At 47.5% G+C, this 72,089-nt stretch overlaps 1 protein-coding gene across 1 annotated transcript; it reads right to left on the bottom strand.

Annotated features, from left to right (window-relative positions):
- Nucleotides 1–24,894: 24,894 nt before the first annotated feature.
- Nucleotides 24,895–41,181, bottom strand: LOC144124017 (uncharacterized). Its single transcript, XM_077656697.1, has 4 exons — nt 40,768–41,181; nt 39,737–40,414; nt 38,286–39,330; nt 24,895–25,277 (listed from the first exon to the last, which is right to left on the bottom strand). Exons 1-4 carry the CDS (start codon nt 41,179–41,181, stop codon nt 24,895–24,897), a joined length of 2,520 nt encoding a protein of 839 aa, XP_077512823.1.
- Between the last annotated feature and the right edge of the window lie 30,908 nt (nt 41,182–72,089).

Genomic DNA, 72,089 nt, shown 5'->3' with positions numbered 1-72,089 from the left:
TCTGGACTGTGCATGCTATTTACCCAGAGTTATCAAACGTTACGACGCACCGCCGTGTCTGTCGCTGAAGTTTGCATTACCAAATGGGTAAAGTTCCTGTCTATTATCCGTAAACGCATTATAAGCGGGCCGATTTCCTTTATTGTAGAGGGGGGCTTGATAAGAGGTTGGAAATACCGGGACGACATCCGAATTACGTGAGTACGTGACAGTATGAAGATTCGGTGGATGGGCGTTCATGCTCTTTGAACCGAAGGTTGCCGCACCGTCTACTCTGGCCATCAGGAACGCTGCTCTGCATGGCAGCGCAATTTGATGTAATATTGATTCCACCCCGCGAGACAAATGTCCCAAATTGGCGGTTTCTGAGAGCGTTTCTTGATTTTTTTGCATTAATACGTTTTTCTACTAATACATTAATGCCAATATGATATTGTGATCTGTGACTGTAGCATCGTGTGAAAATTCGGTACACAGTCGGGGACCAAAGTCTGCAGGGTGCGTGAGCGGCATCCGAAGCCGACATCTCTGTTATTAGCAGGTGTTTCGACACATGCGCTCTTGCGAAGGTTAAAGCCTGACACATTCTGTAGCGCGCGCTATTGAAATTAGAAACCTGTTGGCCGACCTGGCACTTTGTGCCTAGTTCCCGCGTTTTGCATACTTTTGTCTCCGACACCGTATCACCCGCGATGTCCCGGCAAAAATTCTTCCCTGTCTTTTCATTTTGCCTGCTGCCTTTTCATATGCCTAATCACCTTCTGGCATGCGCTACATACGCATTTGTGACGTGATCCTAGTTATCATCTGCCTTTAAGTTACACAATCATCTGTGAATTGTTTCGGTCTGCCCCAACGACTCAAATGCCAACTTAAATTACCACAGTCCATGCCACCTCCATCTCTATTAAGTCCAAACCCCACATCGTAGAATCAGAGTTAAGCTTCTGGTTTAAGATTGAGCAACGCCCGAAGATCAGCACTACCAGTGCATATCAGTGACTACGCCTTTGGTTAACAACAAAAGGAAGGCGTGTCCAAAACACATTTTTCTCATGTTTGCTACAACAACACAACCCATTTTAAAAACTGCTCACTTTTTCAATTTTGTTTCTAATCGAACGCGACATGGCTCTGGAAGCAGCGTCGCTCTACGAACGAGGTATTGGAGGTATTTCTGCAAAGTTTTCTTGTTGTTAGCGGGATATATATTACAAAAGCAAAATAATATATAATGGGAGCAAAATGCGCTGCCAGCTGCGGGAACTGCTATGTACTATTTCAAGCACCTTGCCTGCAGCGCAAGGAAATAAAAAGGGGCAGTAAGGCGTTAGCGAGAAAAGAAACGGAAGAGTTCTTTACACTGTTCAAAAATAAATGAAAAGTAAATATGTCGACGCCGCTATTCCACGAGAATTCGCGCATTGTTCAAATTAGTGCAGCGCACGAGCAAATACTGCATATATGCACGAGTAAATGCTGTGTATACAAACACAACCGGACGCGCAGAGTCCTGTTTATGATGAATCGTGGGCGGCGCACTCCACAAGCAACAAGGGTGGGGCGCTCTGTTGCGTGTCTTCCATGACAAGCTCACGCGGAACTTCGTCACTGCGCGTACTTTTTGGCATATTTCGCAGGTCTCGGTCAATCTGCATGGTCATCCTTCGAGTGACGTCGCTTCGAACACCGACAAGACCCAACGAAGGTCGTCCGTTCGATGTGAGTGGTCCACGTGGTTCAACTTACGCGGGCTACCACGCTATTTCCACCTGGCGCGTAAAGACACAACTGTGTAAAACAATGGAGTTTTAGGGAGCTGAAAACACCAGTTGCATTATGAGGTCTCCTGTGCAGTATCAGAACGCTACTGGAAAAGTCATTCTCTGATGAACTCCCTTTGTTGTCACACAAATGTCGAGGATCAGAGGCATCGTTTTACTGAAGTACTGCGCATTACTGGCATTGTAATACTAGTAATTATGCTTTAAAGCCTATAGAAATGTTTGCCTTTATAACCTAGGCTACACGGCAGTTTTCTTCACAATGATTGTTGAACAAAAGGTATTCTCAGAAATAAAAATTGCCACACACTTTATGCACAACATTCGTATTTAAATATTGGTTTGCTCAACAAAACGCTCCAGGGCAAAAAGCAAGGAATTGAAATACCGAAACTTTCCATGAGCTGCAACACGTTGAATTGCCAGGACCAATGCATCCAGCCCCATTCCCAACCAACGACAATGCCCACAAGCGCCAGCCTAAATGTTCTCCTCCTCGGACTACCTGGGTAACAGCGTTAGTCTGGATAACATGCTGAATAACTTTCTCGGTAATGATATTTCCAGGCCACACTAAACGCTGACGATGAATACGACGCTGTTCACCGTGTTCAAAATGTAGCGCACGGTTGTCGTCGCGAATACTCCTCAAAACCAGTGTGGGTATCACTTTCTCTTTCTTTAATTCTGCTACTCAAGATGAGGTCGTGGGTTCGACACTGGTCTAACCTTACCTAACCGGGCACGCCACCAGCACCCGCCTTATGGCAGCTCGTCATGTAATAGGATAGCTAAAAACACGAAGTTCACAGAAGGCGCAGAGAGCACCAGCGCTGATTCTTAACTGATGTTATTAACCACAATACTACGATGATGTCTGAAGCAAGGAAACACACATTCAAAAAGCAAGTAACAAGTATCGTCTTGTATATATGCGTTGTCCTCGGCTTTCGCGCTTTCAGATAAGAAGATTTATAACTACCAACATCCATCCTTGTTCAGTCACATCTCCTCCCAAGGCACTGGCGAATAAAAATACATGATTGATTTACAGTAATCTGCTTGCCTGAGGACCAGATGTACCAGCCATGCTGGAGACGCTTCCAACTGGTAGCCCGTCTTTTGAGAGGGGGCGCCGCTAAAAAAAGCATTTGCACATGTTATAAAAATACCCGCGAAAGAACCTTCAACGTCTAAACGGCCTCGGGTAAACAATGAGTCACGTTTTTACGTGTATTTTCCAGCAGTAAATCATATATGCGTTTACATTTTCGTTAAGGATGACACTTGTTGAAGCCTTTCATATAAGCGAACGTCTGCCTAATTCTCTACGAAAAAGTTATTATAATTAAAGGCAATGAGTTTTAGTTCAAAACATTTTCGGGCGTAGTAGTTTTTCAGTTTGAGGGGCATTTTCGACATAATTGAGGTGATGCATCCCGATCGGAATGAACTATTCCGGGAGAAGTACGGCAGTTTTCGTCCTCAATAATGAGAACGCGTTCATTCCGGAACTGCGCAGCTACGCAACACACTCAGCGCCGTGCATCCTTTTCCCAAAGCGTGTCAAGCTTTATCTGCTTCAAGCTGTTCTCGCTTACGCAACCGGCTTGAACACTAAGCGCACCCATCGGCTTCTTTTCTTGCCTTAATCTCAAGCGCAGCTTGAAAATATTTACGTATCATGGAGAGGCGTGCCAGCCTTCATTGTTCCAGTGTGTGTTTCACGTTCCGAGTGGAAATATTGAATTTCAAAAGTAAGCTATTAATGACTCGTCCAGGCTTCGAGAGGACCGATTGATACGTGGCGAAGTAATATGGATTTGATGGCACACAACTTCCGGTATTCTTCAGGGTTGAACGTCATGCATGAAGCTAAGTTCGCATACACAGTATACTAAGTCCGTTCGTGGCCCGATGGGTAGGTTGCTACCTGCCACTCTGGCTATTGAAATAAATTAGTGAGGGAAGTTAAAAAGAATTAAGCAGGAATATTGCCCAGTACGCACCGCACTGGCTACTGACAGATGGCGTCGCCATTCCGCGAGCACAGACCTATCTAATGCTAACGCATGAATGAACTCGAAAGTAGATTGCCAGACAGCGACGCCATATTTCTGCTGGTAGAGCACTGTATGCTCCATACGGATGTCGCAGCTTCGGATCGCACTGGCGTCATGTAATGGTTTTAAGAATTACTCTCCAAACATTCTTTCGGTTAAAACTATTACACTGTCAACTTTCCATTGATCATCGCGGCAAATTAAAAAAAAAAAATCTTTCCCCGATACTTTTCATGGCTTTGATGAGTGTTGGCTTCCTTCACATGACAGGTTTGTCATAAGCCTACGGTATCAGCTCATCCACCGCTAATGGCAATTTTTCGGTTAGGAAACTTTTTCTACTGCATATAAAGCAGTTATGTCGCATTCGAGGAATTCTGCCCTTCTTCAGGAAGTTTGAGGACTACAGTTTGGCGAAGCAGCGTCAGCGGTGGCCTAGGGGTGGTAGCATCCCCTTCCCCAGTTCCGTTGGATACCCACCGGGGATACAGAGCGCAGAAGCCATTTCTAGTCTGCCGCTCGCTTTATCTAATGTGAAATGCTTGGGAAATTGGTTTTGGACGCCACCTTGTGCAGGCGAAAAATACGCTGTGTCATGGCGCTCTTTCGCTACAGATACCATTGCGCAATGCAAATTCATCATTCCCCATCATCAAAATTGTTCAAAACAAAATGTTTGCCGTATTTCGAACGAATCAGTTTATGGAATACACGTAAAGAAAGGATACGTAGTAATATACAGAATAGGGTCTTATTGTCCGTTTACTCTTCTGGGGCTCCAATTGGATAATATACACAAAAATACAACCAAAACAGCACGTTCAATAATTTTACAGGAGACATAGGATTATTTATCAAAAGAGCGCAAAAAAGAGCATAAACCTTTTGCTTGTCAAATTTATTTTTTTAACAACAGTCTCAATCTAATAAAAGTCTGAAGTGATTTCAATGGCGATCGCAAAGTACTCCGAAACTTTACTGGTCATAATCGGTGTGAACATTTGGTCGTACAAAGATGTTAATTGTAGCAAACCTACCTGTATTGTGATTACTTAAGCGGTTGTGATCGGTTAATTTCTACGGTACTTGATTGTTGAGATGATGAAGAAGTAAAAGATGAACAGACATTATTTTCGTGAGGAAGAGAACTTCTCTTAGAGCGCGAAGGAATGTTTGTGATCATACGGCCGGATTAAGCAACAGTCCTATACGTGTGATCACAAAGAACTAAGGCAAAGCAGGAAGACGATACCGCATGTTATAAAAAAAAATCAACGTCTTTATAAGTGTGCTTATAAAAAAGTTTTGTTTTCTTCAGATAACTAATGTTCGAATTAAATTTGAGATGTGCGTCAAGTTGAATACTACAAAAGCACACATGGTAACTCCAGAGAGTAAAATGTATTTTTTAATTTTTTTATTTATTTATTTCAACATACTGTCAACCCCAACCTGAGTTTTTACAGGGGTGGGCGGATGTCAAAAAATACCCAACTTACAGATAAAACAATTATAGAACAGAAAGCAGTTGTACAATGAAAAGGATGGGTCTACCTAAATCAAGAGAAGAACAAACAAATTCGGGGTAATCAGTAATACAGAACACAGTATATATCACGAACATCTGAACAATATTTAGTCAGTTTTGTGGCAGCATACTCAGCTCGGCAAGCTCCAAAAATTTGAGGACTGTCGGCTGCATTACAATCGAAGCGTCGAGGTCATTCCATTCGCGCAATTTGGGCGTGAAACGGGCTTTACAGGTAAGATGTTTTTACCGGACCTGAAAATGATAAACTTAACCTTTTAACCAATAATACTAAATTCTTATCGCGACATGATTTTATTACACCTTCGCGTGATGTACTTATTTATAAATTATGTTGCCAATCGATGCATTGTACAATGAAATAATTCTGCCGTCAACATCATAAAACACAATGCGATGGGATAAGCTGGAATATCATCGAAACAAATATGAAAAAAAATGCAGACACCAGCAAGATGACCCTCTGTTTTTGATTGGATAAGTAACATTTCAGAAACGTTAATGCTCGAACAGTTATGCCATATGTTTCGTGTTTGACAAATAGCATGCTGTGATTATTAGCGTGAAACGCCTTTGGGAAATGATTACCAGTATCAAGAGACAGTCTGATATCGTCAGCTTGTGAAAGAAGGGGTACGTCCCTAGGCGGTTTAGAAAGGAACCGAAACTGAGAATTGAACAAGTCAAAATTTGTGGAATGATTTCTAATGTTTGGCAAATAAATGTTCATTGGTTTTACCAAAGGAAAAAAAAATAAAACTCATCGGTAGTTCCTGCGCTCGTCATCTGCTCATCTCTTTCATCGTGATGGCAAGCCTTTCATCTCTTCTCTGTTCATCTCTTTCATCACACACATCGCCGTGTGCTGTGTTTCATCGTCCGTGTCATTATTCTAGTTCTTGATCAGGTAGATCGCTCGACGGCCCCGGGTCGTTTGGCGGTCTAGAAGACAACAAACTGTGCAGGGCACGGGTGGGAGCACTCGTGCCAGCCGGTCAGCGCCATTCAAATCATGCCATCAGCAGACTTCATGTTCCGCCTTCATCGCATTGCCGTCACTTCTGTCACCTTTCCTGAACATTGGGAGGTTGTTTGCGAACTTCCGAAACGGAGGCCAAATTCCGGTTCGAAAACAAATGAATGGCTGCGTCAGAGACCAAATGAGCGACAAGTTTCAAATCTGTGGAAGTACTATAACTTCAACCCGCATAGGCATGTTTAACGTTACAGATTGTTAACACATCCTCGGGAGTTGACCAGAAAACGTAGGAGGGTTCGGTATATCTATAACGCATTTAGTATCAGATTGTAGAATTTTTCAAACATATCTTAAAGGAAGCGAAGCATTCGCTGAAGTGGAAGTTTGGCTTTATCGTTGTGCTTCTGAACACGAGTTCAAAGCCTCGAGCCCTGCGTTGAGATCATCATGCATTCCCAGGTAACACGGACATGACAGGCAAGGAACATTTTACGCTACTACGCAGTAACGTGCAGCAGGCAAACTGATATGAAAGCCTAACAGGAAGAGATCGCATTAGAGTTTGCAATTATACGCTCGCGCTACTTTACAGCAATCGAAATAATTGGCTGCACAGTTGAAATAGGCGCTCAGAAAACGGTCATCAAAATAATTACCATGACGACTGTTCGTTTCATGATGCCGCAGCCGGCAGCCGATCGGACAGAGGCGGAAAACAGGCCCGCAGCGCCACGGATACCATCGGCGAGAGCGACCACCAAGACCCGAGTGCAACCGTCAGTCAGGCCACAACGACCTTATTATGTTCGGTAGGGGACCTGGACGCATCAAGTGGCCCGCCCTCCTCGCCAACGCCAGCATCACTAGTCACCCCAACCCTGTCGCAACGGTCTCCTTCGCTTCATGTGGTTGGCGGCGCCCTGGAAGAACACGAGGAGCCCGGCGGCGTCATCCCCTCTACCTCGACAACGGAAATTCCCTGGTCACCTGTGAGTGCTGCCATCTTTTTCGCACTGACAGGGTCTAAATATAAGCGGACGCAGTTGGAGTGTGTCGCGAACGGCTCACGTTTTAGTGCCCAGCTTCAGTAGCAGCGTCGTCATACGTAATCATTTAATAGTGGTAAGGGACAAACGAAAAAAATGACCTGAATACCAGCCCAAATTTCCAGACCGGCGCCAAACGCCACCGATCGTTTGCTTATTGGCGCTAATTCGCCTTAAAATACAGCCAACCATCATACCTTCACAATGCCCGCCATAGCTCTGGTTTCCTTTTTCCTGCTATATTTGACCATTGTGGTAGCGTAAAGACTGTTGACTGTGCTTAAGTGAAAATGCGTCTTGTGAGCAAATATGAGATGGTACTTGACTTGGTTCCTACGGTTCTTGTCCTTTCCCTGGGCAAGCCCTTGAAGCCTTCTTAAACTTTACCGAAACAACGTGCTGCGCCAGGTGGCGTACGTTCTCTGAACTCCATAGAGTAACCGCAAAAGATTTGCAAGGCGTCCGCGCACGCCTTTCAAAGGTTCCATAGGCCATTGATTTGTTTCATCGTAACACGTTGCCACGAGTCAGCCCTATTGCAAAGGTGTACAAGTGAGGATGAATTAACCTAGAAAGAGCAAGTAAAATTTAAAGCCGAGCTCTGGAACAGCTCTGCATTTTTCAGTAACATTTCTGTTTTCCTGAAATGTTACAGCCTCAGACAAATGTTTTTGCATTTTGCAGGCGCCTAATTAGCCAAGCATGCACTTTTCATTTTCAGTTGGAGCATAGCGGATATTTTGACTCCTCACGCTACACATCAAACCCCCGAAAGCAAACGATCCGTCGCTCTAGACCAGTTGGCGGAGCACAGGAAGCGAAATTCGGGGGTTGTGGGTTTTTTCTATTTTCTAATTTTAACGTTTAGCATAATTTCTCTATTATTATCGCATTGATAAACACAAAAATTAAAAAAAAAATCTTCTATACTCCGTCATGTATGACATAACAAAGCTCTCTTTTCTTTTCCCTTGTCTGCTATGGAGTTTCTAGGTTCTGGCAGCCTTGATGTCTTAGGTAGCATAAGATGGTTGCCGGACAGCCTCCGCCCTCACCGTTCGATGACGTTCTTACGTGGCACTGGCGGTAACACAGGATGTACTGCGTTCGGCGCAATGGATCGATGGTGAAGTTGGTGAACGCTCTCAAGTTTCGGTTACACTACACATAAACACCCCCTAAAGCACAAGATTGGCAAGTAGTCACTGTAATGAGTTGCTACAGCACCTGGTGTGAAATTCGGAGGGCATGGATTCCGATCACACCGGTGGCATGTGGCTGCTTTTTTCTTCCCTTTTTCTTATCACCTATATATAAGACATTTAACCTATTGTTCCCCAATGATCAACACCAAAAATCAAGAAAAAACATCCCCTATGCTATTTGGTTTCCATGACTCTTCGCTTCCTTCAAGCATGGTTTATGGGGGTTTGACAGCCCAAAGCAACTCAGGCTACGAGGGACGCCGTAGTGAAGGGCTCCAGAAATTTCGGCCAGCTGATGTTCTTTAACGTGCACTGACATCACAGAGTAGCCGGAACACTGGAATTTCGCCCCCGTCGATATCCGAATGCCGCCGCCGGGATCGAACGCACGTATTGCCGGTCAGCAGCCGAGCGCCGTATACAGAGCTGCCGTGCGGGCCATTTTTTGTCATGTATATCGTCCAAAACCGGTACACATCTTCCAACACCGGTACGCGCCAAGCCTCCTCATCATTCCTCGAAACCTCCTGGCATACTTCGCAGGTCTCGCTCAACCAGGAGGGTCAACCTTCCTGTGACGCGGCGGTGAACGTTGGAACGACCCGAAGGAGGTCGTCCGTTCGATGTGAGTGGTGTACGAGGTTCAACTCTCGCATAGTGTAAATAGGCTTCGACAGTTAGTGCACGTTGCAGGAATAGTCATAAAGCAGCAACAGAAACGAGCTTCACACGGCAGAGGCCATAAGTTCTATTCTGTGAAGTGCATTTTCAAAAAGGTACCGGAAAGGCACACTCATTTTTCACGTTGCACCCATAACAAACTAACCAGTGCAAAGAAATGCTCATACTTATCTTCGAAAGCCTACTTAAAATATTTTTAGTTTGTTTGCTCCTTGTAACGGCATATTTCTTCCGAATGAATACGTGACAAAAATCTTCCAATTATCACCCACTTTTAAAACTTGTTCTACTCAATTGGATGTAACAAGCATAAAGTTAGGAAGCGAAATTTCTAAACTTTCCACCAGGGTGAGGTGAATACACCGAGTCCATTTTGCATGCCACGCGAATCGCGAAAAGTTCTGCGACGGAAGTTCTGTCCGTCGGACAACCTGTGTAAGACTGTTAGCCTGGATAACGTACTGAATACTGTTGTCGATAATTAGTACCTGATACTACACTGAATGCTGATGGTGATTGCGACGCAATTCACTCTGTAAAAAACTAAAATTCCTATGAACGATGCAGGCTGGAATCCGAGGAAGCAGCTAACTAATTGGTAATATCTAAAAAAACTCACTAAACTTCTTAAAAAAACTTCTAGAAGTTTTCGCTGCTTTTCAGTACCATTAGCGCGTTTACTAAAATCTGTAAAATCCTCTCAATTCGAAGAAACCGTGATTTGTGTGAACGCGTTCAAACGCACACACACATACGAGCGTTCACACATACCACGGCTTCTTCGTCAAAGGGGGCGTCCCTAGAGCTGCCATCTCAGACGAGGTTCGAGCCAAGCAGGTCGGGCTTCAGTGCAAGTGTACGAAGCGACAGCGGTGAGCAAGCACCGCCTCTCTCTGAAATTTGCGCCCCTGACGGCTCTCTGAATCTTTCAACGCAGCCGTGAGGCTGCAAATGCTTTACAATCAGTTAACGCCCATTTTTGTTTTATATTCTGGTAGGTTAACTACAGAAAAGGTAAACTCTAAGTGACTGTAAGTACAACACTGGATCTGTGCTTTGTAAAAAAATAGTCTGCCGAAATAAAAAAATTTTGAAGTGAAAAGATCCACCTCAAACAAAACATGTCATATACTCTCTGAAGGACAGCTTCTCCGCAAAATGTGAACAACCGGACGTGAATTTCGGAGGTCGCGATTTCCGGTCAACCGGCGCCGACTTGTTATTTTCCTTCTCCTTTGTAATTAGTGATATCTGAGCGATGAATAATTACACTGTTAAGCTCCCAATGAACAACAACACAAATTGAAGAAAAAAATAGCAACATTCCCCTATGCTCCTTAATTCCGGTGGCTATTTGTTTCCTTGATAAGTATGTCATAACGAGCCCTTCGTTTCCCTTGCCTTGACTACTTTCAAAAGCTACTCCGAACAAGAAACTTATAAATTGATGTTACACAAAGAGTACTGCGGCCTGTTGCCACTAAAAAGAGCCATAAAATTTTTCAGGCGCTGAAAATTGAGGCGTGATTCCATTCCTGCACCGGGCTCCCATTGATACATATGAGTTACCGTTTACTGCCATTTGTGTTTCGCAGTTGGAGTCACCATGATCCGGGAGATTTCGGCCATAATCGAGACTGTGCTCAACAGCGACGATTCCATCACTTGCCTGATCGTCCTGGCCGTAGCGGCCAGCTTTATCGGCATCGTAGCCTTGCTGCTCTTGTACGGCGGCCAAGCGCGCCAAGGCGCGCGTATCGGCGACTGCACCAGCGAGTCCTGCAAGCGGGCTTTCCTGAATTTAGACCTGCTGATCAACCCACACGCGGACCCATGTCAGGACTTCTACGGCCACGTCTGCCACCGGTGGCAACAGAAGACTGCAGCATCCAGCGGAAATCCTGTAACCTTCCTTCGCTACGAGAGAAGAGAACTCATGCGACATATCAACTACACGCTGAGCGGCATGAACAGTGCCAAGCCAGCCTCATTCGTCCTCTACAAGGTGGCCAAGTTCTACGAGTCTTGCGAGCGCTTCGTGAGGATGGGGACTGCGTCTGTGAGCGAGGCCCTGCTCCCATTCCTCGACTATAGCAGAAAGTTGCTCAATATGAGCACTTTTCCCCAAGTTGTCAGGTACATCGTGCAGTTGTACCTGGCGCAAGGCATCCAAACGGTGCTGGAAATCAGCCTGAATCAGTTTCGCGAGGCTGTTTCTCTTCGACTTTTGCGAGGACAGACGTTGTCGCGCAAGATGAACGCGAAGCCCACGTTGTCCCTGAAGAACTACTTGATACAGCTGATGGGTGAGGTCTCAGGTGTGCTCGGCCATCGCATTAATGTCACCGCCATCTTAGATATAGAGCAGAAGTTGCGGAAATACATGGCATGGGAACGTCGGGAGCAACGACAAAGCATTACCATCCTGGGGGACCTGACTGCGGATATGTGTCTTAACGAATGGCTCGACGTTATAAAGGCCGATCTGCCGCAACAGCACAAAGGGAATACAGAGTCCATGATATCCATTGACAGCGTGGACCTGATTCAGCTGCTGCTCAGCTTTTTCAGAGTCCTCGGCAAAGACGGAGTGGTCTACTTATTGGTCCAGACCCTGCTAGATGGATTTCGGTTCGACTACCTGCGCCGAGTCAGCTCCAACGTCACCGAAAGCATAGTGTCCTCATGCTTACGCGCAACTCAGTCGGTCATGCGAAACACCAGGGGTACCATCGCATCCCAGCTCTTCAGAGAACCGAGCGGGAACACTGCCATCTACCCGATATTCTCCAAGGTGCTCGACTCCGTCTCAATTCCAAGCGCGTTTTCATGGATGACAGTGTTCATGAGACATAAAGCAAACAAAATTCTCCAGAGTGTCTCCCTTTACCCTTTTAACGTCTACTCGCAGACTCTGTTTGACCAGGCTGACCTCGGAGCAGTGTCCAAGACAAGCAGCTTTCCGGGTTTTTTCCCCCAAATGAAGAAGCGGCAGCAGCTGATCCTTCTGGAAGAACCCCCGGCTCCTCCTGAGCGCGAAATCGACGACGCTTTCCTCATGAGCAGCGATGTGCTCTATCACGATCAGTCCAACAGCATCTTCGCCCCAGCGTCAATGCGCCAGGAGCCGGTCTTGTATGCGGAGGGCGTTCCGCCGGAATATGTCATGGGCACCCTTGGCGTTCTGCTCGCCAGAGCTCTTCTGCGCGCAGTGATTCCGATCAATGCGTCGGCCGTATGGTCACCGGAAGAAAGTGTTGCCCTCTTCTCTTTTTACGAGTGCCTGGATGTCCTTGGCCGCACGGCCCTCAATGTGAGCATCGACCGTCTTGGCAGGTGGGAGCCTCGCGACGTCTACATCTGGACCCAAAGCTTTCGAAGTGCTTTCAACGCGCTCAAAGCAGCATACGAGCCAAGCCGGGCGTCCGCCAACTACGACAGTTATTGGGTTTTGGCTCAGAAGACGTTATTCCGGCGCTTCTGCCTTCTGTCGTGCAGCGTGAGACGCGAGCAACAGAACCTTGCCTCCAGAGTGTTCTGTTTCCTCCCATTGCTCAACATGGAAGAGTTTTCGAACGCTTTCGACTGCCCTTACCACAAAGCGGCATACTCCATCAAATACTGCGATGTGACGTCGCCGCTGGACAAGTGAATGTTAGTGGGCGCATATCGTTTTTTTATATCGAAAAACATCAGCGTGTCTAATTTGTAACTGCAATGCATAGAATAGTTTTCGTCTAATCTCCAGTACATTTACAGATGCTTTGTTCCCAAGTATATATACGACATATTCTTGCGCCAGTTTGAGGTTGGGAGCGGGGGAGAGAATCCGAGAATCGGTATGTGCGATTAATCTTAGATGTGTGGTGTCCTCGCTTCGGAGTTGAAAAATGCTACGCCCTGAGTCAATTCTTTTAGGAGTGCTTGGATGTGACTGGTAGTTTTGCGCCTTTTATTCAGAAAACTCTCTCTGCACTCACCATTAGCCATGATCCTGTTGTTACATGGTATCGCTTAGCTAGTGTCTGTGCCTTTATGTCGTCTTTGCATACCTTCTTGGGGGAGGTTCCCTCATGCGCCACTTACCTTCCTGGACTAATATTGCCCTTTTTCGAAGCCCTTCCTCGGAAGGACCTCTCCAAAAGTTGCATGATTTTCGTTTATGTAGTCAATCAGTTTCTTGAGACGAAGTCTTCATTTACTGTTGCGGATTTTTGGCGCCTTTACACGGCTAGTGTTTCAGCCCGAAAGAAGTTATTCTGCGCTGAACATTCATTCTGCGCTGAACATTTAAAGTGGATACTCTTGTGAATTTTTGTGAATACTGTTTTTCAAGGATAAATACAAGCTGATATGAAGCATCCAGTCTTATACAGATGGCTTCGCTGTTCAGATTGTAGAGCCTATATTTAGTGTTCTGAATGGGGGGCGGAGCGTTCCGTGTCTATATTTGCATGAATTACGCGTTCTCTTCAAAGCCGCCCTGCTTTGAAGAAAGTAACCTGTTGGAGTATCGCGCTGCTTTTCAGTGCGCCCTCTGGACGAGCAGCCTCCGCTACCTTCGGTTAACATCAAGGTTCGCTAAGCGAATTTGGCGTTCAGTGGCAAGCAGCGGTAAGCCCTACGGAAATATGTTGTGCGGATATATTGTGTGGGGATTTTTTTTGAAGAGCAAGAATGCTGTTGTTTATTGCATTTTGTGTTTGTATACGAGGCGGACAATGCACTGCAATTCCCTCCACGACCCATTGTTACAAGTCCGCTGCCGGCAATTAACGTGGCGCCATGGACGGTTCAGTAGCAATAGCCATTGCCGTTTTAGGAGCAGATACGTGTTCGTCTCAGATATATATTCTGAAAGTTTTTCAAGCACTGCTAGCGCGTCAGTTTTATTGGAGATTGTTGTGTAGTTTTGTTTAACGCCTAAAGTGTCGCGATGGTTACCGCTTTCCAAGCGTGAGTGATGACATTTTAAAGCGCTGAAATTTCGCGCACCGGTAACGAAACTGGGCGCGTTGACCAGCATCAGCGGTCCGAAAGCCGCACAGTGACATCACCATTGTCTGCCATGACGTCAGCAGTAGACTAAGATATTGACGTCTTCAGCTAAGAAATATACTTCTGAAGGACCGGGGATTTCAAAGAATGATTTCCAGATTGCGCGGTGAGCATGCAACCCATAGGCCACAAAAGCGCATTGTTTCTTGGCGACTTAAGCTGAAAATTGTGCGTGCGCTTCCTTACGACTGGGTGCTGGGTGCGTGTGTCATTAGAAAGGAAACAATTTTTAATCAACTTCTCAACTACGTTGTCGCAATGCTTTGCATTCAAGTGTAGAGTTCCAAGTGCCCTCTTAATTTTGCTCGACGGTTTCAGGCGAGGTGAACTTCCGCGCTTGAATGCAACATCTAGACTTTATCACCCTCTCTCTCCCAGTTGGCAGTCATGGCAGCCCTCTTGCCCTCCATCTCCTCCTGTTCCATCCAGTTGTAATAACTGGCGATACCGGTGTCGCGTACTTCCTAGAGCAAGATGTGCGATCTTCAAGTCCTGAAGAATGGTGGGATGGAAAGGTGTCTTCAGGAAACGATGTTTCCGGGTGTGAATGGCCACCATTCCGAAAAGCGAGCATGAAATTATTTGAAAGAGCTATAAAGATATTTACACACACACTCTCCAAGGCGATGCGCACGAGGCACGAAGCTCGTGCGCCACGCTGGTGGCTTTGGTAAAGAAACCAACGTTAAGCTCCGGCCGCATGTCAGTGGTCTCATCAAGTGACCACTACCCAATCAGTTTCACCATTGCGTGCAGACCGCTTAGGCCTGCTGGTTCTGCACAAACGATTGACAACATTACAATCCTCATTCGGCCCTGTTCAGGTGCCCGCCGAGATGTGAGACAGATACTCCGCCATTTCCTTTCCCCAACAACCAGTTTTATTTTTTTACACTGTTCAAGAAACTTCTAGGTGAGGCCGTCTCGTCTCTTCTACCCTCGGATAAATCTGACCGGGGTCCTCGCGTACTAATTTCTATGTTAGCCTCCACTCGGTGATCAGTGGTCACCACTCGGTGGTCATTGAAGATGAGACTCCTTCGAGCTGGTAGAATGAAGAATGCGAAAAGGCCTATCGCCAGAAAAGCCGCGTGGAGGAGCCTGTCTAGCGCGTATCCAGTGTCCATAGAACAAAATAAATTACAAATTCTTTGCAGTCAAAGACTTGACTCAGTGACATCTGTGGAGGTAGTTTCATTTCACGATATATTGCGGCAAAGAATTTGAGAGCGACATGCACAGGTTTGCTTTTAAGACCACTTCTAATTTTTGGCGCGGACACTCGTTCTTCTAGGTACCCCTGCTCTCCCACTACTTGGAACCCATGCAGCAAGCCTTGTGGTGTGGGAAGTGACAAGAGATGCACGTTCGCGGTGTTGGACTAGCCGGTTTAGTTGGACCAACGGCGAATTCTGAAAGACGAAATCGTTGCATGTGTTTCGGGGGTCGGCAAAGCGGTAGGAGGAGATATGAGGGAGAAAAACTAGACTGTCACACGTGACATCACTCGAGTGGTATCACTGAGCAGGGTGCATTGCCATAGCGCTTTCTAGTGGCGTTAAGAGTGACGTCGATGTAACCCGCCTCCTCCTCCTTTCTCGTGGTTGCCACCCTCCGGTTAGGGCGACTGTTATTACATCAACATGGCCACCATTATTGCCACCAGCGAACGAGTCATTAATAGCCCTCAGAGCTGGAAAAATGCCCTCCCTTTTGCCTTCGCTGACTCACCCTCATTTGGATAATTTATCCGGCCCTTCCTCACCCTCCCTTCGGAAAACTTGCTGGCCTTCTCTCACCCTCACATTGTCGACCTTCCCTCACCCTCATTAGGAGTTTTCTTACAGCTAGAGTTATTTTTCTAGTAAGCAAGTTCTGGCGATATTACTGAGTAATAAAAATATAAGGCAAGCCCTGAAGACTTGTACGACAGGCTAGATGCTGTTCGTGGTGAGCGTGCGTGCATGTGTGTGCACGTGCGTGCGTGCGTGCATGTGTGTGTGCGCGTTTGTATGTGTGCTTGTGTGTGTGCATGCGTGCGCGTGTGTATGTGCGTGGGTGTGTGTGTGTGCGTGTGTGTGCGCGCGTGTGTGTGTTCAAGTGTGCGTCCGTGTGTGTGTGCGTGCATGTGTGTGCGCGTGCGTGTCTGTGTGCGTGCACATGCGTGCGTGCGTGTGTGTGCGCGTGCGTGCATTCGTGCGTGTGTGTGTGTGTGTGTGTGTGTACGTGTGTGTGTGTGTGTGCATGTGTGTGCGTGCGTGTGTGTACGTGTGTGTGTGCATGTGTGTTGTGGGGTTTGAATGGGGAGATAAGTACGTTCTCCCCCCTCAATCGTGGCTGACACGGTTCAAAGCCGCTCGGACCCCACCCCGTGATCGCGTACGCTACCGAGCGCTCGCCGACCACGGCGGACCTTGCTCTGGGGGAACAAAGGAACGACCCATTGGCTGACACAAACAGGCATTTATTGCTACAGCAACAATAAAGCCAGCTAGCAACAAGGTACGCTAATGAATCAAGGTAGTCCGACTCACCAGCAAGGTTCCGAGCGAATGTTCGCCCGCGCTAGGGCAAGGGATATAAACTCCGCAGGCCGGTCGGGACGAGTACGGGAGCCTGTCTCCCCGTCGGTTCTTCGCCCGCCGGCGAAGAGCGGAGCCGCCAGCGACGCGCCCGCTCAGGCCGACGATCCCAGCCGAAGCCCCCCCGCCCCCCCTGCCCCCTCTCCCGCGCGCGGGATTTGGCAGTCTCCGCGCAGCGATGCTGGCGCCCTCTCTTGCCAGTTAATGTAACTCACAAGTGAATGCGCTCAGCCTCGAGGTGAGACCGCCGCTGCACGGTGCCTCGCGGGAAAGCAAACTCAGGGGGCTGCAGGGCAAGTCCCCACAGTGTGTGCGTGTGCGTGCGTGTGTGTGTGTGTGTGTGTGTGTGTGTGTGTGTGTGTGTGTGTGTGTGTGTGCGTGCGTGCGTCCGTGTGCGCGTGTTTGTGCGTGTGTGTGTGTGTGTGTGTGTGTGTGCGTGCGTGCGTGCGTGCGTGCGTGTCTGTGTGTGTGTGTGTGCGCGTGCGCGCGCTTTAACGCTGGAACGTACTGCGTGCGTACATCTGCCCTCCTGCGCTTATAACATTTCATTCGCGTCTATACGCACTGCTAAAATGGGTCGGCGGGTTGTTTTGTCTGTGTACAAAAACTAATATACGCCTGGTAATTTAGCAAGAAATGCAATAGAATTTAGCACAGTAGTTAAACTAAGTGCAAATTGTAGAAAGGCTCTGAACAAGGAAACCTTGTGGGTCGCTTATTTACCAATTCCCGATGACATTTCGATAGCATTGGGTCTTATAACTGAGTTTAATTCCTTCTAGTCTCCTGCCATTTTGTGAGGCTTGCTGCATGCTCGCCTAATGGCGCTTCCGCGCACAAGGATGGAAGGTGATGAAGACCACGTTTTCAATCCACAGCGCTAGACTCTGGCAGTTTATCGCGAGTGAACGCGGGTAGGTGCCTAAAACGACGACTTCGCAATCCCAGCTCCAGAGCCTGGCAGTTAGAACTGCCAGTGCCTTGGCCACTCCCCCGTAGTGGGTATGTGCCAGCTTTATTTGAGGCCAACCAAGCAACTAGTTAGAACTCTTAGGATGTAAAGATTTCTGCCAAGTTATTCTTCATCTGAGGGAAGCCTATGAACCGACCGACTTTAAACCGAACGCGACGGTCCGATATGGTCGTGACTCAAAGGCTGCTAGACGTTCGGCTTGGTGCAGACTATGGCCTTTTTAGAGCGGGAGGCAGGTATTTTTCTTGGTCACTGGCCCTGGCCTGATTCTTCAGTGTTCAACTTCTAGTTTGCGTGTTAGTCTTATGCATAGTCGCAGGATGACGTGGATCCCGCTAGGCGGGGACCTACTGGATTCTGCTTGAGAGGTTGAGTTTGTTGCTTTTTCTGGAAGCACCTACCGACCACTTTGTACTATAACTTTAAATAAACGGGTGCAGAGGAAGAAAGTGTAGGCCTCTCCACCAGCCGCATTATATCGTCGGGTTGCAAGCAAGCGGGAACATCATCAATGAAGAAGAGCAACATCTTTGCATCATCTAAGCTCAGTACTTTGTACTACGAGTATCTTCGAACATGAGCTGGTTCCAGTAACAATGATACAAGCTTTGTAGTTGGAGCACGATCAGCAGATAGCGAATTTCGAGAGGCATTGCATAACAGGGGCGGCGCCACCGTGGCGCGAACATGATCACAACATGAGGTGTACCATCCGCGCCGCGAGAGTTCGATCTCGAGGCAGCCATCCACGCGTCAACTTCTATCTTAAGCGCGTTGATTCGGGCCAACAGGACCAAAATGTATTACCACGACAGTGCTATGATTGTCGCGCATTACTCCACCCTATGTCGACAGTCCGCTCTCTAGGTTGTTCTGTGGTCCTTTAATTCCATAATAGCACGGCAAAAAAAAGCTCACGAACTTGCACACTCTGTTCTGCCTGAACGCCTCGAACTGCAGCTGGCTCGCTCATGCAGCTTATTTGCAACTTGAGAGCGCAGTGCTTGAAACCTGGCCTGAATGCGGAATACCTGCTCCGCAGCGATGCTCGCTTCTCCGCTTACAAAACTGAGCGCTCCCTTCATATATTGCGCATTAACTCCAAATAAAAGATGCATAAAAAGCAAAAGAACGCAAAGAAATTCGAGAACGCTTGCTTACACAAAGAAGGCACGACCACATAAACAGCGTATAATCGCATAATTTTATCTTGTCGCCGCGCAAATTTTTTGTTTCATGATAAAAAAATATTTTAAGACCCTGCGGATTCGCTGCGGAGACGAGACGCCATTAGCCGGGCCAGGATGTTTCAAAAATCCGCGATGGGTGCAAGCGAAGCAAATTCGAAGTCACCAAAGAATATCTTTTCAGTGAGGCTCGAACGTTGTAGCTTCACAGTTAGGTTAACAATAAGCCTTGAGCAGCGGGTGTTTCTATTGTAATTACTTTTAAGAGAAAACTTCTACCTGGGCCTACATTCAGCAACATAAAGAGAGAAAACGACATGTCTCCGCTCTCTATACCTTAGGCGGTCTAGTAGAATAACCGATGATTGATTCGTGCAGCAATATGAACATTGATGCGACAATGAGCACAAGAAGACTCGTTCTTTTGCAAATAAGCAATGCAAGCTATTAAACTCTTGAGGCCACAGAGACACGAAGAGCCTTTAAACAGGATGCACAACAAAAGGATCCTTCTTTGCCGTTCTTGGGTGCCATCTTTGTTGTCTGGACGGGCGGATGAGGTCCGGCCGTTTCTCGCGGACTAGACCTCTTCTCTCCCGAAGTTATCCCGATGGCGACGCTGGCGAAGACCGATCTTGGGTTAGCACCAGAGCGAAGAACGTTAAGTCTCTTCGGAATGTTCTGTTCCTTCTAGAAAACAAACTCAACAACAACCTCTCAAGGGGAAACAAAGGTGACGAGAGGCGTAAAACCTGAGTAAAGATCACTTCAGTAAGGGTCGTTCGACGAAGAGCACTTTTGTAACACGCGTGGTAATGTTGATGATGAGCGCTATTTATGGAGACAAAAGCACGTTTCAGTTGCGTTTTTCGTAGCCGATGCCAGTTATGCGAACTGTTCCGGGATTGTTCCAAGTTTCATGTGCACGAAGAGACCTAGTTTCGCGAAATCCAACGGAATAGGCGGAGAAAACAAGGACAGAGGTAAAAGCTGCTAAATTCTACTTTCGACTCCTCCCTCCTGAAGCCCCCGTGCAGCTGCCGGCCCACGGGGACCGCTGCATTTCAGCACGGTGTAAGGTAATATGCATGGACAACCACTCGAAGTCGCTACACCATGGCCACTTTGAAGACAAGAACGTGTCACAGCCGGGCGGCTCGCTGCTGGGTCGGTGGTCATTAAGATGGTCGTCTATCGTAAGCCTTCGTTCACCAAGTGTGCCGACTGTGCTATGACTTTCGTTCCCGTATCTTCGCTGTTCCTTGCGTTTTTCTTTTCAAACCGGAGAATGACTGTATCTGCTCATGCGCTGCTCCTTTGTTTTCTTATACGACCAGGCCATGGCGACGGAGAAGGCGTGCGGCTCCACGTCTTTTGCGTTCGCCTTTTGCACCTCCTGACTGCAAAAACTACGTCCTGACTGCATAAACATTCGCCTTAGGAACTGGCGGGAATTCATAACGAGCGGCAAAAACAAGGAACGTTAGCCAGGAGTGCGGTTCGGTCCCCTACCCCCGACCTCAGAGCGCGCCTCTTGCCCTCCCTCGCCATCACCTCATCATGTCCTCTCCTTCTCGCCCTAATCTCATCATGTCTTCTCTCCCTCACACTAGTCCTCACGGATTTTCATGCGCCGATATTAGATGAAGACGCCCTCATGAGGGCTCGCCCTGGTGAGGATGGCCAGGTCTGATAGCTCTTGTTGTAAAATGAAGCCAACTGGGCGAGGCTACCAGCAACTGGAAAGGTGAGGTTGGAGAGGAAAAAAAACTGAACTGAAGACACATAGCTTACGCGCACACGGATCGACATGTTTTTCGGAAAATGTACACAAAAGCCTCTACCCCTTCACCCGCCTCTCTCCCCACTCGAAAAAAAAGTCGTGTTTGCGGGTCTGCTCTCATGTCAGAAGTGCACATATCCGTTCCAAATACGACAAGAACTGCAAACCTGACGTAGCCGATCCACAAGGAGCCACCAAGTGCAATAAGCAGCGCTGAACTCAAGCGTCCAAGCCGTCGAATGCACCAGGGCTGACAAGCGACTTTGCACAAAATCTGATAGGAATAAGCTACAAGAGCTTGATCATCGTTTTTACGAAAACGTAGGATTCCTATGGCTAATGCTTACCAGAAGAGTAGGAGCCGTATGGTGCAGCGGGAATATAATTTTTCGCGTTCTTTTGGTTGCACTCTGCACCCTGGCACAGGGTAGTACTGTGTGATGCGAGCATCCATCAGGCCGCTCGAGAGGCAAACTTCGAAAACCACTTAACCCAAGGATCGCGGCCCAACTTGGCTTCGGTTATCGTAGATTGCTCTGCGCCCGCTGGCCCAGACGGTGAGTATGCGTCAGTATAAGAATAAGGCTTCGAGGAAGAGGCAACCACTGCAGACCCTATATGCTAAGTGGCTTTTCTAGAGCTCCATCACGCTGTCCTGGAAGCAACAGCTTGTTGGCAAATCGCCGGTGCGAAAAAGTCCCGTGATGCGGCCGTGTTTTAACCGAAGCGTATGAAGAAGCCTCTCTACAGGAGCAGGCGAGCACGTTGTCTTGTTGCCGTTGCTGGAAGCGCCTTCAACGGACACAAGTGAGGCGTAGTCGCATGAACTCTAGGATTCACGAGATGTAGTTAAGCTACTCGTTTCACTGGCGCCTCTTGAGAACTACGGCTTGTTGCAGCGTCGCCGTTCCAAACGAAAGGAATGCGTCACCTGATGCATTTTACGCTGGAAGCGCTGATGTCCCTATTGATACAATTCTGTTAGAGTGCGTAACCTCTATTGTGCTTACAAAGTGAATAACAAATGTTCTGAGCTTTTGAGCATGAAGGCGAAAGTCTTCTATTTTTGTTGGCAACCATTGCAACACGAAATAGGAGAGAAGGGATGTTCTTTCTGCCATAACGATGAGCCGTTCTCTTCGTCCCTTCTGTCACCGAGTGGCAGAATAGCTGCAGGTATGTCATCTGTCAAACTACGAACCTAGGAAGAAAGACTCACCGGTCTAACAGCCCTGGCATCATCTGTTCCTAATCCCTCCCTTTTTACACTACGCTACCGCCTGAGCGAGCGCCACAGGCCAAACACTGGTGCACAGTGGCCTCAAAATCTGGGGCACACTTCTTTTTTTTTTTGCGTATCACGTATCCTTGAAATACACGATACACAAAATTGTTTTCCATTGAGATACTCGCATAATTTCATTTTTGACTAACGACACAATACGGATACAGGAAATCTATCCGGAGGTAGAATCGACGATACATGCATCTTCGATACTCCCATGTCAGGCGATTGTGCGTGGTCAACTTTTGAACATTTCAGCGCAGTAGTACAGCTCCCGCAATGAAATCTGTAGCGTACATTGGTTGTCAACCGTGGTGATGTAGCGGACAGATTTGTCGCCAACGTAACATAACATAGTGTCATGTTTAGCTTTGCTTAGTTTATGGGGTTTAACGTCCCGAAGCCACTCAGGCTATGAGGGGCGCCGTAGTGAGCGGCTGGGGAAATTTCGACCACCTGGGGTCTTTAGAAGACACTGACATCGCACTGTACACGGGCCTCTAGAATTTCGACCTCCATCTAAATTCGACTGCCGCGGCCGAAATCGAACCCGCGTGCGTCGGGCCAGCAGCCGAACACCATAACCACTGAGTCACCATAACCACTGAGTGTCATGTGTTATGTGCCAAACACTGCGTTCGGCAGGAAGGTGTAGCAGTGTTGAGTTGAGGGGTTTAGTAAGGCCAGTGATCTAAATTTATGATGTGGTCAGCTTAGGTGGAACACGAGCGGAGAATGTCACCAACAACTTTTGACATTGTAGCTGGGTAATTGTCGCGTAGCACAACGGTGAGTGATAGCCTCTTCATACAGAAAAACTTCAAAGTCGGTACCGCAACTTGTGGCTTACAGGCGGATTATAGAGACCCTGACCGCATATTAACTGGCAGCTGCGATCAGCTTATCATCTCTGCAGGACGCCAGAAAATGACCCAGCATGTCGCTAACAGCGCGATGAAAAGCTTATGAGGAAATATAAGTAAATTAAACTGAATAAATATGGAGCGTATGCGCGGCTTTTCCTTGCACTGATAGAGGTCCCTGGATTAAGCAGTACGGTGTCCTACCAAATAGGATTAGGAATGGCAGTGTATGCAGTCGCAGGCGAGCAACTCCAAGTTGGCTGGCGGTCGCCAGGTGATGGAGTTTCCTCAGGACAGCCGAACAGAACTGCTGGGGAACCGCAGGCAGCAAGTCAGGTTTGTCAGAATGGAGAGTGCGGCGATGCATAGTGCCATTGTCGAAGAACAAGTAATCGTAGGCAAGCATCAAATGTTCTTTTGAATCTAATGGAACCGAACCGAAACGAAGAATCGAACCTTCTCTCGAGTTTAACAATTGAACGAGCCTATCAGAGAAAGCGGCGTTCAATGGCGCCTCTTTAAATACCGGCAGCGCACTCGTAACAACAGGTCTGTAGGAGATTGAAGGTCGTTGTCCATTTCATATACAAGAAGAAAATGCAATGACTAAGTGTATTCCTGCTCCTCAAAAATGGGCGCACAACATATCCCCGTAGGCTTAGCAAACCATTTGGTTGAGTCAACGTGGCCGAGGTGGCTCGTCCACAAAGACCAATAAAGAGCCGCTTGCGATACCCTGAGAGCCTACTTTGTCCGAGCTAGAGCGGCTTTGAAGAGAGCACGTAATTTTAAAAATACCCAGAGAATGCTCCGTCCCCATTCACAACGATCAGTGCACGAGTCTCGAACTAGAGCGGGCAAGGCATCTTTTGTTACCATACATTACCTACCCATACCGTACAAACATGATCGCCATTCTTAGGAGGCGCGAACAGTGTTTCCACAGAAGGCGTCGCAGTTTCAGTGCAGAATAATTGTTTTCGCGTTGAAACGCCAGCCGTGTAAAGTCGCCGAAAATCCACTACAGTAAACGAAGACTGCTGCTCAAGCACATTGATAGCGTTTTTAATCAAAAATCAAGCAACGTTTGCAGAGGTTCTGACGAAGGGCTTCAGAAAAAGGCAATATTAAGACGAGAACGTGTGCTTGGCTTGATGGAACCTGCACCAAAAAGCTATGCTGGGTGAAACGTATGAAAAAATAACGCGAAAACACCACAAAGGCACGAATACAACTACCGGATACCATATGTGACCATGAGATCGTTCATATTGCCCAGCATAGCCAGTTTTTTTAATAAAAGGCCCGAAGTTATCAGATTTAAACATTCCGACATTCAGTATAGCATAGGGCGTAGCATTGTTTAACTAAAAAACGAGGACAAACCACATATGATGTTTATCGGATGTATACGTATACGTCAAATCAACCCCCCCCCCCTCTCTTCCCTACCCCGGACAGGCCCATGCCATATATTCCCTCAAGGACTGCGGCGACATTAAAGTGACAGCCGAGCATGCCGGAGACCTCACCCATCAGCTGCTTCACGTATTTCTTCAGGGAAAACGCGAGCGTCCCATCCATCCTACGCAACAACGTCTGGCCGCGCAAAAGTCGCAGATACAGCCTCGGGGAACCTGTTCAGACGGATGTCCAGCACGGTTTGGATCCCCCGCGTCAGCGATAACTGCACGAGGTGCCGGACAATTTCGGGAAAAGTGCTCATATTGAGCAGCTTTCTGCCATAGTCGCGGAAAGGGAGCAGGGCCTTGCTCACAGACGTAGTTCCCAACCTCACGAAGCGTTCACAGGACTCGTGGAACTTGGCCGTATTGTAGACGGCGAATGAGGCTGGCTTAGCACTGTTCATGCCGCTCAGCGTCTAGTTGATATGTCGCATGAGTTCTCTGGTTCCGTAGCGAAGGAAGGTTACAGGAATTCCGCTGGCAGCTGCAGTCTTCTGTTGCCCGCTGTGGCAGACGTGGCTGTAGAATTCCTGACGGGTTTGCGTGTGGGTTGATCAGCAGGTCCAAGTCCCGTAAAGCCTGCCTGCAGGACTCGCTGGTGCAGTCATCGAGAGGCGGGCCTCGGTGCGCTGGGTCGCCAGTCAAGATCAGCAAGGCTATGATGCCGATAAAGCTGGTCGCTACCACCAGAACGATCAGGCACGCAATGAAATCGTCGTGGTTCAGCACAGCCTCGGTTAGAGCCGAAATCTCCTGGATCACGATGACTCCAACTGCGGACCACAAATGGCAGAAAAACGCACATGCATCATTGGGAGCCCGGTGAAGGGAAAGGAAAACATGCTTCGATTTTCAGAGCCTGAGAAATTCCATGTTTCGTTTTTATGCGTACAGGTCGTAGTACTTTTTCTATGCCCAACTTGACTCCTCAAACAAAGAAAATTCCGTTTGGGATGTATTTTGAGGGGGTGAAACGCGACAATTGGTAGACGAGCATCGTAATTTCTCTGATGGATGGCGCTAGGCGGCGATCGTTCCGCTAGGCGGCTTGCGTGCACGCGTAGCCGAGCATGGTGCAATCCAGCCCGTTTCAAAGGGTATTAATTACATTCCGTTTCTCGAGACGAGCGGCGCCTTCTTCGCTTTCTTCATCTAGTAAACCAAACAACTAACGCTCGTTACTTCGTCTTCCAGACTGTGACGGCCTTTTTTACACCGCGAAGCCTCGCAATCACCATCAGCATTTAGTGCAGTATGGAATACTAAGCCGCGGGTATATTATTCAGTATGTTATCCAGGCTGACATTATTACATATGTAGTCCGACGGAAGGAACTTTCGAAGCGCAACTTTTGGGCATTCGTGCGGGATACGGAAGGGAGTCGATACATTCATCCCTCGCACTTCGCGTCAGAGCAGGTTTGCAAGTTTCGCAATTTCACTTCTTACCTTTATGCCTGTTGCATCCAGTTGAGTAAAACATTTTAAAAGTGGATGGAAGTTCTTATTGGGGAGAACGTTTGTTACTCATTCAGACGAAGGAAACGTGCCGTGAAAACGAGTTAATATACTCAAAATGTCTTCACGAAGGCTTTCAAAGATTTATACGTATTCCCTAGACTCGTTACTTTGTTAGAGGCACACGAAGGTAATAATTGTCTTACTTTTCCGGTACCTTTCTGATGATGCACATGGCAACTTATAATGCAACTCATCATTTTAGCCGTCTGAAGATTACTTCTCTTGCTGCTTGGTGCCTATTCCTGCCACGTGGACCAACTGCGGAAGCCTATTTCAACATTGCGACAGTTGAACCTCGTACACCAATCACATCGAACGGACGACCTTCCTCGGGACGTTTCGATGTTCGCCGCCGCGTCACAGGAAGGTTGACCCTCTGGGCTGGGCGAGACCTGCGTAGTATGCCAGGTAGTTCGCGGAATGATGAGGACGGTTCGCGCGATCTTGTTTTGGACGATCTACAGCCGAGCGCCCAACTTCGGTTGCTTGTGTAGTGTGCCGGGGTCGATTCATAAGTTAAAGGACACTGTGTGCGTGTTGCTTTGCATTTACAGCACTTGCACATACACGCAGCTGTTCCTTGCGCAGTGCTTACTCTAATACTCATGCCATACAGGAAAATTTAATGCCGTTAATTGCTAACTGATTTAAGTGTTATTGTATCTGTGCGGTGAAACCCGCGTAAATTCAATGGCATTAGCCTTCCTGTCATTTGAGGCCTAGTGAGTTCGCCAGAATTCATTCCACTAAGCTTTGCGTACTTTCATCCCCATTCCATACGTGAAAAATAATGCAACTTTGTTAGTAACAACTGCCTAACCAGTAACAAATGGGGAGACAAAGGGAAAGGAAAAGAGGGGCTCGTTATGATATACATGACGGAAGCCAACAGTCACCGAAGCAAAGAAGCATAGCGGATATTTTTTCGTTCAATCCGTTACGTTCATGAAGGAAAGAATAATAGGGTAATTATCTTATAGATAATTGATCAGAGAGGAGAAGAGAACGTAGCCACATACCGCCGGTGTGATCCAAAACCCACGACCTCCAAATTTCGCGTCCGATGCTCTAGCAACTCAGCCACGCCGACGGCTGTCCAATCTGCTTTCTGGGGTATTAACGTTTTGCGTGTAACTGAACCTTGATAGCTTTCACCAGCACCACCCCCGCCCGTAGCGGCGAACGTAGTACATCCTGTATTACAAGACTGGCACGTAGGAACGCGATCGAACGGTTAGGGCGGGAGCTCTGTGAGATACCTCCGAATGGTGCACTGTCTTTGTATCAAAAGAACCTTTTTTTTGCGATGATACGGTCGTTTGATGCAATGCATTTTGTTCACCATCATACTATGTTAATATTTGTTATATTTGTTAATATCTGTCACGTTTTACCGCCTTTTGTCGCAGTTCACTATTTCATTTTTGAAAGAAAATAAACCTCAACCTCAACCCCCTTATGCTAAGTATGGCATCAAGAGTGCCTGAATAGAGGGCCCCGTTAAACTATTAAGCATACAAGTCACCGAAACGGAGGAGCATAGGATATTTTTAAAATTTGTGATGTGCATCAATGCGAAATTATTATGGCAATTATATTAACGATAATGAATTATAAAGCAGGAGAAAAAAGAACCACATGCCGCCGGTGGAACTTGAACCCACGAGCTCTGATTTTCGCGTTAGGTTCTCTACCAATTAAACTATGGGGACAGCTGTCCAATTTTCTGATTTCGGAGGTATTTATGTGTCGCGTGTAGTGTAGAAAAGATCCTGTATGCTCCAATCCAAATCAACTTTTGTGCTTGGAATTATGCCTCTGCAAAACGCAGGAATTTTTTTTTTTTGCTTGAGGCTCTAACATTGCATTTAAACAGAAACTTAACTTGTAACTCGGCAGAGCCCTTTCAGAGAGAGTTCAAAATTTTATAGCTCTTTTTGGCTCATTCCTCCTCAGTTCGACACCATCCCTAGGGCCGACACGTAGCAGCGTGTCCAGAGAAAACAAATAAGAAACAAATAAATGATCTATGGCAACTTCACAAGGCTTCAGGAGACGCCTTGCGAATATTTCGCTCTTACGATATTGCGTTCGATCAATGTACGACAACTGGTGCGGCACGTTGTTTCGTCAAAATTTCAGGCTTCTTCGATTCGCCCTGGGAAAAACGACGAACCGTAGCAAGCAAACCAAGTGTCATCTCGCGCTTGTTCAGAAAACGCGTTTTGTAGCGACAGCTACACTTCGCGAGGTCAGCGTGGCTGCGCGCCGAGCCGTGGCACCACCGCTCCGCCAGCTGTGCGCATGCGCGGAGTGACGTCATAGCCCGCAGCTGGTGTGTGCGGTGCGCGCCTCGCCGCTGCGCCGACGGCGGAGCAGACGCCGCCCATCTCGTCAGAAGTGCGCATTCTTGGAGTGACGTCAGAACGCACAGCTGGTGTGCGGCCCTTGCCTAAATTACGCTAGCATTTCGAGCCTTCAGCGTGCCGGCGCCGTGGCCACCGCGGCAGCTGCCAGCGGCGCTGCGCGCCAGCAAAACCGAGTGGGGGAGAAGTGGAGAGGGGGAGAGAGTGAATCCACGTCCAGGGACGAAGATGAAGAAGGAACGCCCAGCGAAACGCAGCGGCGAAAGACTGACTTTGCAATTCGACTGAGCGCGTTCCACTCGGCCATCTGTAACTATGGGTCACACCAGGCTTAACCAGAGCTAAACCGCAGCCATTTTTTTTTTCATCTAAGCAGTCAAATATCTTACGCTAGAACAATGCCTACAGAAAGAGTGAAAAAGAAAACTAGGTTCATGCCGGCATTATGACGATATTATAGTTTGCTCTTCTTTAAGGCGAATTAGCTCCTAACAGTAAACGTTGGTTTGCATTTGGCGCCGCGGTCTCGAAATTTCTGCTTTAGCTTCTGCTTGCGTCGAGGTCAATTTTTCCGTTCTTCAACCCTTACCAAGAATGAATACCTATGACGAAGCTCCTATGCTGTGCACTTAAACGTAAGCAATTCGCGACGCACTCCAACTGCGTCCAGTTAAATTTAGACTGCGTCAGTGCAAAAAAGATAGCAGCACTCACAGGTGACCAGGGAATTTCCAATGTCCTCGTAGAGGGGATGACGCTGCTGTCCTCCTCGTATTCCTCCAGAGCGCCACCAACAACATGGAACGAAGGAGACGGTGGTGACAGGACAGGGGTGGCTTGTATCGGCGGCTTTGGCGTGGAGGATGGGTCCCTTGATTCGTCGAGTTCCACTTGCGTACCTACTAAGGTCGTCGTGGCCTGACTCAAGCTGAGACTTGCGTCAGTGTGCTTCGGTTGACCGACGGCATCCATGGCGGAGCGGGCCTGGTTTCCACCTGTGTACGATAAGCTGTCGGCTGCTACTTTACAAAAGACACAGGCCTCCTAGTAGCTATATGGTGCCGTTTTCTTACCGCGTATTTAAATTATGCGGCCAACTATTTCTATTGCGGTAAAGTAGCGCGCGTAAAACTACAAGGAAATATTGTGCAGTGCCACCACCCCGGGCTTTTATATCAGTTTGCTGTGGCACGAAACATTCCTCGCCTATCGCATCTGAATTACCTGTGGACGCACGCGGATCTTGACGCAGGGCCCGAAACTTTGAAATGCTCAGGAACTCATTGTTTAAGCCAACCAGCCACTGCATCGAGTGCTTAATCTTCGTAATGAAAGGAAGTGTGAATAAATCTAAAATCTCACTCTCAGCTCGATGTAAATAGGCAAAACTGGTAGTTTTCTCGTCAGGACAAGTTGCACTACAAATTGAAAGGGCGTGAAAGTGTCACCCAGCTGAACTGATCTCCGTTGAAAACCTTCTGGCGAATAACGGTGCAGATGACAGGCCTTTCTGCCGACGCGGTGTGTGTAAAGAGTAGGAAAGAAGGAAGCCTAAAATAGCTTTCTCAAGCAGCCACCCGCACGCCGGGCATCACGTGAAAAATTTCAATATGAAGGCAATTAATGACAACGCGACACATCTTGAAGGGCAACTCCAATTATGTACCTTTCAGAGATATTGAGAAATCTACGGCCGTCAATTTCTAAATATGTTAAGTTTTGCTTTGCGATCAATGTCAGAACACTGGAAACCCACCGCGCCGCTTACCCTGCTCAACTGGTTTCTGGAAGCGTGAGTTGTCCGTGGTGGTCGCAGTGGAGACGTTTGACGCGATGGTCCTTGAAGCGGCGCCTCTTTTGGGAGGCGGCCTTCTGCTTCCGATTAGCCGCGGCCACCGCAGGACCTCTTCCGCCTTGAGCCTGCAGAGAACCCTGCCGGACTGCCTCCTGATCGGTCCGGCCAGCGACGCGTAGACGAGCTTCTGTCTTCCATACGGGTTGTTGTTGTTGTTGTTGTTGTTGTTGTTGTTGTTGTTGTTGTTGTTGTTGTTGTTGTTGTTGTTGTTGTTGTTGTTGTTGATGATGATGATGATGATGATGATGATGATGATGACCTCACACAATGGCACATACCCACAAGGGGGATTGGCCATAACCAGGCGGTGACTATTTAAATGACCAGTTGCATGTGGCAAGCATGGGATGTCCTACCAAAATTTGGATCGCACAGTTTCCGTAGCCGAGGTGGTTGCAGGAGGTTAGGGGGGTCAATTAAAATTAAAATTTAGGCAAAGAAGGGGTAGGGATTACTATAAATGGTTGTAAAAACCGCAATACAGAAGCTGATAATGGGATGGGCAGGACGAAAGCTCATGATGGTAGACGTTTTGATTCTAGGAGATAATTTTGAACGGCAGAGCAAACATTCCCATTGGTATGGCCAAGCATAGAAGCGCCAAGAGACAGAACAACCGCAGAAGACAGGCGCAAACTGAGATTCTGTATTGGAACTTCTAATAGTCGCCTCCTAATCGATGAGTAGCGACGGCAAAAAAGAAGAAAGTGCTCTATTGTTTCCGGCTCCGCACAATACGGACACAATGGAGAGATCGCCAGGCCAGGCCTGTAGAGGTAAAAATTTAGTTGCGGCACCCGGCAACGAAGCCTCGTGAAGGAAACCAAGATCGCGCGATCGCCAGACTGAGCTTCTCCAAGGGAACAGTAGGTGCTGGAAGTCGTCCAAGGAAGTAAGCGCTGATGCGCCCAATTCGTTCATTACAGTGTACTGTCGAAAGCGTGCCGCCGTGATGTAAGCAGTTGTTGGAAGCGGATCAACAATCGGTCCACTCAGGGCTGCCTTCGCTAAAGCATCAGCTGATTCATTTAATAGAAGACCCCTGTGCCCAGGAACCCAAAGAAATCGAATTGATGTGATGTGTGGAGGGATCAGGAATTTTAGTATCCGAAAGAGCTGCGATTCAGTGGACGCCGAGAGGGAAGTGCATAAAGATAACGAGTCCGTAATTATTATTACTGCTGATAAAGAAATTGGTACCTTGCGCAGAGCGAGAACCACTGCTAGAAACTCAGCCAGATAGAGAGGAGTGAAATCTTGGATACGGAGAGAAAAAGACCAGTCAAGGGACTGGGAGTAAATACCTACACCTGCCTTTTCTGCACACACCGAGCCATCAGTCGCAATTGCAACACGTGAGCTGAAGGTCGACAAATAACCCTGCAACATACCATTTAACCATGAGAAAGGTAGTAATTTTGCACTACATGGATAAATGTCATCGTAGATGATAGACACTGTTGCGGGGATGGACCGCACCGGAACAATTTCAGGTATTCGCACGTTGAGTGTGCCCAGCAAAGATTCGACGAAACAGATTTGGGGAGTTTGAAGGCGAGACCATCCGACACCCAAGAACTCCGCTCGCTGCCCTAGGAAGATCAACTCGGATGCATGCTGCTCCGAGTCGCAAAACTTTAAAAACGTTTGTACTGTCAAAAGGCGAAACCATGCAGTAAGAGACGGCACCCGCGCTTCCAGATACAAAATATTGTTTGCCACATATTTAGGGAGACCCAAACACAGGCACAGAGCTTCTCGCTCTAAGAGCAGAAGTGGGCGCAGTTTGTATGCAGCTGCTCCAGAAAACAAAACGCAACCGAATTCCAAGATTGGCCGGATATGCATTTTGTAAATCAGCAGAAGAGCATGTCTGCGCATACCGCAGCGAGGGCTACTCATCCTTCGCAGAAGGCCTACCGCCCGAATCCCTTTCGCAGCAACCTGATCTATATGTGACCGCCAAGAGAGAGAGCGCAGTCATAAGTTACCCCGAGATACTTTAGGGAACATACCTGAGGAATGACATGATGACGATAAGACAATGAAATGTGTACCTGTTGAGTAACCGGAAAAGGAAACAAAGCGCACTTGTTTACATTAAGACTTAAGTGTAATTCAGATAACCATCGGTCAAGGTAATTTAAGTATGACTGTAAAACCATATAAACAGAATGTAAATCACTCGCAGCAGCAAAGAAAGCTATATCGTCTGCATACTCGTACGTAGTCACATCAGGGGAAGTCGGAATCGAACTGAGTAAGAGGTTGAAAAGAACAGGGGAGAGAACTGCACCTTGAGGCACACCTCTAGATTGATGAAATTTTCTTGTAGAAACTCCGCGTTGACAACAACAAAATTCTCTGTCAGCCAGGAAAGCTGACACCCATTCCACACAATAACTTGGCAAGCCCAGAGCCCGTAGTCTGTACATCAGAGGCCCATGTTCGACACTGTCATATGCTTTCGAGATGTCTAGAGTTACCAGCGCAGCGTACTGTCGACGCCGGGATGATGGCGTCGTTGTTGTTGTTGTTGACCTCGCACATGGCGTCGCCGACCTGCGATTATTCTTCTTCTTTTACCTCTTAAAACATGGCACATACACACATGGGGTAATTGGCGAAGGTGCAGTGTCATAAACAAGAAAATTTCCATAGAACATTACGACAAAATTACGTCGATTACGTCAGCAAATCAACATATTATCTGCAGTTATGTAATCATAGAGAATCCCACAAAATTTAACCCAATGCAAATTCTTTGGCGCTCGCACCCAACGATAATAACACTGGCAGAGGAAACGGGAGCCCTAACCTGCAGAGATGGTCCTTCAGGTAAACCTTTATCTCAGGTGCGAACTTTGGACCGTAGAGGAGAAAATGGTCTAAAGATTCAACTTTCGCACATGCGTCACATAGGTTCGTCGGTGTCAAATCACACCTGCATAGATATAAATTCAAACATGTAATCCTGCACCGCAACCGCGTCATTGTTACCTCACACAGCCTGGATTTACACGTACGGACGTTCCAATTATATGCTAAGTGCTGATAGTCAGTGGTACTTAGTAAGGGATGTCGTAACCTGGCTGATATATGTAGGAACCGCTGAAACCTGGAAATCGCCAGCAGGCTGAAATTCGGGACGCGATTTGTCACTGACCCTTCAAGAGGCGACCTTGCTAAGTAATCAGCCACTTCATTTGAATGAATACCAGCATGGCTAGGGACCCAGACAAAACGGACCACCTTCAAAGTGCATGGGACAAAAAATCGCAGGATACGGCGCAAAAAAATCTTGTGAAATGTCATGGAAGACTAACACCGACAAACAATCAGCGAGAATAATAACATGAGACACATGGCATGGAATTTTGTGAAGGGCCATTCCAAGAGCCAAAAATTCCGCAAAGAATATAGGAATATAATCTGGGATGCGAACAGAATAGCTCCATGCCAAATCCAGCGAAAAGATGCCAACTGCAGCTTTTTGGCAGCTGACGGAGGCATCGGTAGTAAGTGCCGCGTGATCGGGTACTGCTCGATATGATCAGAGAGAGGATCGTTTAAAATGTTTGCGGGCATGTGTTTCGCATGAGATGGGAAGATGTGTTTAAAATGGAATTCCACTGCTGCCGGCGTGTCATCAGCCCCCTGCAAAGAACAGAGATCAACATCAATCGGTGTTAAAAGGTTCTGAGTTAACAGAATTTGTGGCTTGTGACACCGTGGCCAATGATGAGAAAAGAGTAAGGCCGGCTGAGACACAAAAATAGGAGCACTAACATCAGTCACCTGGTCCAACGACCTGAGGAAACTTCGCACTGTGAGTATTTGAAAGCAGGAATTTAGTTGAGGGATACGGGCATCCAGATAAAGCATGGTGTTTGAAATTGATTTTGGGAGGCCAAGGCAGAGACGTAGAGCGTGCCTTGTCGGTAAGATAAACGGTTGGATCTTGTAGTTTGCGCTACGAGAGAACAGAACGCAACCAAATTCAAGTATAAGTTTTACATAGGCTTTCTATAGTAAAAAACTGAGCCGCGGCGCATCCCAAACTTTTTATTGCCGAATCTTGTCAACCGGCCTAAAGCGCGTTCTCCTTTAAACACATTGTTCTTTATAATGAAGGCTCCAATCCAATCCTGGCTGATAATTAAGTAACACCTAGGTCTTTAACGGATTCCACTTGTGGCATCCGGTTAGATCGATGGACTAATGAAATGTGCAAAGGCGTGTCTGGAGTAAATTCCAAAACGCCGCATTTGTCAACATTCAGGGATAAATTAATAGAATGCAGCCAAACTCCAAGAGCATCCAAATATCCCTGCAGAATCTGGTAAAGGGAAAGAATATGTCTGGCCGGGGCAAAAAAGCTGTAATCTACATACACAAAAACTGTGATAACAGGACGAACGGGGATGCCACTGACTAAAATATTAAAAAGCAGCGGGGATAGCCCCGATCCTTGCAGCACACCTCTTGATTGATAATATGTATTTAACATAAGGTTCCCTCTGTGCAGTATAAATATCTGTCCTTCAGAAATTCAGATATCCACGCATAAATGTAGGTTGCAGGATGTAACTGAGCAAGTCTGTTAAGTAAAATTGTATGTTCTACACTGTCATAGGCCTTTGCTACATCAAGAGTCACCAAAGCTGAAGCTTCTCTTCTGCGTAGCGAGAGCCGGATTTTACTCTCCAGATCCACATGCGCGGACCATATAGGGCATTCGCGACGAAAGCCAATCTGGGCTGAGCTGAGACCGTTGACGTCATGAATACGTTTTGTGAGGCGGCTGTGCACTATCATTTCTAAATATTTGACTAAATTTGAATTTTGCGCAATTGGCCGAATATTGTGTAAAACATAAAGGTGTATGGTTGGGCAAGTTGGTGATACATTCTGTAGGAAAACAGCGCAAAAATACACAAGAAAAGAAAAACAGACAGACAGACTCCGCAACAATCGAGTCTGTCTGTCTTCCTTGTCCTCTGTTTTTTTTTGCGCTGCATTCCTACAGAATTATCTAAAAGTTATCGTTTCCCTGCATCTTTCATCAATAAAATAATTTTCTATGTCTTCTAAATGTTTGGAATCCGTGCATTTTCCAAAGAAGCGTTGAAGATATCTAAAAGGTTGCTCATAAAATCCTGGCCTAAATTTTAATCATTCCAACAGTGACACCATCTTGTCCAGGAGCTGCAGGATGCAACATTGCCAGGACTGAGAGGAGCTCTGATGCGTCAACCTCGGTATAATCAGAAGAGGGTGGGATTGTGCACAAAAAGACGTTTCTCTGCGTCTGGAAACGTAACGCCATTCCCTGAACAATACGCTGCAGGGTTTTCTGAGCCTTTTATAAAGATAACACTGTTTAAGTAGTGAGGTGAGGGACTGGATAACTCTTGTTAGTTCCACGAATTTATACAGGGCCTTCCGATTACGAGGATTTGAATGATATGGGCTTAAACTTTGGCTATACTACTCTTTGGCCTGTGCAACTGTTATTTTGAAAAATGCAGAGAATAATTTGTAATTTAACCAATTAGCAGGACTCTGGTTGCAGGATAGCCTCTTCCAGACCGCTTTTCTGCGACGATAGTCCTTTTCACATTCTTCTGTACACCAAAGAGACGGCGATTTATTAGAGGCTGTTGTGGGCACAGTGCATATTGAGTGGTCTACTGCATTTTGCAATAATGAAACCGTTGGCTGAGCTCGGTCATCCCGGCTTGTACTAACTATAAAGGTAAATGAGGCGGACATCAGATTTTTATAAATATTATGGTTGACAAATTTATGGGTTACAAAACTAGTTTTGAGCGGAGATAACCGGATAGTGAAAGTTATAGGAAAGTGGTTACTAGATGTACCTTAATCCTCTGTCAACCAATCAGTCACTTCCAGCCTACCAGCTGATAACGTTAATTCAATGGCTGAGCCACCAACCCCTCGCACAAAGGTTGTTTCTCTGGAATTGCAGCAGCGTACAGAATATGCAGACAGCCACGACCAGAGAAGCTGGCCGCAGGAAAGAGTACGACTTCACCAGTCACTATGGTGTGAATTAAAATCTCCTGCGATGACTGCACTACCTGTGCCAGTCACCAAGCTGTCTACAGTCTGTCCTGTGTACACCTAAAGGAAAATAGACATTACCAATTGTGACATTGGCACAATGCGGAAATAAAATTTTTATCGCTATAAGCTCACAGTCAGGGAGAAGAATTTTCTTAGAGGTGGATGCCTGATGGCATATATGTTGAGATAGCATGGTTACCAATCCACCTCCCCTGCCAACATTTCTATCTGACCTGATAAGTCGAAAGTTATTCATTGAAAATGATTTATAAGGTGATAATCGCGTGTCTTGTAAAATCAAAATATCAGGGTTATGTTTGCGAATAAGTAATTCTTGATCTGGAAGAGAAGACAATACGGAGCGGCAATTCTATTGTAACACTTTGATACCTGCCATTATTACTGACCAATTGAAGAGGCACAAACCACCTCTTTTGGAATATCAACATGAAGAATTTTGGGTGGTCCTTTTTTTAGCTTTCATATGTGGAGAACTAGATTTAGATGGTGACGAGGAAGCACGGCGCTTCTGCGTAGGGCGCGGCATTTCGACATCTGTTGCGCAGATGTCGGTGCGACATGCACTGCTAGGAACAGAGATCTTAGATGGGTCCTGGGGAGCATCAGGAGGTGATGTTGAGCGGCTAGCACTAGCTGCAGAAGCTGAAACAGATGCAGACGTTGCTGCCGGAACGGATGTTAATGCTGACACAGATTGAACTGTAACAAACTGAGCCTGTCACGCCGATCAGTGTGAGGCCGGCACGATGAAAGAAATGATTGATTTACTGGCTGAAGTGCTGGAACGTCTGATGGCGGGGAGCTGAAAGGCGCGTGACGCCGGCACGAGGAGCGAGCTCAATTCCACCGCACTTCGACGTCATCTTCGACGGCTGGTGCTGCTCCTGCTGCGTAAGGCCGCTGCTGCACATACAGTAGGCACCCCCCTAGTGAAGGAGTCCGGTGAAGCAGGGAGACGGAACGATACTTTCCGCGTCTTAGGAGTGGCTGGGAGAGATGGCGGAGGAGGGCCGCCGGCCGGGTGGGGCAGAGAAAGCACACATGAATCCCAGTGGACGGGGCGTCCTCTGTGAAGGCTGGCTTCAAGCGGTCGATTGAAACAGTGTCAGTGCGCCCATGAATGTCGACGACGAAGACCTTCGATGTTCTTTCCAGTACACGGAAAGGGCCGTCGTAGGGGCGCTGAAGCGGCTTGCGGACAGAGTATCGGCGAGCAAAGACGTGCGTGCAAATCACTAGTTCGGATGGAACATGTGAAGATGGTCGAGACGGGCGTCGGAGATGTGGCGCTCTGAAATGGCGGCAAAAATAGCGGAGCTGTGTCACGTAATCGGTAGGGTCGGGACTTGTAGACGAATCGGTAGATTCGAAAAATTCACCAGGAAGACGCATGGGTGAGCCGAAGACAAGTGCTGCAGGAGTGCAACGAAGATCTTGCTTCAGTGTAGCACGGAGACTGAGCTGAACCAGTGCTATGGAGGCAGTCCAGTGGGTGGTGTCGAGTTGGCCTTTGAGGGATGTTTTTAACGAACGATGGAAGCGTTCGATCATACCGTTAGCGATGTGATGGTAAGCCGTAGTTCTCATTCGGGAAGCTCCAAGCAAAGTCATAAGGTTATGAAAAAGTGAAGATTCAAAATGGGCACCACGGTCAGTGGTGATAGTCGAGGAAACTCCGTACCGGGAGACCCAGCCGGGGACGAAGGTTCTGGCGATGGTGTCACTGGTGGCGTCAGGCCGAGGAACGCTTCGGGCCAGCGAATGAACCCATCGATGCAATTAAGAAGATATGATCGTCCAGCGGAAGGTGACCAGGGACCCAGGATATCGATGTGGACGTTGTCTAAACGGGCTGACGGCGGAGGGAACGAGCCGAAGGGAGAGGTAGTGTGTCGCTGAGTTTATACTGCTGGCAAGCCAGGCAGGCACAGGCCCAGCCGCGCACGTCCTTGTTGACGGTGAGCCAGGCGTAGCGTTTTGTGAGAAGGTGCTGCGTGGCGCGAATTCCGGGATGAGACAGGCTGTGGAGGGCGTCGAAGACAAGACGAGGAAAGGCCGAGGGCACCAAAGGGCGCGCAGAGCCGGCCGAAGTGTCGCAAATGATGGGGACGGGGCACGAAGGAAGGAGATATTCACGGAGAACCAGCGAACGAGGGTTCTTGCAAAGGTACATAACTTTCGAGTCATGTTGCTGCGCTTTTGCGAGGGCGGCAGTGTCGAGGTTGAGTGGTGGAGCAGCAGAGGCGAGGGAAGCAGTAACACGTGACAGAGCATCCGCCGGGGCATTGTCAACACCTTGCACATGTCTGATGCCAGTCCTGAATTCTGCCACGTACGAAAGGTGCCGAACTTCACGAGGCGAGAATTTGCCGCTCCCCGATTGGATGGCAAAAATAAGTGGTTTGTGGTCGGTGACGATGCGGAATGGCCGACCTTCAAGTAGGTGCTTGAAAAGCGGCACGGACATGTACATGGCAAAGAGTTCACAGCCGAAAGTACTGTAACGGCTTTCGGCAGCGGAAAACTTGCGGGAGAAAAAAGATAGAAGGCTCCAAGAACCATCCACGAGCTGGTGAAGCACGGCTCCAACGCCGGAGTCGGAGGCGTTGGTCATGAGGCGTAGAGGTGCATCAGGGCGCAGATGTGCAAGGAAAGCGAGGCCGAATAGATTCGATTTGGCGGCCTGGAAATAATCCAGAGGAGCTGAAGACCATGTCTGTTGTGCGAAGTTTGTTTTCTTGCCTAGAAGCATGTCCGTCAGTGATTCGAGGAGTGCAACACAGTGAGGGATGAAAAGGCGATAAAACTTGATAAGGCCGAAAAATTCATGGAGCTTGAGGATTGAGGCAGGCTGAGGAACGTCTTGAATGACCTGGACTTTTGATGGGAGAGGCCGGATGCCGGAGCTGTTGACACGGTGGCCAAGGAAGTCGAGCTCCGACATGCCGATTTCACATTTTGCTTTGTTGATGATCTGGCAATAAGAAGAGAAACGTTGAAATGCTGCCGGCGGTGTTGCAAGTGCTGCTCCGCATCGCGGCTGAATACGAGGAGGTCATCGATGTAGGCCATGCAGAAAGGTAGACCCCTTGTAACTGTGTCCACGATTCGTTGAAATGTCTGGCCAGACTTACAGAGCATGCGGAGGTATTCGAGGATGCCTAATGGTGTGATGATTGCAGTTTTAGGTACATCGGATGGTTCTACAGTGATTTGGTGGTAGGCCTTGACGAGATCGATTTTAGAGAAAATTGTAGCGTCATGCACAGCGGCGGTAAAATCCGCGATGTGAGGTAGGGGAAAACGGTCCGGAACGGTAGCGTTGTTAGGGCGCGGTAATCACCACAGGGACGCCAGTCCCCTCGGGATTTTTTCGCTACCATGTGTAGAGGGGGCGCCCATGGGCTAGATGAAGGTCGGATAATGCCGAGCACCAGCATGTGTTCGAACTCGTTGCGGGTGATCTGTAAACGGCCTGGAGCAAGGCGCCGGGCTCGAGCGTGCGTGAGCGGGCCAGTGGTCACAATGTGATGCGTAACCTGGCGTTTGACGGGCAGTAAGAAGTTGGAAGGACAAAGCAGAGGAGGGCATTCATCCAGGAGGATCTCGCAGGCTGACTGGTGTGGGCTGGGTATACTGGCAAGCGGTTCTCGAAGACGGAGGCCCTGAACAGAGAGGTTGGGCGTGCCGTCTGCGAGACACTTGCTGTGCATGTTGACCAGCAAGTTGTAGTAGAGCAGGAAATCAGCTCCGAGGATTGAGTAACGTACGTCCGCGACGAGGAAAACCCATCGGAATACACGCCGGAGGTCCAAATTGAGTGTGAGAGCATGTTCGCCGTACATAGCGATGAGGTTGAGGTTTGCGGCTTGTAGCGATGGGCCAGTGCGGCGAGAATGTGAGGGTGTAATGCTGCAGGGGAGGACGCTCAGCTGTGCTCCGGTGTCGACGAGAAAACGGAGGCCCGAGATGTGGTCGCGAATGAAGAATAAGTGGCTGCTCTCCGAGGTGACACCACTTGCCGCTTCTAGTGGTGTCGTGGGAGGTTTCCCTGGATGCTACAGGGAGGGGTACACCGACGCGCACCTTCACCAAAGGTGCGGTGATACCAGCACTCGCTGTTTTGAAGAGATGGGGTAGCACTACGTCGGCAAGGTGAGGCCTGGCGACGGGAAGGGGAAAGAGAGTGGGAGGTCGATGGTGCGGCGATTTGGTCGGAGAGAGGTGTGATCTGGGCGTGGAAGTCGTCACGTAGGCTCTGAAGGTCCGAGCGGGAGATAAGAGATTTAAGACATGATGTTGGGGTGGGAGGTTGGGATACTGCTGTGGTTGGAAACGTCCATGACGGAATCCGCCGGCTGAGCAAACTTCTCCAAAGGCAACCCCTGGGCGGCAAAAGCACTAGGCAGACCGACGACGGCGAGCGCTGAATGAAAAAGTCACGCAGGAAGGCTTGGTCGAAGATGGCAGCCTTGTCACCCAGGAGCTGCTGGAGCCACCGCAGCAACTGTGTTAGTTTGTGGTCCCCCAGTTCTTCGGAGCAGATGAGCTCTTTCGAGGCGGCTGTTCGCTTGATGAGCACAGCAGCCAACGTTTCAAACGGGGCCGAGGCGGGCGGAGTTATGAGGAAGTCGCGCACTTCGGCGGCAATCTCAGGCGGTAGCGACGCAGAGACGTGATGAAACTGCTGCGCCTGGGTGGTGATGCGGTAAATAGGGAACTGGCTGTTGACTTGAGCGAGCCAGAGTTGAGGATCGGCCGGCGAGGACTGGGGTAGGCGAAGGGACCGCGCATAGACTGCACTGGAGGGTCCGTCACCAAGCATGGCGGAGGCGTTGACGTCGGCGTTGGCTATGGTGGGGTCGGGTGTTCGAGCGGACGTCCGGGTCACCAATTTGTCGCACCAATCAGTATGCTGGCGGCACGATGAAGGAAATGATTGATTTACTGGCTGGAGTATTGCAGCTTCTAATGCCGGGGAGCCGAACGGCGCGTAAAACCGGCATGAGTTGCGAGCTCAATTCCAGCGCATTTCGGCGTCATCATCTTCGACGGCTGGTGCTGCTCCTGCTCCGTTAAGCCACTGCTGCTGCTACAAGCCAACGCCTCAGAAAAAGTGTTTAACTTTCGCTCAACCACATTATTAAGTGTTTTTTTCTACTGAAGTCACAATTGAGGCAGTCAAGGAAGAACTCACGGGACACGCGCCACGCATCTGGAACGCTCTCCACGAGACTGGGCAGAAGAAGAAGGCTATTTTCGAGTCGCAGGTCGGCGACGCGATCATCCCGCATGGAAGACACCTTCAAATTTCGTCCGCACGTCGCTGGCCCGAAGGACCAGGAGACTGTCCAGCAGGGTTCTCAGCAGGCTGTAGGCGGAAGAAGTCCTGCGGTGGCCAAAGCAAACCGGAAGCAAAAGGCCGCACCCCGAAAGAGGCGCCACTCCAAGGACCACCGCCGCAGGCGCACGTCAAGCGTCTGCACTGCGACCACCGCCGACAGTTCATGCTTCCTGAAACCAGTTGAACAGGGTGAGTGGCACGGTTGGTTCCGAGTGCTCGGACATGGGGACCGTAGAACAGGCATAGCATTTTAGATATGTCGAAAGGTAACGTAGTTGGAGTTAGCCTCAAGATGTGTTGCCTTTTTATTCATAGCCTTTAACAGGGAATTGTGCATATGCTGGCCATCTTGAGCGTGAGTGCCTGAAAAAGCTGTTTTAGGATTCCCTCCTCCTCACTCTGGTGAGCAACCGCGTCGGCAGCTTTATTCCACAGATAGAACGTCGTGCATTGAGGCTTCTAGGTATGTTTTGAAAAGAGATCAGTTTAGCTTCGTGATATATTTTCGGCCTTTCAAGCTGTAGTGTAACTTGTCCTGACGAAGGACCTAGCAGTTTGGTATATCTATCGCGCACTGAGATCGAGATAGTATATTTCTTCACTCCTATGTCCACTAGAAAACGAAGCACTCATTTCAAAGGCTCGTTGGCTTTAAGGTTGAGCTCCTGAGTACGAGCTCAAAGCTTGGAGCCCTGCGCCAAGATCCTTGTGCTTTCGCAGGACACCCGGAACGCATAGGCGAGAAAGATTTTGCGCCACAGCGTGTTGCATGCTCCAGGCAAACCGATAATAACGAGCAGCCCGGTGACACCGCGTCATAGCTGCTAGTAACATACATGCACTGCTTTAGCGTAAACAAAATAGTTCGCCGCAGACCTCTTTACCATAATCGTAATAGGATGCCGCAGAGTTCAAATACGCGCAAAGAAAGTGGTCGTCGCAATAACTACAACGAGGCATCTGCGTTTCATGATTTCGCAGTGGACAGCCTATCGTGCACAGGAGGAAAGCAGGACCGCAGCGCCACGGATGCAATCAGTCAACCGAAGCACACGGACCCAAGTTCCAGCATCAGTCAGGCCAAGACGACCTTAGAGGCTTCGCAGGGGGAACTCAACGAATCAATGTGGCCGCTGTCCTCGCCAATGCAGCTGTCACCAGTCACCGCTGTCCTGTCACCACAGTCTCCTTTGTTCCATGTGGCTGGAGGCGCTCTAGAAGAACACAAAGCGGAGCCCGGCGACGTCTTCCCGACTTCCGGAACATCGAAAATTCCTTGGTCCCCTGTGAGTGCTGCCATCTTTTGGGCACTGACGATGAGCAGGACAGAGAAAAGCGCAGTTGGAGTGGCACCACGCGAACGGAGACGCAGGCTATGGAAGGACAGTACAAGCGCTCAGTAGAAAATAAAAATTTTATTGTAATAACAATAAATTCATTTTGGGGAAAAGAAATAGCGCAGTATCTGTCTCATATATCGTTAAACACCTGAACCGCGCCGTAAGGGGAGGGATAAAGGAGGGTATGAAAGAAGAAAGGAAAGAAGAGGTGCCGTAGTGGAGGGCTCCGTAATAATTGGCCACGACCTCACAGTTTGGCCGTGCTGGCATTCCCACCCTGGTCGCACCGCATCACGTTACCAACCACATGACTGGTCACGTGACGAGCCACGTGACAACTAACCAGACAACCAGACTAACCTGGATTTGCAGTCAAGATTAACCAAGGCTATCCAAGCTATGCCTTAGCTTTCGCTGCATATATCCTTGCATAGCCGAGCTAAGCCACTGCCAATTTTATACAAAATGCCTTACATGCGCAGTCCAAGTCATAGTTGAGAACAGCATAAGAGCGGCGAGTTGAGCTTGTTGGTTCACGATAATGTTGGTAACAGCGTAAAGACGAGACGACACAAAAATCGCGACACAAGCGGCGACTGGCAACTGGCATTTTGATTTCTAAAGGACATCTATATATACCGCATCGCCTCAAACAAAAGCACACAGATTCAAGATACACAACACTGAATGCAGAAATGATAGGCACGTACCTCGATATGATAAGATAAAATTTGTGCAGTTGCTAAAAAAGCGAGAAAAACTAAAACAACTGTGAATGTTGACACAGCGAACCGAGATTAAGGAATGCTCAACTCCTAGCTTGGCGCAAGTCTTAGATATCATGACCAAGAAATGCTGTTTTTTTAGTAGCAACGTAATGAATGACGCATTTACAATTGTTCTTATTTTTCTGAGTTTTAAGCAAATGTACAGCCACTTTTTTTTCATTTCATCATACCGAAGCACGTTCCTATCAATCACCATTCAGTGTTGTGCGCCTTGAATCAGTTTGTGTCCTTTTTTCCGGCGATCCGGTATATATACATGTGCTTCTGAAATAATTCCAGTTGTAAGTCTCTGCTTGTGATGTGTTTTTTCGGTCGTCCCATCATCGCGCTGTAGTCCACACGGTTAAGAACAAATGTGCAAAAAGGGCACGTGAAACCGAAAAACAAGTTGAAAAGCAATCATGTGGTAAAAGCATTTTCCATATAGGCTTTTCTTTGCTTTCTTTGCCTGCATCTCCGTTCTCCTGGCGCCACAACACTATGCATCCGTGCCAACTCGACTAAGTGTTCACACTTTCACTGTTGGAGGGCATTCCAAATATTTAATGTTTTAGAGCGCAGCATCTACAGAAGCTTCCTCTTAGCTAGTCACTCTTTTTTGGTAAAGGACAAAGTAAACTAACCATGACGCAGCCGCAAATTTTAAGACCAGCACCAAACGTCATCTAGCATTTATAAGAGGGCAAATTAGACCTCCTCATCAACACCGAGATGTCATATCTTCACAATGCCCGCAATACTATAGATTTATATTTCAAGCTCTCTTGAACATAGTGGTAGCGTGATGATCGTTACCTGTGGGTAAATGGGAATGCGTTTTGTGAACAAGCATCTCTCTGGTAATTGACGAGTTTCATTTCGGGCGAAGTATTCGGTGTCTTTGTTCATCTTCTTCATAGACAGAATTGACCACCGGGACAAAGTTTACATTGTCCATACTTCGACTAGGTTCTTTCAGCTTGCCGCCGCATGGGTTTCAGCTTCATAGCTGCCATCCTCTCTTGTCTAGTTCCCGAAATTGTCTCCTACAAAGTAGACCACTTGGGACCCGGATGTCATCGCACTAGACAAATGTTTCAGTGCAATAGTTGCAAAGAGGGGTGGTTGAGTTAGCGACGCGACATCTGTGTGTTGGGTAATATGGCAAATGTGAAACTAAGGTCATCATGCGCCAGGCTCGCGAGGCGACATCTTTAAGTAGCGGCTCATAAACATGCGAACTGGTCACCAGGCAAAGAGAGTGAACTGGCGCTTAACACGCCGGGACCCAGGTCGACTTTTTTACAGCGACAGCTGTTAAGACTACGTTTCCTGTTTGTGCGGCGTCGGTGTGGTCGTGTCAACACACCAGATGCAACGGGTCACGCCAACTAGTGGGAAGAGAGTGACGTCACGCATGGCATAGCGCCACGCTTACTCGGCAGAATGCCGGTCACTAAGTGGCTCGAACACAAAGGCGTCGCTCTTGATTCGATTGTGTTCCACATGGATGGATACATACATGTTCATATGGGTGGGTAAGAGAAAGTTGTGGACTGTGCATGCTATTTACCCAGAGTTATCAAACATTACGACGCGCCGCCGTGTCTGTCGCTGAAGTTTGCATTACCAGAAGGGTAAAGTTCCTGTCTTTTACCGTAAACGCAATATCCGCGAGCCGATTTCCTTTGTTGTAGAGGAGGGCTTGATAAGAGGTTGGAAATACCGGGACGACATCCGAGTTACGTGAGAGTACGTGACAGTATGAAGATTCGGTGTATGGGCGTTCATGCTCTATGAACCGAACGTTGCTGCACCGTCTACTCTGGCCAACAGGAACGCTGCTTTGCCTGGCAGCGCAATTTGATGTAATATTGATTCCACCCCACGAGACAAATGTCCCAAATTGGCGGTTTCCGAGAGCGTTTATTGATTTTTTGCATTAATACGTTATTCTGCTAATACATGTTATTGTACTACTGCATTTGTTTTGCCAACATCTTAACGTCGAAGTGATCTGTGCCTGTAGCATCGTCTGAAAAGCCGGTACGCAGTCGGGGACAAAAGTCTGCAGGGTGCGTGAGCGGCATCCGAAGCCCACATCTCTGTTATTAGCAGGTGTTCCGACACATGCGCTCTTGCGAAGGCTAAAGCCTGACACATTCTGTAGTGCGCGCTATTGAAATTAGAAACCGGTTGGCCGACCTGGCACTTTGTGCCTATTTCCCGCGTTTTGCATATTCTTGTCTCCTACACCGTATCAGACGCGATGTCCCGGCAAAAATTCTTCCCTGTCTTTTCACTTTGCCTGCTGCCTTTTCATATGTCTAATCACCTTCTGGCATGCGCTGCATATGCATTTGTGACGTTATCCTAGTTATCATCTGCCTTTAAGTTACCCAATCTTCTGTGAATTGTTTCGGTCTGCCCCAACGACTCAAATGCCAACCTAAATTACCACAGTCTATGCCACCTCCCTCTCCATCAAGTCCAAACCCCACATCGTCCCCCACATCGTTGAATAAGAGTTAAGCTTCTGGTTTCAGTTTGAGCAACGCCCGAAGATCAGCACTACTTGTGCATATCAGTGACTACGCCTTTGGTTAACAACAAAAGGAAAGCGTGTCCAAAACAGATTTTTTCATGTTTGCTACAACAACACAACCCATTTTAAAAACTGCTCACTTTTCAATATTATTTCCAATCGAACACGACATGGCTCTGGAAGTAGCGTCGCTCTACGAACGAGGTATTGGAGGTTTTTCTGCGAAGATTTCTTGTTGTTAGCGGGATATATATTACAAGAGCAAAATATTATATAATGGGAGCAAAATGCGCTGCCAGCCGCGAGAACTGCTATGTACTATTTCAAGCACCTTGCCTGCAGCGCAAGTAAATAAAAAGAGGCAGTAAGGCGATAGCGAGAAAAGAAAAGGAGTTGTTTACACTGTTCACAAATATATAAAAAGTAAACATGTTGACGGCGCTATTCCACGAGAATTCGCGCATTGTTCAAATTAGTCCTGCGCACGAGCTAATACTGCATATATGCACGAGTAAATACAATCACAACCGGGCGCGCAGAGTCCTGTTTATGATGAATCGCGGGCGGCGCACTGCACAAGCAACAAGGGTGGGGCGCTCTGTTGCGTGTCTTCCATGACAAGCTCACGCGGAGCTTCGTCACTGCGCGTACTTTTTCGCGTATTTCGCAGGTCTCGGTCAATCCGCAAGGTCATCTTTCGAGTGACGCCGCTTCGAACACCGACAAGACCCAACGAAGGTCGTCAGTTCGATGTGAGTGGTGCACGTGGTTCAACTTACGCGGGCTACCACGCTATTTCCACCTGGCGCGAAAAGACACAACTTTCTAAAACAATGGAGTTATAGGGGGCTGAAAACACCAGTTGCATTATAAGGTCTCCTGTGCAGTATCAGAACAGTACTATAAAAGTCATTCTCTGATTAGCTCCCTTTGTTGTGACCCAAAGTTGAGGATCAGAGACATCGTTTTACTGAAGTAGTGCGCATTACTGGCATTGCAATACTAGTAATTATGCTTGAAAGCCTATAGAAATGTTTGCCTTTATAACCTCAGCTACACGGCAGTTCTCTTCAGAATGAATGTGGAATAAAAGGTATTCTCAGAAATAAAAATTGCCACACACTTTATGCACGACATTCGTATTTAAATATTGGTTTGCTCAACAAAATGCTGCAGGGCAAAAAGGCAATAACCAATACCCAAACTGCAATTTCCAGGAGCTGCAACACGTTGAATGGCGAGGGACGAATATATCCAGCCCCATTCACAACCAACGACAATGCCCACAAGCACCAGAATAAATATTCTCCTCCTCGGACTACCTGGGTAACAGCGTTAGTCTGTATAACATGCTGAATAACCTGCTCGGTAATGATATTTCCAGGCCACAGTAAACGCTGACGATCAATACGACGCAGTTCACCCTCTTTAAAATGTAGCGTACGGTGGTCGTCGCAAATACTCCTCAAAACCAGTGCGGGTATCACTAGCTCTTTCGTTAATTCTGCTACTCCAGATGAGGTCGTGGGTTCGACACTGGCCTAACCTTACTTAACCGAGCACTCCACCAGCACCTGCCTTATGCCAGCTCGTCATGTAATAGGATAGCTAAAACACGGAGTTCACAGAAGCGCACAGAGCACCCGCGCTGATTCTTAACTGATGTTTATTAACCACAATACGGCGATGATGTCTGAAGCAAGGAAACACACATGCAAAAAACAAGTAACAAGTATCGTCTTGTATATATGCGTTGTCCTTGATTTTCGCGCAATCAGATAAGAAGATTTACAACTACCATCATCCATCCTCTTTCAGTCAAAGCTCCTCCCCAGGCATTGGCGCGTAAAAATACATGATTTGTTAACAGTAATCTGCTTGCCTGAGGGCCAAATGTACCAGCCATGCTGGAGATGCTTCCAACCTGCTGCCGGTCATTTGAGTGAGGGCGCCGCTAAAAAAGCATTTGCACATGTTTTTTTTTTAAATTAAACCCGCGAAATTACCTTCACGATCTAAACGAGGCCTCTGGTAAACACTTAGTCACGTTTTCCTTAAGGATGACACTTGTTGAAACCTTTCATAGAAGCGAACGTCTGCCAAATTCTCTAGAAAAAATTGTTATAATTAAAGGTAATGAGTTTTAGTTGAAGATATTTTCGCGGGTTGTAATTTTTCAGTTCGAGGGGCATTTTCGACAAAATTCAGGTGGTGCATCCCGATCGGAATGCACTATTCCGGGAGACGTGCGGCAATTTTCGTTCGCAAAAGCGAGAACGCTTTGATTTCGAAACTGCGCAGCTACGGAACGCACTCAGCGCCGTGCATTCTTTTGCGAAAGCGTGGCAAGCTTTATCTGCTTCAAGCTTCTCGCTTACGCAACCGGATTGAACTCTAAGCGCACCCATCGGCTACTTTTCTCTCCTTAATCGCAGGCACAGCTAGAAAATAATTACTTTTCATGGAGGGACGTGCCAGCTTTCAATGTTCCACAATGTGTGCTTCTCGTTCTGAATGGAAATATTGAATATCAAAAGAAAGCTATAAATGACTGGTCCAGGCTTCGAGAGGACCGATTGATACGTGGCGAAGTAATATGGTTTTGCGAGCACACAACTTCCGCGGCGTCTTCAGGGTGGAACGTCATGCATGAAGCTAAGTTCGCATACACAGTATACTAAGTTCGTTCGTGGCCCGATGGTTAGGTTGCTACCTACCACTCTGGATACTGAAATAAATTAGTGAGGGAAGTTAAAAAGAAATAAGAAAGAATATTGCCCAGTACGCACCACACTGGCTACTGACAGATGGCGTCGCCATTCCGCTTGCACAGACCTTTCTAATGCTAACGCATGAATGAACTCGAAAGTAGAAGGCCGGATAGCCGACGCCATATCTCTGCTGGTAGAGCACTGTATGCGGAATATGGATGTCGCAGCTTCGGATCGCACTGGCAGCATGTAATGGTTTTAAGAATTACTCTCCAAACATTCTTTCAGTTAAGACAATTACACTCTCAACTTCTCGTTGATCATCGCGTCAAATTAAAAAAAAATTTCCCCGGTACTTTCATGGCTTTGACGAGTATTGGCTTCCTTTACATGACAGGTTTGTCATAAGCCTAAGCTATAAGCTCATCCCCCGCTAATGGCAATTTCTCGGTTAGGAAACTTCTTCTACTGCTTCTAAAGCAGTTATATCGCACTCGAGGAAATCTGCCCTTCTTCAGGAAGTTTGAGGACTCAAATTTGGCGAAGCAGAGCAGCGGTGGCCTAGTGGTGGCAGCATCCCCATCCCCAGTTACGTTGGATACCCACCGGGGATACAGAGCGCAGAAGCCATTTCTAGTCTGCTGCTCGCTTTATCTAATGTGAAATGTTTGGGAAATGGGTATTGGATGCCACCTTGTGCAGGTGAAAAATACGCTGTGCCATGGCGCTCTTTCGCTACAGATACCTTTGCGCAATACAAATTCATTTTTCCCCATCTACAAAATTGTCGAAAACAATATGTTTGCCGTATTTCGAACGAATCAGTTTATGTAATACACCTTCAGAAAGGATACATAGTAATATACAGAATAGGGTCTTATGTCCGTTAACTCTACTGGGGCTCCAATGCCAAAGAACTAAGGCAAAGCAGGAATACGATTCAGCATCTTATAAAAAAAATGCCCGTGTCTTGATAAGTGTGCTTATAAAAAAGTCTTTTTTTAAGATAACTAATCTTCGAATTAAATTTGAGATGTGCGTTAAGTTGAATACTGCAAAAGTGCACATGGTAACAGGAGAGCGTAAAGTGTAAATTAGGCGTGAAACAGGCTTTGCAGTTGATTTTTCACCGGACCTAAATACGGTGACCTTAGCGTTTTACGGAATAATATTAAATTGTTATCGCGACCTGATTTTATTACTTCTTCGCGTGATGTACTTATTTATAAATTACGTTGCCAATCGATGTATTGTACAATGAAATAATTCTGCCGTCAACCTCGTAAAACACAATGCGTTGGGATAAGCTGGAACATCATCGATACAAATATGAAAAAAAAGCGGACACCACCAAGACGAACCCTCTGTTTTTGATTTGATAAGTAACAGTTAGGAAACGTTAATGCTGGACGAGTTATGCCATATGTTTCGTGTTTCCAAATAGGATGCTGTGATTATTAGCGTGAAACGCCTTTGGGAAATGATTACCAGTATTATTGACAGTCTGATATGGTAAGCTAGTTAAAAAAGTGCTACGTCCGTAGGCGGTTTGGAACGGAACCGAAACTGGGAATTGAACAAGTCGAAATTAGCGGAATGATTTCTAATGTTTGGCAAATAAATGCTCATTGATTTTTTACTAAAGGAATAAAAAATTAAAACTCATTTGTATTTCCTGCGCTCGTCATCTGCTCATCTCTTTCATCGTGATGGCAAGCCTTTCATTTCTTCTCTGTTCATCTCTTTTATCACACCCATCGCCACGTACTGTGTTTCATCGTCTGTGCCATTATTCTAGTTCGTGATCCGATAGATCGCTCGTGCCCCGGGTCGTGTGGCGGTCTAGAAGACAACAAACTGTGCAGGGCGCGGGTGGGAGCACTCGTGCCAGCCGGTCAGCGCCATTCAAATCATGCCATCACCAGCCTTCATGTTCCGCCTTCATCGCCTTGCCGTCTCTTGGCAATATTTAGATTTCTGTCACCTTTCCTAAATTTGGGATGTTCTTTGCGAACTTCCGAAACGGAGGCACAGTTCAGGTTCGAAAACAAATGAATGGCAGCGTCAGAGACCAAATGAGCGACAATTTTCAAATCTGTGGAAGTACTATAACTTCAACCCGGATCGGAAGTTTAACTTTACAGATTGTTGACACATCCTCGGGAGTTGACGAGAAAACGTAGGAGGATTCGGTATATATATAACACATTTAGTATCAGATTTTAGAATTATTCAAACTTATAACTTATACAAAGCGAAGCATTCACTGAAGAATGTTTGGCTTTATCGCCGGGCTTCTGAGCACGAGTTCAAAGCCTCGAGCCCTGCGTTGAGATCCTCATGCATTCCCAGGTAACACGGACGTGACAGGTGAGGAACATTTTGCGCTACTACGCAGTAACGTGCAGCAGGCAAACTGATATGAAAGCCCAACGCGAAGACATCGCATCAGAGTTGTTTGCAATTATACGCGCGCGATACTTTACAGCAATCGAAGTAACTGGCTGCACATTTGAAATAGGCGCTCAGAAAACGGTCATCGCAAAAATTACCATGACGATTGTTCGTTTCATGATGCCGCAGCCGGCAGCCCATCGGGCAGAGGCGGAAAGCAGGCCCGCAGCGCCACGGATACCATTGGCGAGAGCGACCACCAAGACCCGAGTGCAACCGTCAGTCAGGCCACAACGACCTTAGTATGTTCTTTAGGAGACCTGGACGCATCAAGGGGCCCGCCCTCCTCGCCAACGCCGGCATCACTAGTCACCCCAACCCTGTCGCAACGGTCTCCTTCGCTTCATGTGGTAGGCGGCGCCCTGGAAGAACACGAGGAGCCCGGCGGCGTCATCCCCTCTACCTCGACATCGGAAATTCCCTGGTCACCTGTGAGTGCTGCCATCTTTTTCGCACTGACAGTCTAAATATAAGCGGACGCAGTTGGAGTGTGTCGCGAACGGCTCACGTTTTAGTGCCCAGCATCAGTAGCAGCGTCGTCATACGTAATCATTTAAATGAGTGGTAGGGGACAAAAAAAAAATGACCTGGACACCAGCCAAATTTCCAGGCCGCCGCCAAACGCCACCGATCGTTTGCTGATAGGAGCTAATTCGCTTTAAAATACAGCCAACCATCATACCTTCACAATGCCCGCCATAACTCCGGTTTCCTTTTTCCTGCTATATATGACCATTGTGGTAGCGTAAAGACTGTTCACTGTGCTTAAGTGAAAATGCGTCTTGTGAGCAGATATGAGATAGCATGTGACTTGGTTACTACGGTTCTTGTCCTTTCCCTGGGCAAGCCCTTGAACCCTTCTTAAACTTTGGTGAAACAACGTGGTGCGCCAGGTGGCGTACGTTGTCTGAACTCAGTAGCGTAACCGCGAAAGATTTGCAAGGCGTCAGCGCACGCCTTTACAAGGTTCCTTAGGCCATTGATTTGTTTCGCCGTGGCACGTTGCCACGTGTCAGCCCTTTTGCAAAGGTGTACAGGTGAGGATGAATTAACCTAGAAAGAGCAAGTAAAATTTAAACCCGACCTCTGTAATGGCTCCGCTGCATTTTCAGTGAATTTTCTGTTTGCCTGAAATATTACAGCCTCAGACAAATGTTTTTGCATTTTTCTGGCGCCTAATTAGCCAAGCACGCACTTTTCATTTTATTGGGAGGATAGCGGGTGTTTTGACTCCTCACGCTACACATCACACCCCCGAAAGCAAAAGATCCGTCGCCCTAGACCAGGTTGCGGAGCACAGGACGCGAAATTCAGGGGTTGTGGGATTTTTCTGCTTTCTAATTTTAACGTTTAGCATAATTACTCTATTATTATCGCATTGATAAACACAAAAAGATTTAAAACTTCTATATTCCTTGCTTTAACTGGCTGTTGGCTTCCGTCATGTATGACATAACAAATCTCTCTTTTCTTTTCCCTTGTCGGCTATGGAGTTTCTCGGTTCTTGCAGTCTTGATGCCTTAGGAAGCATAAGAGGGTTGCTGCACAGCCTCCGCCCTCCACGTTCGATGACGTTCCTACGTGGCACTGGCGGTAATACAGGATATACTGCGTTCGGCGCAATGGATCGAGGGTGAAGTTGGTGAACGCTCTCAAGGTTCGGTTACACTACACATTAACACCCCCTAAAACGCAAGATTGCCAAGCCGGCACTGTAGCTGAGTTGCTACAGCACCTGGTGTCAAATTGGGAGGGCGTGGGTTCCGATCGCACCAGTGTCATGCGGCTGTTTTTTTTCTTCTCTTTTCTTATCGCCTATCTTTAAGACATTTAACCTATTGTTCTCCAAATGACCAACACCAAAAATTTAGAAAACCATTCCCTATGCTCCCTGAATTCCATGACTCTTCGCTTCCTTCAAGCATGGTTTATGGAGTTAAACATCGCAAAGCAACTCAGGCTACGAGAGACGCCGTTTCAAAGGGCTCCAGAAATTTCGGCCAGCTGGTGTTATTTAACGTGCACTGACATCACAGAGTAGACGGAACTCTGGAATCTCGCCCCTGTCAAAATCTGAACGCCGCGGCCAGCATCGAACGCACGTATTGCCGGTCGGCAGCCGAGTGCCGTAAACACGGAGGGCCACTTTTGTCATGTATATTGTAACAAGCCGCTCGTTTCATTTCTCTTGTCTCCCAATTTAATATTGGTTAGGGAGTTGTTACGTACGAAGTTGTATTATTTTCCTTTGAATGGGCATAAAAGTGCGCAAAGCTTGGTGGAATCCATTGTGGCGAACTCAGTAGGTCGCTAATGACAATAATACTAATGCCTTTGAATTTATGCCTGTTTCGCCATGCGAATAAAATTAACTCTTAAGTCAGTAAACTCTTAACATCATTAAATGTTCCCGTATATCATGGATATTAGAGTTAGTACTCCACAAGGGACCGCTGTGTATATGTACCGGTACTGTATAAGCAAAGCAACGCGAATAGGGTCGCTTCACTAACGAGTAGCCCGCGGGACACTGCGCAAGCAACCGAGCGGGGTGCCCGGTTACACACCGTCCAAAACCGGTACGCGCGAAGCCTCCTCAACATTCCGCGAACTACCTGGCATACTTCGCAGGTCTCGCTCCACCCAGAGGGTCAACCTTCCTGTGACGCGGCGGTGAACGTTGAAACGACCCGAAGAAGGTCGTCCGTTCGATGTGAGTGGTGTACGAGGTTCAACTCTCGCGTAGTTGAAATATGCTTCGACATTAAGTGCACGTTGCAGGAATAGTCATAAAGCAGCAACGGAAACGAGCTTCACACGGCAGAGGCCATAAGTTCTATTCTGTGAAATGCATTTTCAAAAAGGTACCGGAAAGGCACACTCATTTTTCACGTTGCACCCATAACAAACTAACCAGTGCAAAGAAATGCTCAAACTTATCTTCGAAAGCCTACGTAAAATATTCTGAGTTTGTTTGCTCCTTTTAACGGCATATTTCTTCCGAATGAATTCGTGACAAAAATCTTCCACTTGTCACCCACTTTTAAAAATTGTTCTACTCAATTGGATCCAACAAGCATAAAGTTAGGAAGTGAAAATTCTAAACTTTCCACCAGCGTGAGGTGAATGTACCGATTTCTTTCGCATGCCACGCAAATCCCGAAAAGTTCTGCGACGGAAGTTCTGTCCGTCTGACTACCAGTGTAAGACTGTCAGCCTGGATAACGTACTGAATACTGTTGTCGATAATTAATACCTCATACTACACTGCATGCTGATGGTGATTACGACGCAATTCACTCTGTAAAAAAAACAAAGATTCCTATGAACGATGCAGGCTGGAATCCGAGGAAGCAGCTAATTGGGAATATCTAAAGAAACTCACTAAACGTCTTAAAAAAACATCTAGAAGTTTTCGCTGCTTTTCAGTATCATTAGCGCGTTTACTAAAATCTATAAAATGCTCTCAATTCGAAGAATCCGTGGTCTGTGTGAACGCGTTCACACACACACACATACGAGCGTTCACACAGACCACGGCTTCTTCGTCAAAGGGGGCTACCCTAGAGCTGCCATCTCGGACGAGGTTCGTGCTAAGCAGGTCGGGCTTCAGTGCAAGTGTATGAAGCGACAGCGGTGAGCAAGTACCGCCTCTCTCTGAAATTTGCGCCCCTGACGGCTCTCTCTGAATCTTTCAACACAGCCGTGAGGCTGTAAATGCTTTACCATCAGTTAACGACCATTTGTGTTTTATATACTGGTAGGTTAACTGCAGAAAAATGTTAACTCTAAGTGACTATAAGTACAACACTGGATCTGTGCTTTGTAAAAAAATAGTCTGCCGAAATAAAAAAAATTTCGAAGCGAAAAGATCCACCTCAAACAAAACATGTCATATACTCTCTGAAGGACAGCTTCTCCGCAAAAGGTGAACAACCGGACACGAATTTCGGAGGTCATGATTTCCTGTCAACCGGCGCCGACTTGTTGTTTTCCTTCTGCTTTCTAATCAGTGATAATTTAGCGATGAATAATTACACTGTTAATCTCCCAATGATCAACACAAATTGAAGAAAAAAATAGAAACATTCCCCTATGCTCCTTTATTCCGGTGGCTATTTGTTTCCTTGATACGTATGTCATAACGAGCCCTTCGTTTCCCTTGCCTTGACTACTTTCTAAAAAGCTACTCCGAACAAGAAACTTATAAGTTGATGTTACACAAAAAGTACTACGGCCTGTTGCCACTAAAAAGAGCCATAAAATTTTTCAGGCACTGAAAATTGAGGCGTGATTCCTTTCCTGCACCGGGCTCCCATTGGTACAAATGAGTTACCGTTTACTGCCATTTGTTTTTCGCAGTTGGAGTCACCATGATCCGGGAGATCTCGGCCATAACCGAGACTGTGCTCAACCGCGACGATTCCATCATTTGCCTGATCGTCCTGGCCGTAGCGGCCAGCTTTATCGGCATCGTAGCCTTGCTGCTCTTGCACGGCGGCCAAGCGCGCCAAGACCCGCGTATCGGCGACTGTACCACCGAGTCCTGCAAGCGGGCTTTCCGGGACTTAGACCTGCTGATCAACCCACACGCGGACCCATGTCAGGACTTCTACAGCCACGTCTGCCACCGCTGGCAACAGAAGACTGCAGCATCCAGCGGAAATCCTGTAGCCTTCCTTCGCTACGAGAGAAGAGAACTCATGCGACATATCAACTACACGCTGAGCGGCATGAACAGTACCAAGCCAACCTCATTCGCCCTCTACAAGGTGGCCAAGTTCTACGAGTCTTGTGAGCGCTTCGTGAGGATGGGAACTGCGTCTGTGAGCGAGGCCCTGCTCCCCTTCCGCGGCTATGGCAGAAAGTTGCTCAATATGAGCACTTTTCCCCAAGTTGTCAGGTACATCGTGCAGTTGTCGCTGGCGCGAGGCATCCAAACGGTGCTGGACATCCGTCTGAACAGGTTTCCCGAAGCTGTATCTCTGAGAATTTTGCGCGGACAGACGTTGTCGCGCAAGATGAACGCGAAGCACACGTTGTCCCTGAAGAACTACTTGATACAGCTGATGGGTGAGGTCTCAGGCATGCTCGGCCATCTCATTAATGTCACCGCCATCTTAGATATAGAGCAGAAGTTGCGGAAATACATCGCATGGGAACGTCGGGAGCAACGCCAAAGCATTAACATCCTGGGGGACCTGACTGCGGATATCCGTCTTAACGAATGGCTCGACGTTATAAATGCCGAGCTGCCGCAACAGCACCAAGTGAATACAGAGTCCATGATATCCATTGACAGGGTGGACCTGATTCAACTGCTGCTCAGCTTTTTCAGAGTCCTCGGCAAAGACGGAGTGGTCTACTTATTCGTCCAGATCCTGCTGGATGGATTTCGGTTCGACTACCTGCGCCGAGTCAGCTCTAACGACACCGAAAGCATAGTGTCCTCATGCTTACGGGCAACTCAGTCGGTCATGCGAAACACCAGGGGTATCATCGCATCCCAGCTCTTCAGAGAACCGAGCGGGGACACTGCCATCTACCCGATATTCTCCAAGGTGCTCGACACCGTCTCAATTCCAAGCGCGTTCTCATGGATGACGGTGTTCATGAGACATAAAGCTGACAAAACTCTCCAGAGTGTCTCCCTTTACCCTTTTAACGTCTACTCGCAGACTCCGTTTGACGAGGCCGACCTCGGAGCAGTGTCCAAGACTAGCAGCTTTCCGGGTTTCTTCCTCCAAATGAAGAAGCGGCAGCAGCTGATCCTTCTGGAAGAACCCCCGGCTCCTCATGAGCGCGAAATCGACGACGCTTTCCTCATGAGCAGCGATGTGCTCTATCACGATCAGTCCAACAGCATCGTCGCCCCAGCGTCAATGCGCCAGGAGCCCATCTTGTATGCGGAGGGCGTTCCGCCGGAATATGTCATGGGCACCCTTGGCGTTCTGCTCGCAAGAGCTCTTCTGCGCGCAGTGATTCCGATCAATGCGTCGGCCGTATGGTCACCGGAAGAAAGGGTTGCCTCTTCTCTTTTTACGAGTGCCTGGATGTTCTTGCCCGCACGGCCCTCAATGTGAGCATCGACAGCCTTGGCAAGTGGGAGCCTCGGGACGTCTACATCTGGACCCAAAGCGTTCGCAGTTCTTTCAACGCGCTCAAAGCAGCATACGAGCCGAGCCGGGCTGCCGCCAACTACGACAGTTATTGGGTTTTGGCTCAGAAGACGTTCTTCCGGCGCTTCTGCCTTCTGTCGTGCAGCGTGAGAAGCGAGCAACAGAACCTTGCCTCCAGAGTGTTCTGTTTTCTCCCATTGCTCAACATGGAAGAGTTTTCAAACGCTTTCGACTGCCCTTACCACAAAGCGGAATACTCCATCGAATACTGCGATGTGGCGTCGCCGCTGGACAAGTGAATGTTAGTGGGCGCATATCGTTTTTTTATATCGAAAAACATCAGCATGTCTAATTTGTAACTGCAATGCACAGAATAGTTTTCGTCTAACCTCCAGTACATTTACAGATGCTTTGTTCCTACGTATATATACGACATATTCCTGCTCCAGTTTGAGGTTGGGAGCGGGGGAGGGAATCCGATATATCAGTATGTGCGATTAATCTTAGATGTGTTGTGTCCTCGCTTCGGAGTTGAAAAATGCTACGCCCTGAATCGATTTATTTAGGAGTGCTTGGATGTGACTGGTAGCTTTGCGCCTTTTATTCAGAAAACTCTCTCTGCACTCACCATTAGCCATGATCTCGTGGTTACATGGTATCCCCTTAGATAGTGTCTGTGCATTTATGTCGTCTTTGCATAGCTTCTTGGGGTAGGTTCCCTCATGCGCCGCTTACCTTCCTGGATTAATATTGCCCTTTTTCGAAGCCCTTCCTCGGAAGGACCTCTCCAAAAGTTGCATGGTTTTCTTTTATGTAGTCTATCAGTTTCTTGAGACGCAGTCTTCATTTTCTGTTCTGGATTTTTGGCCACTTTAAACAGCTAGCGTTTCAGCCCGAAAGAAGTTCTGCGCTGAGCCATCAAACATTTAAAGTGGATACTCTTCTGACTTTTTGTGAATACAGTTTTTCAAGGATAAAATACAAGCTGATATGAAGCATCCAGTGGACAGATTGTAGAGCCCTACATTAAATGTTCTGAATGGGGGCTTAGCGTTCCGTGTCTATATTTGCATGAATTACGCGTTCTCTTCAAAGCCGCCCTGCCTTGAAGAAAGTAGCCTGTTGGAGTATCGCGCTGCTTTTCAGTGCGCCCTCTGGACGAGCAGCCTCCGCTACCTTCGGTCAACCTCAATGTTTGCTAAGTGAATTTGGCGTTCACCGGCAAGCAGCGGTAAGCCCTACGGAAATATGTTGTGCGGATATATTGTGTGGGGATTTTTTTTTGAAGAGCAAGAATGCTGTTTGTTACTGCATTTTGTGTTTGTTACGAGGCGGACAATGCACTGCAATTCCCTCCACGACCCATTGTTACAAGTCTGCTGCCGGCAATTAACTTGGCGCCATGGACGCTTCAGTAGCAATAGCCGTTGCAGTTTTAGAAGGAGATACGTGTTCGTCTCAAATATATCTTCTCAAAGTTTATCAAGCACTGCTAGCGTGAGTGTCAGTTTTTTTGGATATTGTTGTGTAGTTTTGTTTAACGCCTAAAGTGTCGCGATGATTACCGCTTTCCAAGCGTGAGTGATGACATTTTAAAGCGCCGAAATTTCGCGCACCGGTAACGAAACTGGGCGCGTTGACCAGCATCAGCGGTCCGAAAGCCGCACAGTGACATCACCATTGTCTGCCATGACGTCAGCAGTAGACTAAGATATTGACGTCTTCAGCTAAGAAATATACTTCTGAAGGCCCGGGGATTTCAAAGAATGATCTTCAGATTGCGCGGTGAGCATGCAACCCATAGGCCACAAAAGCGCATTGTTTCTTGGCGACTTAAGCTGAAAATTGTGTTTGCGTTTCCTTAAAACTGGGTGCTGGGTGCGTGTGTCATTAGAAAGGAAAGAATTTTTAATCAACTTCTCAACTACGTTGACGCAATGCTTTCGCATTCAAGTGTATAGTTCCAAGTGCCCTCGTAATTTTGCTCGACGGTTTCAGGCGAGGTGAACTTCCGCGCTTGAATGCCACATCTAGACTTTATCACCCTCTCTCTCCCACTTGGCAGTCGTGGCAGCCCTCTTGCCCTCCATCTCCTCCTGTTCCATCCAGCTGTCAAAACTGGCGATGCCGGTGTCACGTACTTCCTAGAGCAAGAGGTGCGATCTTCAAGTCCTGAAGAATTGTGGGATGGAAAGGTGTCTTCAGGAAACGATGTTTCCGGGTGTGAATGGCCACCATTCCGAAAAGCGCGCATGAAAATATTTGAAAGAACTATACAAATATTTACACACACACACACACTCCAAGGCGATGCGCACGAGTCACGAAGCTCGTGCGCCACGCTGGTGGCTTTGGTAAAGAAACCGACGTTCACCTCCGGCCGCATGTCAGTGGTCTCATCAAGCGACCACTACCCAATCAGTTTCACCATTGCGTGCAGACCGCTTAAACCTGCTGGTTCTGCACAAAAGATTGTCAATATTACACTGCTCATTCGCGCGGTTTAGGTGTCCGCCGAGATGTGAGACAGATACTGCGCCATTTCCTTTCCCCAACAACCAGTTCTATTTTTTACACTGTTCAAGAAACTTCTAGGTGAGGCCGTCTCGTCTCTTCTACCCTCGGATAAATCTGACCGGGGTCCTCAAGTACTAATTTCCGTGTTAGCCGCCACTTGGGGATCAGTGGTCACCACTCGGTGGTCATTGAAATTAAGACTCCTTCGAGCTGGTAGAATGAAGAATGCGAAAAGGCCTATCGCCAGAGGAAAGCCGCGTGGAGGAGCCTGTCTAGCGCTTATCCAGTGTCCATAGAACAAAATAAATTACAAATTCTTTGCAGTCAAAGACTTGACTCAGCGACATCTGTGGAGGTAGTTTCATTTCACGATACTTTTCGGCAAAGAATTTGAGAGCGACATGCACAGGTTTGCTTTTAAGACCACTTCTAATTTTTGGCGCGGACACTCGTTCTTCTAGGTACCGCTGCTCTCCCAGTCCTTGGCAGCCATGCAGCAAGCCTTGTGGTCTGGGAAGTGGCAAGAGATGTACGTTCGCGGTGTTGGACTAGCCGGTGTAGTTGGACCAACGGGGAATTCTGAAAGACGAAATCGTTGCATGTGTTTCGGGAAGTCGGCAAAGCGGTAGGAGGAGATATAAGGGAGAAAAACTAGACTGTCACACGTGACATCACTCGGTTGGTATCACTGAGCAGGGTGCATTGCCATGCCGCTTCCCAGTGGCGTTAAGGGTGACGTCGATGTGACCCGCCTCCTCCTCCTTTCTCGTTGTTGCCACCCTCAGGTTAGGGCGACCGTTATTACATCAACATGGCCACCATTATCGCCACCAGCGAACGAGCCATTAATAGCCCTCAGAGCTGGAAAAATGCCCTCATTTTTGCCTTTGAAGACTAACCCTCGCCCTCATTTGGAAAATTTATCCGGCCCTTCCTCACCCTCCCTTCGGAAAACTTGCTGGCCTTCACTCACCCTCATTAAGAGTTTTTTTTTACAGCTAGAGTTATTTTTCGAGTAAGCAAGTTCTGGCGATATTACTGAGTAATAAACATATAAGGCAAGCCCTCAAGACTCTTTTGTACGAGAGGCTAGATGCTGTTCGTGGTGTGCGTGCGTGCATGTGTGTATGTGTGTGTGTGCGTGCGTGCGTGTGCGTGCGTGTGTGTGCGTATGTGCGCGTGTGCGTGCGTGTGTGTGTGTGTGCGTGCGTGTGTGTGCGTATGTGCGCGTGTGCGTGCGCGCGCGCGCGTGTGTGTGTGTGTGTGTGTGTGTGTGTGTGTGTGCGCGCGCGCGAGCGTGCGTGTATGTGTGTGTGTGTGTGTGTGCGTGTGTGGGTGTGTGTGCGTGTGTGAGAGTGTGTGTGCGTGCGTGCGTGTGTGTGTGCGCGTGTTCGTGTGTGCGTGCGTGCGTGTGTGTGCGCGTGCGTGTGTGTGCGTGTGTATGTGCGTGGGTGTGTGTGTGCGTGTGCGTACGTGCATGTGCGCGTGTGTATGTGCGTGGGTGTGTGTGTGTGCGTGTGTGTGCGTGTGTGTGTGTGTGTGCGTGCGCGTGCGTGCGTGTATGTGTGTGTGTGTGTGTGCGTGTGTGTGTGTGTGTGCGTGTGTGTATGTGTGCGCGTGTGTGTGTGCGTGTGTGTGTGTGTGTGCGTGTGCGTGTGTGAGTACGTGTGTGTGTGTGTGTGGGTGTGTGTGCGCGTGCGTGTGTGTGTGTGTGTGTGTGTGTGTGTGTGTGTGTGTGTGTGTGTGTGTGTGTGTGTGTGTGTGTGTGTGTGTGTGTGTGTGTGTGTGTGTGTGTGCGCTTTAACGCTGGAACGCACTGCGTGCGTACATCTGCCCTCCTGCGCTTATAACATTTCATTGGCTTCTTTCTATACGCACTGCTAGAATGGGTCAGCGCGTTGTTTTGTCTGTGTACAAAAACTAATATACGCCTGGTATATTTAGCAAAAAATGCAATAGAATTTAGCACAGTACTTAAACTATGTGCAAACTGTAGAAAGGCTCTGAACAAGGAAGTTTTGTGGGTCGCTTATTTACCATTTCCCGATGACATTGCGATAGCATTGGGTATTATAACTGAATTTAATTCCTTCTAGTTTCCTGCCATTTTGTGAGGCTTGCTGCATGCCCGCCTAATGGCGCTTCCACGCACAAGGATGGAAGGTGATGAAGACCACGTTTTCAATCCACAGCGATAGACTCTGGCAGTTTTTCGCGAGTGAACGCGGTTAGGTGCCGAAGACGACGACTTCGCAATCCCAGCTCCAGAGCCTGGCAGTTAGAACCGCCAGCGCCTTGGCCACTCCCCCGTAGTGGGTATGTGCCAGCTTTATTTGAGGCCAACCAACCAACTAGTTAGAATTCTTAAGATGTTAAGATTTCTGCCAAGTTATTCTTCATCTGAGGGAAGCCTATGAACCGACCGACTTTAAACCGAACGCGACGGTCCGATATGGTCGTTACTCAGAGGCTGAAGGGCGTCCGGCTTGGTGCAGAATACTGCCTTTTTGAGAGCGGGAGGAACGTATTTTGCTTGGTGGCTGGTCCTGGCCTGATTCCGCAGTGTTCAACTTCTAGTTTGTGTGTTAGGCTTTTGCATAGTCGCAGGCTGACGGGGATCCCGCTAGGTGTGGACTTGCTGCATTCTGCTTGAGAGTTTGAGTTTCTTGCTTTTACTGGAAGCACCAACCGACCACTTTGCAATATAACTTTAAATAAACGGGTGCAGTGGAAGAAAGTGTAATTCTCTCCACCAGCCGCAATATATCGTCGGGTTGCAAGCAAGCGGGAACATCGTCAATAAAGAAGACCAACATCTTTGCATCATCTAACGTCACCACTTTTTACTACGAGTATCTACGAACAAGAGCTGGTTAGAATAACAATGATACAAGCTTTGTAGTTGGAGCACGATCAGCAGAGAGCGAATTTCTAGAACCATTGCATAACCAGGGGCGGCGCCACCGTGGCGCGAACATGATCACAACATGAGGTGTTCCATCCGCACCGCGAGAGTTCGACCTCGAGGCAGCCATCCAGGTGTCAACTTATATCTTAAGCGCGTTGGTTCGGGCCAGCAGGGCCAAAATTTATTACCACGACAGTGCAATGATTGTCGCGCACTACTTCACCCTACGTCGCATTGTCCACTCGCTAGGTTGTTCCCGATTCCTTTTCTTCCATAATACCACGGCAGGAAAAAAGCGCACGCACCTGCCCACTCTGATTTTCCTGAACGCCTCGAACGGCAGCTGGCTCGCTAATACAGCTTTTTTGCAACTTGAGAACGCTGTGCTTGAAACCTGGCCTGAATGCGGAATACGTGCTTCGCAGCGATGCTCGCTTCTCCGCTTCCAAAACTGAACGCTCCCTTCATTCATAGCGCATTAACTCCAAATAAAAGATGCATAAAAACAAAATAACGCAAACAAATCCCAGAACGCTTGCTTAGACAAAGCAGGGACGACCACATAAGCAGCGTATAATCGCATAATTTTATCTTGTCGCCTCGAAAATTTTTCGTTTCATGATAAAAAAATATTTTTTTAAGACCCTGCGGACTCGCTGCGGAGACTAGACGCCATCAGCCGGGCCAGGATGTTCCAAAAATCCGCGATGGGTGCAAGCGTAGCAAATTCGAAGTCACCAAAGAATATCTTTTCAGTGAGGCTCGAACGTTGTAGCTTCGCAGTTATGTTAACAATACGCCCTGAGCAGCGGGTGTTTCTATTATAATTATTTTAAGAGAAAACTTCAACCTGTACCACCATTCAGCTACATAAGGAGAGAAAACGACGTGTCTCCGCTCTCTATACCTTAGGCGGTCTAGTAGAATAAACGATGATTGATTCGTGCAGCAATATGAACATTGATGCGACAATGAGCACAAGAAGACTCGTTCTTTTGCAAATAAGCAATGCAAGCTATTAAACTCTTGAGGCTACAGAGACACGAAGAGCCGTTAAACAGGATGCACAACAAAAGGATCCTTCTTTGCTGCTCTTGTGTGCCGTCTTTGCTTTCTGGACGGGCGGATGAGGTCCGGTCCGGCCGTTTCTCGCGGACTAGATCTTTTCTCTGTCGAAGTTGTCCCTATGGCGCCGCTGGCGAAGACCGATCTCGGGTTAGTACCAGTGCGAAGAAGGTTAAATCTCTTCGCACTGTGCCGTTCCTTCTAGAAAACAAACACACAAACCACCGCACAAGGGGAAACAAAGGTGACGAGAGGTGGAAGGCCTGAGTAAAGATCACTTCAGTAAGGGTCGTTCGACGAAGAGCACTTTTGTAACGCACGTGGCAATGTCTATGATGAGCGCTAGTTATGGAGAAAAAAGCACGTTTCAGTTGCGTTGTTCATCGCCGATGCCACTTATGTGGACTGCCCCGGGATACTTCCATGTTTCATGTCCACGGAGCGTCCTAGTTCCACGAAATCCAACGGAAGGGGCGGAAGAAAACAAAGGCAGAGGTATAAAGGCTGTGAAATTCTACTTTCGACTCCTCCCTCCTGAAGGCCACTGGAGTTACCGGCCCATGGGTACCGCTGCATTTCAGCACGGTGTAAGGTAATATGCATGGACTCCCACTAGAAGTCGCAAGTCGGCGGCCACTTCGAAGAGAAGAACGCGTCCCAGCCCGGCGGCTCGTTGTTGAGTGGGTGGTCATTTAGAGGGTCGTCTATCGTAAACCTTCGTTCACCAATTGTGCCGACTGTTCTATTGCTTTCGTTCCCGTATCTTCGCTGTTTCTTGCGTTTTTCTTTTCCCATCGAAGAATGACTGCATCTGTTCGTGCGGGCTGCACAAATAAGAAGCGTCAGCCCAGAGTGCGGTTCGGTCTCCTACCCTCGCGCTCAGAGGGTGCCTTTTGTCTTGCCTCGCCATCACCTCATCATGTGTTTCCTCCCTCACCCTTGTCCTCACGAATTTTCATGCGCCGATCCTCCCTCACTCTCGCCTCACCAAGTGATATCCTCATGAGGTGAGGGTGAGGATGCCCTCATGAGGGCTCGCCGTCGTGGAGGTGGCCACATCTGATATCTTTTTGTGCAAAATAGAGCAAACACTTTCTGGAGAAATGTACAAGGCTACTAGTAACTAGAAAGGTGAGGCTGGAGAGGCAAAATTCTGAACTGGACACACATAGCTTACGTGTACACGGAACGATTAATTTACGGAAAACGCACTGCAAAGCCTCGGCCCCACCTTCCCCCCTCTTAAAAAAATAATAAATCCTCTTTGCGTGCCTGCTGTGATGTTAGAAAGGCACATATCCGTTCCAAATATGAAAAGAACTGGAAGCCTGGCGTAGCCGGTCCACAAGGAGTCACCAAGTGCAACAAGCAGCGTTGAAATCAGGCGACCAAGCCGTCGTACCCACCAGGGCTGACAAGCGACTTTGCACAAAAATCTGATAGTAATAAGCCACAGGAGCTTGATCGTCGCTTTTATGAAAACACGCAGGATGACTAGGGCTAATGCTTCCCAGAAGGGGCCGTATGGTGAAGCGGGAATATAATTGTTCGCTTTCTCCTTGGGTGCAGTGGGCGCTTTGGCACAGAGAAGTCCTGTGCGATGCGAGCATCCTCCAGGCCACTCGAGAGGCGAACTTAGTAAAGCGCTTCGCACGACGATCGCGGCTCAGCTTGGCGTTCGTTAGCGTGGATTGCTCTGCGCCCGCTGGGCAAGACGGTCAGAATGCGTCGATATAAGAATAATAAGAATGTGACGAAAAAGGAGGCAAGGCAGACCATAATTGCTAAGTGGCTTATGCTAGAGCTTCATCGCGTGTTCCTGGAAGGCCACGGCGCAACTGCAACAACTGGTTTTGAAAACCGCCAGTATGAAAGAGCCCTGCGATGCGGCCGTGCTCTAAGCACCTGTCTACAGGAGCAGTAGGCGAGCATGCTGCCTTGTTGTAGTTGATGGCAGCGCCTTTATCAACGGACACCAGAGAAGGATAGCCACATGAACTCGAGATATAGTTATGATACTCTGACTCCTCTTGAGAACAACGGCTTGTTGCAGAATCGCCCTTCCAAACGAAAGGAATGCGTCAGCTGATGCATTTTACGCTGCAAGCGCTGACGTCTCCATTGATTCAATTCTGGAAGAGTGCGCCACCTCTGTCGTGATTACAAAGTGAAGAACTAATGTTCTGTAGGCTCCTCAGAATGAAGACGAACGTCTTCTATTTTTCTTGGCAACCATCGCAACATGAAGTAAGCGAGGAGGGGTAATGTTTCTACCACAACGATAAGCCGGTCTCCTCGTTCCTTTTGTCGCCGAGTGTGCAGAATGGCTGCGCATATGTCGTCTGTCTCTCGAACTACAAGCGTAGAAGGAAATACGACTTATCGGGCCAACAACACTTGCGTCGTCTCTTCCTAATTCTTTTTTTAACAGTGCGCTGCCACCTGAGAGAGCGCCAAAGGCCCAAAATTTGTCGCACAGCTTCCCACCCCAAACACGCCCCAGTAATAGGCAGCATATATACGTGGTAACAAAGCATCTGCACAGTGTACTCGAAGTGATATGAGAACACAACATTCTGTACATAGCACGTACAAATTAGGCCTTCTACAGTTTTTATAGAGAGGAAAATATAAGCGAGCACCAATATCGCTCAGAGCAGCGGCGACGCCACAGAGTACTGCCGGCCGGCAAGAAGACAGCACCAGACCCTGATGAAATCTATTATGAAATGCTTGCCCACTTCTCCGAAGATGCTGTAGAAGCTCATCTGAAATTCTTCAATAAAACGTGGCAGTTTAAAAAAAGAGCCAGAGGCGTGGAAAATGGCCGTGATCGTGCAATTTATGAAATATAGAAAAGCGCCAACCTCGGCTGGTAGTTACAGGACAACAGCACATACGAGCTGCCTTTCCAAAAGTTTTGAAAGTGTGCCATATACTATACTTCAATGTTCAACCTTGAATCACGCAAACTTCTTGATATCCACCACTGTGGATTTAAAAGCACATTTTGTACTAATGACTATCTCGTCCGTATTGAAAAGACAGTCCGTGAAGCGTTCATACACAAACAGCATTGTCCGGCAGTATTTTGTTACTTGTAAAAGGCTTATGACAGCCCCTGGCGGTTTGGGATTCTTCGTGACCTAGCGGATCTAGGTAGCAGTGGAAGGATGCTGAACGTTTCGAAAGACTCTTTCTGACCGCCCATTTCATGTGCGCCTAGGTTGCACGCCTTCGAAAAAAAATCATGCAAGAAAATGGGGTACAACAGGGCTGTATTCTAAGTACCACGCTCTTTACTGTAAAAATGAATTCCATATCAAAAATAATTACAAAGACCATCATGTATTCTGTAAATGTTGATGACCTTCCAACTTCATGCACATCTTCCAGCTTATGAACATGCGAAAGACAGACACAGCTTACATTGAACAAACTAGTGACTTGGGCAGACCAAAATGTATTTAATTTATCTTCTCATAAAAAACAGTTGCTGTCCTTTTCTCACTGAAAATAGGCTTGCAGATTGATCCCACCCAGCCCTTAAATGAAACTTTCCTGCAAGTAAAACAAGAAAATAAATTTCTAGGCATAACGTTTGACAGAAAGCTCACATGCTTCTTCCGCAAAAACACATTTAAAAAGAAAGCTTCCCGATCCCTAAATATACTAAAAGTACTCTTACAGAAACACTGAGGGTCTGATAGGTTATGGCTTTTACAGATCTACCGCTCCATAGTGTGGTCCACTTTGGACTATGGATGCATTGCGTGTGGGTCTGCAAGACCATCATACCTCAAAAAACTGGATCCTGTACAAAGCCTGGGTCTGCGTCTACCAACTGGCGCATTCAGAACATCCCCCATAAACAGACTATACGTAGAAAGAAATGAACCATCCCTTGCAAACAGAAGAGCAATGCTTACCTGTGCATACGTAGTTGAAATAATATCCTTATCAAAACATCTTTGTTACCCCATAGTTACCAAGTGCACACCCAGAAGACAGTTAGATCAATAATAAGCGGCAATCAATGAGACCTCTGTTATTAGGCTTTGAAAATTCATGTCGTCAACTAGGAATACTAGATGCGCTACCTGAAATTGCCCCGAGACACAATACATTGCCGCCATGGTACTGCCTTCCCGCTGAGTGTGACTTCACGCCAACACAGTTTTGTAAAAAGCAAAACACCCCGCGAACAGTTACTACAAGAATATCTGGCTTTAAAAGAGAAATGTGCAAGCTACATGGAATTTTACACACGTTGGAAGTGCAGTAATGCATGGGTAATGGGAAAAAATAGTAAGATTGCCAGGTTATGTATCGATCTTTACTGCTGAATGTTATGCAGTATATATGACTGGTCAAAATAGTACATGAAAGCATCGAAAGCAGTATAATCTACGCCGATTACATGAGCCTACTCACAGCGCTACTGTCAAGAAATGCAGTTTCTCCCTTAGTAGGCAGCGTCATACACAACATAAAAAAGTCGCAACACAAGGACATATAAGGTTCTGCTGGCTCCCGAGCCACGTCGGCATAGAGGGTGATGAGAGAGCGGACTCAGCAGCTGTACGAGCTGGGGCGGTGAAATCAAAAATGTGAAAATCCCTCATGAAGGCTGTATGAAGCTGACTCATAACAGGCTGAAGAACGAATGGCAGAAAAAGTGGGATAATGAACTGAGCAACAAACTACACTTCGTAAAGCCCACCTTGTGGGAATGGAAGTCATGCAGACACCAGGAACATTTCGCTGAAGTAATCTTTTTTAGCCTTCGCAAAGGACACACACACCTGACACAACTACTTACAGACGAAAGAAGAAAAACCTGTTTGTAAAAGAACCGGAAACGAGCTCACACTAAACCATTATTTATTTGCATGCTCAAAGTTAGAAAAACTAAGAAAGAAGTAATTTAGTCAATGTTATAACCAATGCATTTCATTTCAGCCAGCGCTACCCTTTAGTGATAACGCAATTGTTGACATTTCTTATGTTTTTAACTTTTTACAAGAGGCTGGTTGTCGGAATAAACTGTGAATGTCTCAGTTTTATTTGGTACACCTCAGTCACTTTCTTATTCCTGAGAAGAAGGCTGAGGTGTCTATTTCATTGGTTGGGAGCATCGCCATCGTTCCCTTACAAGGATGGCCACTGAGGTTATTTGACCTTCTTTAAAGCTCTTACCATTACCCATTTAAAAAATGTTTTTGCCATTTACCTTCACTAAGTGGTATGAAATAACATTTTGAAATAACAAACCTGAAACTTCCCTTCTGCGTAGCGAAAACCGAATTCTGCTCTCTACATCTACATCCGCGGACAATAAAGAGCATCCGCGACGCAAGCCAATCTGGGCTGAGCTAAGACTATTGACGTCATGAACATGTTTTGTGAGGCCACTGTGCACCATTGTTTCTATTAATTTGACTAAATTTGAAGTTGGCGCAATTGGCCGAATATTATCTAAGACGTATCATTTTCCTTCCTCAATCACCAATAAAATAATTTTCGCTGTCTTACAAAAGCCTGGTATCCAAGCATTTTCCAACGAAGCATTGACGATACCTAAGAGATCGCTTGTAATATCCTGGGCTAAAATTTTATTCATACCAACAGGGACAACATCTTGTCCAGGAGCTGCGGGATGCAACATTGCCAGGACTGAGAGGAGCTCTGATGCGTCAACCTCGGTATAATCGCAAGAGGATGAGATTGTGCACAATGGGACGTTTTTCTGCGTCCGGAAACGTAACGCCAATCCTTGAGCAATACGCTCCAGGGTTCGCTGAACCGTTTGTGGCGACAGCACTGTTGAACTAGTGAGGTGAGGGACTGCAGAACTCTTGTTACATTCCATGAATCTATACAGGGCCTTCCGATTACGAGGATTTGAAAGATATGTGTTTAAATTTTGGTTATACGCCTCCTTGGCTTTTGCAATTTTTCTTTTCAAAGATGCAGAGAAGAATTTGCAATTTAACCAATAAGCTGGACTCAAGTTGCCGGATAACCACTTCCAGGCTGCTTTTCTGTGACGATAAGCCTTCTCACATTCTTCTGTCCACCAAGGAGACGGCTGTTTATGTCAGGCCGCTGCGGGCACAGTGAATATTGAGTGGTCTACTGCGTTTTGCAAAAATGAAAACGTCTGCTGAGCTCGTGTCATCCCAGCTTGTACTAACTATAGAGGCAAGTGAGGCGGACATCATATTTTTATAAATATTGTGGTTGACAAATTTATGGGTTACACCGCTACTTTCGAGCAGCGATAACCGGATAATGAAAATTATAGGAAAATCGTCAATAGATGTAGCTGAATCCTCTGTCGACCAATACGTCACCCCTAGCCTACCTGCTGATATTGGTAAGTAAATGGCTAAGCGAGCAACCCCTCGCATAAAGGTTATTTCTCTGGAATTGCAGCAGCGTACAGCGTTTGCAGACAACCACGGCCAGAGAGGCTGGCCGCAGGAATCAGTACGACTTCCCCAGTCAATATTGTGGGAATTAAAATCTCCTGCGACGACTACACTGTTTGCGCCAGTCACGAAGCTGTATAAAGAATCTGCCCTGTATACCCCGAAGGGAAGATTGGCATTAGCAATTGTGAAATTATCACAATGCGGAAATGAAATTTTTATCGCTAAAAGCTGACAGTCAGGGAGAAGAATTTTCTAAGAGATGGATGCCTGATGACATACATGTTGAGATAGCATGGTTATCAATCCACCTCTCCTGCCAACGTTTCTATCTGACCTGAAAATTCGAAAGTTTCTCATTGAAAATGATTGATAAGGTTATAATCTCGTGTCTTGTAAAATCACAATATCAAGGTTATGTTTGCGAATAAGTAATTCTTGATCTGGAACAGAAGACAATACGGAGCGGCAATTCTATTGTAACACTTTGATACCTGTCATGATTACTGACCAATTGATGAGGCACAAACCACCTCTTTAGGAATATCAACATGGCGAAGAATTTTGGGTGGTCCTTTTTTAGCTTTCATATGTGAAGAACTAGATTTAGATGGTGACGAGGAAGCACGGCGCTTCTGCGTAGGGCGCAATATTTCGACATCTGTTGCGCAGATGTCGGTGCGACATGCACTGCTAGGAACAGAGATGTTAGATGGGTCCTGGGGAGCATCAGGGGGTGATGTAGAGCGGCTAGCACTAGCTGCAGAAGCTGAAACAGATGCAGACGTTGCTGCCCGAACAGATGTTGATAGTGACTCAGATTGAACTGTAACAAACTGAGCCTGTCACGCCGATCAGTGTGAGGCAGGCACGATGAAGGAAATGATTGATTTACTGGCTGAAGTGCTGGAACGTCTGATGTCGGCGAGCCGAACGGTGCATGAGGCCGGCACGAGGAGCGAGCTCAATTCCACCGCACTTCGGCGCCATCATCTTCGGTGGCTGGTGCTGCTCCTGCTGCGTAAGGCCGCTGCTGCTGCTACAGTAGGCCCCCACTAGTGAAGGAGTCTGGTGAAGCTGGGAGACGGAATGATACTTTCCGCTTCTGAGTAGTGGCTGGGAGAGATGGTGGAGGAGGGCTGCCGGCCGGGTGGGGCTGAGAAAGCACACATGAATCCCAGTGGACGGGGCGTCCTCTGTGAAGGCTGGCTTCAAGCGGTCGATTGAAACGGTGTCAGTGCGCCCATGAATGTCGACGACGAAGAACTTCGATGTTCTTTCCAGTACACGGAAAGGGCCGTCGTAAGGGTGCTGAAGCGGCTTGCGGACAGAGTCACGGCGAACAAAGACGTGCGTGCAAGTCGCTAGTTCGGATGGAACATGTGAAGATGGTCGAGACGGGCGTCGGAGATGTGGCGCTCTGAGATGGCGGCAAAAAAAGCGGAGCTGTGTCACATAATCGGTAGGGTCGGGACTTATAGACGAATCGGTAGATTCGAAAAATTCACCAGGAAGACGCAGGGGTGAGC

Source organism: Amblyomma americanum, chromosome 3, assembly GCF_052857255.1.
Source record: "Amblyomma americanum isolate KBUSLIRL-KWMA chromosome 3, ASM5285725v1, whole genome shotgun sequence".
Classification (NCBI taxonomy): domain Eukaryota; kingdom Metazoa; phylum Arthropoda; class Arachnida; order Ixodida; family Ixodidae; genus Amblyomma; species Amblyomma americanum.
The sequence above is the reverse complement of the archived record's forward strand: the minus strand, read 5'-3'. Positions and strand labels throughout refer to the sequence as shown.

Coding starts and splice junctions, on each gene's coding strand:
- LOC144124017 (XM_077656697.1), bottom strand. CDS start 41,181: ATGCTTGGTGACGGACCCTCCAGTGCAGTCTATGCGCGGTCCCTTCGC. Junction 40,415..40,767: donor TTCAGCGCTCGCCGTCGTCG/GTCTGCCTAGTG, acceptor CCCTCCCTGTAG/CATCCAGGGAAACCTCCCAC. Junction 25,278..38,285: donor GGACGTGCGCGGCTGGGCCT/GTGCCTGCCTGG, acceptor TGTGGTCCGCAG/TTGGAGTCATCGTGATCCAG.